We start from the raw sequence: 71,613 nt of genomic DNA, 5'->3' as shown, positions 1-71,613 counted from the left end.
GGGCTCTTCCCAACTAGTGCCGTGGTCAGACGGGAAACAATCATTTCATTTCAGGGTGCGGGCGGCTCGCTGCCCGCTTCCCTTGGGATTGTGGGTGGTCTCCCAAACCTGGCCCCCCTTTGCACCTCCTGGGGGAGAAACACCCACTCCTGGACTCCACAGTTCTGTCCGATCGGCCTCCATCCTGGCGGCGGCCCCGGGGAGCGGAGGGGTCCCTCCACGCGGTGATCTCACCCCAGTGCCGAGGCCGACGCAAGACGGGAAGTTTTCCCATCACGACCCCGCTTCCCTCACAGGAAGCCCAGACTCCGCAGCCCCCGCCCAGCGCCGCAGCCGCGGGCCGAGCCTGTGCGGGGACCGGAGCTCTCGCCGCTCAGGAAAGCTCCATTGGGGAGCGGCTGCGCCCCGGGCCCCGCAGCTAGGCCGCGGCGGAGCCGCCAAGGTCCCGCTGCAGGAGCAACGGCGGCCAAATCAGGCGCAGGAGGGAGGCGGCGGGGGCCGCCAGGGCCCAGGAATGATCGCGGCGGCCGTCATTCCGCCCGCCCGCCCGCCCGGCTCCCCGCCGCGGGGCCCCCGCACCTTCTTGATGTTGTAGAGCCGGGTGAGCATGCCGATGCCCCGGTCGTTGAGGATGGTCAGCTTCTCCGCCAGCTTCTGCTGACTGGGCTGCAGCACCGAGCGCGACATCCTGCTGCTACCGCCGCCGCCCCGCGCTCCCGGCCCAGGCTCCGCCGCCACCTCCCTGCCAAGCTTCGCTCACAGCGCCTCCATCGCCCGCCGGCCCCCGCGCTACCCCTCCGCCCGGCCTCGCTCGCAGGCTCCGCTAGGCGTGGTGGCGGCGGCAGTTCTGCCCGCTGCCCACCGCCAGGCCGGGCTCTGCCTCCGCATCACATGACGCGCCTCTCTCTGCCGCCCCCAGTGGCCATCACGGGGAGACGCGGCCGCCTGGACAGGGCGAGATTGGCTGGTCTTGCTTGGCCGGAGTCCTGCTCCGTGGTCCGCGTGCAGCCCAGCGCTTGACAGGCCCGATTAACTTTTTGTGGGCCAGGCTTCAAACATATCTGTGGGCCCCCATGGGGAATGATTATAAAATACAGGAGAGCTACACAGTAGGAGTTATCTTTGACACAGCACACCCTGCACAGGTTTTATTTACAGGTTTAAATTGCAGATGAAGGTGGCTGCCATTAGGGTACCAGCAATGGTAGCCATAGGGCAAAAAAAATACTCACTTGTGCACATAAAATCAGGGGCGGCTCCAGGTCCCAGCACGCCAAGCCTTTGGCGGCATGCCTGCAGACAGTCCGCTGGTCCCGCGGTTCCAGTGGACCTCCCACAGGTGTGCCTGCGGAAGGTCCGCTGGTCCTGCGGCTTTGGTGGCACGCCTGCGGGAGGTCCACCGGAGCCGTGGGACCGGTGACCGGCAGAGCACCCCCACTGGCATGCCACCGTGCTTGGGGCGGCGAAATGTCTAGAGCCGCCCCTCCATAAAATAAATTGCTAATCCTTCCCTTCAGGCCAGTGTTGCCCACAGGGATTGAAATTAGGAAAGGGAGGTGTTCAAAAATACTGGGAGGAGGAGGGAAGACCAAAGAGAGGTGAGACTATTAGGGTGAAGGGGACTGTATGGTACCCTAATAAAAACTGAAAAATGTTTCATGACCATTTTATTACATTTAATTTATGTTTTTAAATCATCACACAAATTAAAGCTGGCTACACAAGCCTACTATGAAGCACTCTATCTACATCCTTCTTGGTTTCTTGTTATAATTTTGCACAATGCTGTTAATGAACTTCTCAAATCCAGTGCATTCATTTTTGGTGGCTCCTCATCTGTCTGGTACTTCCAGGCCTTCATGATAGGCTCATGATTGTGCAGAAGGTAACTTCTTTCAGAACCCAAAATTCTATTCAATGAGGAAGAAGAATGCTCAACTGTAGCTGTTGTGAGTGGGACTAGAAAGAGGTGAATTCCTACTTCTTTCATCCCAGGAAACAGCACAAAAATTGGGTCTAACCACTAGTGAGGATAAAGAAGTTGAAGTCAAATCTTAATTTGTTCATCGTATGGTATTCCAGTTTGTGTTCAAATTCTCTATTTTGTCCTGATCACATAGCAGCCCCATTGCTGATAATTAAGGTGATCAGACAGCAAATGTGAAAAATCAAGATGGTGGTGGAGGGTAATAGGAGCCTATATAAGAAAAATCAAAAATTGGGACTGTCCATATAAAATTGGGACATTTGGTCACCCTACTAGTAATGCCTCACTCCGCTCAACTTGGCATTTTATAAAACAGCCATCTGTAAAAGCGATGTAGAGATTGATAGAATCCAGAAGTTGCTGTTGTAAAGAATCAAGTCTGTGTACTTTACTTTTTCAGCTGGCTTAACAAACACTTCTTGTTCTCTTCATTTAAGGAGTCAATATAAGTGCCCTAAATAGTCAACTTCTGAAGTCTTTGCTTCTTCCAGTACATTTTCAATTAATATCTCTCTGATTGATCCAAGTGTAGCTTCCATTGCTGGACAGAGATCTACTACTGTTGTAGCAGATGCCCGAATGGCATTGTTTAATGACCCAAGTGGTTTCAACAGTAGACTTACAAGAGATAATGGTGATTGTCTTCTCTGAACTTAGTGGCAAAAGTAGTCCAACAGCCTCACTACTTAGATCCATGCCATCTCGGTAGATACCTTCCAAAGCCAATAATAATGGTTGTTGTAATTTTAAGACTACAGCCAAGGATCGCTCATGAGAAAGCCGTCGGGTTTTCCCAAGTTGGACTAATTTGAACTTCAGTCCCAGTTAGGGTGACCACACAGCAAGTTTGAAAAATCGGGACGGGGATTGGGGGGTAATAGGAGCCTATATAAGAAAAAGACCCAAAAATCAGGACTGTCCCTATAAAATCAGAACATCTCGTCACCCTAGTCCCAGTGTACCTTCTATATTTTACAAGATGTTCAGTCCTTTTGGACTCTTGCTGAAAAAAGAGTATAATGAAGACATTAAATGTAGAGCTTTTTAAATCTCTTTTGAAGATTCTGTAGCTCATACTCGTGCTAGTTGGAGTGGATGGCCTCTGCAGTGTGTATAAGAGAGTTTACAGTTACACTTTTCTCTGATAAAATCCTGTACTCCACTATGTCTTCCAGAGAAGTTTCCAGCTCCATCACATGCACAAACAGCCATCTCTTTGGAATCCAATTGACAAACATTTAACTCTTCTAAGACATCGGTTGTCAGAGATGCAGCTGATCTGTCTTCTATAAACTGAACATCTAGAAATTCATCTACTGGCCTACCACTGACCTCAAGATAATGTACGCAGTGACTTAATACTAGACACTTATTTACATTGGTTCATTCATCAGCCATATATGCACATTTTCTGAATGTGGTGAGAGAGTTCTTCACTTTTTCAACTGCTGAGTCTTTCACTGTTGCACTGCCTGCTTCTAAGCCGTCAGTTGAGTGTCTTGCAGAAAAATAGTGAGTATTTGCTGATCTTGGTCTGAACCAGGGGCCAACTTCAGGATTAACAAATGATAATGCACTTCACATTGGCCTCCAATTTGTAGTGTGTGGTATCTCTTGCTTAAAGAGAAAGTATGATGTGACAGCCATGTTTGTTTGAATAAACTGTCTTGTATCTCCAGCATTTTTAACAGCCTCATTAAGTACTTCTAAAATTGGCTTTGACAATGACTGGCTTATAAGGCTTTCTGCATGTCAGTGCAGTCCAGAGGATTGGTGTTTTGCAGCCTTTTCACATAGTTCGTCAGCATTGGCTTTGCTGATCAGTCTGGCAAACCACGTTCCTCCACTTTTACTATATAAATCCATGATATGCTCTAGGGTGACCAGATGAGAGACATGAAATATTGGGACATGGGGAGGGCAGGGGGTAGGGGGTTGCTGCTGCCAGAGCATAGGAAAAATTGGTGGGGACTGAGCACCCACCAGCAGCTCCCCGCCCCGCCCTCCACCATACCAGCTCACCTCCACCTCCCCTGAGCAGGCTGCCGTGTCCTGCTTCTCCCCCCTCCCTCCCAGCGCTTGCATCGTCATACAGCTGATTCACGCAAGCCTTGGAGGGAGCGTGGGGGAGGAATGTGGCATGCTTGGGGAACAGGCAGGACCAGAGCTGGGATTTGGGGAGGGATCCAGTGAGGCAGGGAGGGGGCAAAGTCGGGGTAGGGCCAAGGCTGAGTTGTGGGCACGAGCCCCCTCCACCTGTGTGCGGAGTGCAAAGTATTGGGACAATTCGCGTCCCGACTGAACATCGGTCAGGACGCGGGACAAACAAGTAAATATCGGGTCAGTCCCGATAAAATCAGGACATCTGGTCACCCTAGACATGCTCACATCTTGAATACTGCAAGCAGTTCTAGTCACCCCATCTCAAAAAAGACATATTGGAGCTGGAAAAGGTACAGAGAAAGGCAACTAAAATGATTAGGGATATGGAACAGCTTCCATATGAGGAGAGATTAAAAAGACTGGGACTTTACAGCTTGGAAAAGAGAGGACTAAGATGGGATATGATAGAGGTCTATACAATCTTAATTGATATGGAAAAAGTGAGTAAGCTCCTTCAAATAACACAAGAACTAGGGTTCACCCAATGAAATTAATAGGCAGCAACAAAACAAACAAAAGGAAGTACTTCTTCACACAACACACACTCAACCTGTAGAACTGTTTGCCAGGGGATGTTGTGAAGGCCAAAACAATAACAGGGTTCAAAAAAGAACTCGATAAGTTCATGGAGGATATGTCCATCAATGGCTATTAGCCAGGGTGGGCAGGTATTCAACGCCATACTCTGAGAGCCTTTGCTTGCCAGAAAGTGGGAGTGGACGACAGGGGATGGATCACTTGATAATTGCCCTTTTCTGTTAATTCTCTTTGAATCACCTGGCATTGGCCCAGGGCTGCCCAGAGGAACAAAAGGAAATGTGTTTAAGAAAGAATAAAGATTCAAACAAAAAAAAACAGTGTGAGAAATGGGAACAAATGGTTACATATAAAACAAAATCATAACATGCATTCTCGAGTTTGAACTTAATTAGCAAGTTCTCCTCCTATCCAGAGAATTCTATCGCACACAAAGTTCTTTCAGCCAAGTCTGGCTGAGATCCCATTTTCATGAAGGAAGCCCACTGTCAGTTTACTTCCTAGGTAAAGGATGCCAGGAAGTCTGCAGAATTTTAAAGTATTGTGTGCAGAATTTTTAATTTTTTTGGTTCAAAATTCCCCCCAGGAGCAAATGCAATATGATCCACCATAGAGGTAGGTGCATGGAGGAGTTTGTCTCAAGACATGCTATCTTCGAGTGACCTTTTTTTGACTACATACCTATAAAATATATTTTTGTGTGTGTGCATGTGTGTGTATACACTGTGATAGACCCAGGCGAGTTGGGAACAGCAGAGCAGTAGAAGGGAGATATACTAGCCACTGCTTAAGCAGTTTTTTGTTCCCTGAGTGACCAGAGCAGGGGCTGCTCCAGGCTAATGAGAACACCTGACTCCAATTAACTTGCTAAGAGTCATTTGAGGCTGTTAAGTACCTGACTCTAATTAAGGCCCCTCTGATGCTGTAAAAGGGCTCACTCCAGTCAGGCCAAAGAGAGCCAGGGAGCCAGAGGAGAGGAAGTGTGTGTGAGGAACTGGGAGCAACAGGCATGCAAGAAGCTGAGAGTGAGTAGGCACACTGCTGGAGGACTGAGAAGTACAAGCATTATCAGACATCAGGAGGAAGGCCTGGTGGTGAAGACAAAGATGGTGTTGGGAGGAGGCCATGGGGAAGTAGCCCAGGGAGTTGTAGCTGTCACACAACTGTACCAGGAGGCACTCTAGACAGCTGCAGTTCACAGGACCCTAGGCTGGAACCCGGAGTAGAGGGCAGGCCCAGGTTCCCCCCAAACTTCCCAACTCCTGATTAAACACAGGAGGAATTAACCTGGACTGTGGCTTCTACCAGAGGGGAAGGTCTCTGGGCTGTTTCCCAAGCCACAGGGTGAATCTGTGAGGTCAGCAAATCCGCCAATAAGCTCAGGACCCACCAAGGTAGAGGAGGAACTTTGTCACAACACAGACACACACACACAGACACACACACACACACACACACACACGAGATGTAAATAGTGCTTAAAAAAGCGACCATTAAAACTATTAAAATTTAGGGCTGTCAATTAATTGCAGTTAACTCACACAATTAACTCCAAAAAATTAAGTGTGATTAAAAAAATTCATTCCAATTAACCCACACTCTTAAACAATAGAATACCACTTGAAATTTATTAAATATTTTTGGATGTTTTTCTACATTTTCAAATATATTTTATACAACACAGAATACGAAGTGTTCACTCAAAAACAAAACAATGTAAAACTTTAGAGCCTACAAGTTCACTCAGTCCTACTTCTTGTTCAGCCAATCACTAAGACAAACAAATTTGTTTATATTTACGGGAGATACTGCTGCCTGCTTCTTATTTACAATGTCACCTGAAAGTGAGAACAGCCATTCTCATGGCACTTTTGTAGCCGGCGTTGCAAGGTATTTACATGCCTGATACGCTAAACATTCATATGCCCCTTCATGCTTCATGCCACCATTCTGGACAATAATGCTTCCATGCAGATGATGTTTGTTAAAAAAGAACAACAACAGTGTGTTAATTAAATTCTACAGGCCACTTCCCTCAGATCCCACTGAGGAATACACTAAGAAACTGCACCATCTACTCAGGACACTCCCTACACTAACACCAGAACAAATCAACATACCCTTTAAGCCTCGACCAGGCTTATTCTATCTACTACCCAAGATCCACAAACCCGGAAATCCTGGACGCCCCATCACTCTCGGGCATTGGCACTCTCACTGAAGGACTGTCTGGATATGTGGACTCTCTAACTCAGACCCTATGCCACCAGCACTCCAGCTATCTCCGTGACACCACTGATTTCCTGAGGAAACTACAATTGCATTGGTCACCTCCCAGAAAACACCGATGGATATAGAGGCTCTCTACACAAACATCCCACACACAGATGGAATACAAGCTGTCAGGAACAGTATCCTGATGATGCCACAGCACAACTGGCTGCTGAGCTCTGTGCCTTTATCTCACACACAACTATTCAAATTTGATGACAATATATATCTCCAATCAGTGGCACTGCTATGGGCACCCGCATGGCCCCCAATATGCAATATTTTATGGCTGACCTGGAACAACATTTCCTCAGCTCTCGTCCACTCACACCTCCTTCTCACGTACGCTACATTGATGACATCTTCATCATCTGGACCCATGGAAGGAGACTCTGGAAAAATCACCACGATTTCAACAGCTTTCACCCCACCATCAACCTCAGCCTGGACCATCTACATGGGAGGTCCACTTTCTAGACACCACGGTGCAAATAAGTGATGGTCACATTAACACCACCCTATATCGAAAACCTAGCCGACCGCTATGCCTACCTTCATGCCTCCAGCTTCCATCCCGGGCACATCACACATCCATTGTCTACAGCCAAGCACTGAGGTACAACCACATCTGCTCTAAACCTCTCAGACAGAGACCAACACCTACAAAATCTCCACCAAGCATTCTCAAAACTACAATACCCGCAACGAGGAAATTAGGATACAGATCAACAGAGCCAGACATGTACCCAGAAGCCTCCTACTGCAAGACAAACCCAAGAAGAAACCAACAGGAACTCCACTGGCCATCACATACAGTCCCCAGCTAAAAACCCCTCCAACGCATCATCAGGGATCTACAACCCATCCTGGACAAGAGCCCAAACTTTCAACAGGCCTTGGTGGCAGGCCAGTCCTGCCCAGAGACAACCTGCCAACCTGAAACATATTCTCACCAGCAACTGCACACCACACCAATAGTAGCTCTAGCTCAGGAACCAATCCATGCAACTCTGCCCACATATCTACACTGGCGACAGCATCACAGGACCAACCAGATCAGCCACACCATCACCGGTTCATTCACCTGCACGTCCACCAATGTAATATACACCATCATATGCAGCAATGCCCCTCTGCATGTACATCGCCAAAACATAGAACAGTCTCTAGGAAAAGGATAAATGGACACAAATCAAGATATTAGGAATGGCAATATACAAAAACCTTAGTCGAGAGCATTTTCAACCTTCCCTGGCCACACCTATAGCAGACCTATCGGTGCCTGCATCTGCAAGCAAAATCAAACTTCAGGACAGGACTTCAAAGAGAACTGCTGGCTTGATTCGTCTGCAAATTTCGACCACCATGCAGCTCAGGGTTGAACAAAGACTGTGAAATGGCTTGCCAAACATACAGAACGGATTTCTCCTCCTTGGTTTCACACCTCCAACTACTTAGAACAGGGCCTCATCCTCCCGATTGAACTAACCTGCGTTATTTCTGCTTAGCCTTGCTTGCTAGCATATATATACCTGCCCCTTTGAAATTCCACTACATTCATCTGACGAAGGGGTATTCACCCACGAAAGGCTCATGACCAAAAATGTCTGTTAGTCTATAAGGCTGCCACAGGATTCTCTTGCGCTTAATTAAATTTGTAATGAAACTCCTTTGGAAGAGAATTGTCTCGCATACTCTGTTATTTACAACATTTTAGCCATAATTTCATCTTCAGTTAGGCCTCGGATAATGACCCAGCACATGTGTTTGATTTACAAACACTGTCACTGCCCAGATTCTGAACAAAGATGCAAAGATGGTATCAAGTGTGAGAGTTTCTAAAAAATTTGCTACCAATAGCTATCAATAGCACTCGAACCAACAAGGTTACAGAATCTGATTAGTGCCATCCAAATCTCGAGGGACGAGCGTGCGGAGGCATGCTTTCAGAAGTCTGAAAAGAGCACCATTCAGATGACGGACACTACCAGAATCTGGAACGCCAAAAAAAAATGATATCAACCTGTCTTGCTAAGTTGCATCTAACTCAATGACTGAAAATGAAACATGCATCGGTCCCTCTACTTCTGGATCGTTAATCGAGCAAGACCTGTCAATTAGCATGGTATGCATATCCTCGGCTATCGGTCGGCTTGAAGCATGAAGGGACATATCGAATCTTTAGCGGCAATCTGCATTGTAATATTTTGCGACCACGGTAACAACAGTTGCCATCGTGAAATGCCTGTTGTCACTTTCAGGTGAAACTTGTAAACGAGAAGGTGGGCATTCCATATCTCCTGCAAAGGTACCAGACTTGTTTGTCTGAGCGATTGGCTGAAATAGGGACTGATAGGACTGTCAGTCTCTAAAGTTTTACATTGTTTATTTTAAATGCAAGTTTTGCCTACACTAATTCAACATTTGTAGGTTCACACTTTCACGATAAAGAGATTGCACTACAGTACTTGTATGAGGTGAATTGAAAAATATTATTTCTTTTATCATTTTTACAGTGCAAATATTTGTAATCCAAAATAAATATAAAGCGAGCACTGTACACTTTGTATTCTGTGTTGTAATTGAAATCAATGTATTTGAAAATGTAGAAAAACATCCAAAATATTTAAATAAATGGTATTCTATTATTGTTTAGCAGTGTGATTAATCACAATTCATTTTTTTAATCACACGATTAATCACCATTACTTTTTTAATTGCTTGATAGCCTTATTAAAATTATATCAGTTAAATGTTTAACAGTTAACAAGTTCACAATGAATCTACCGCACATATATATTTTCTTTGTCAAGTGCCCTTATTAACAACAAAAACAGCCTGTCTTATGTGTAAGACCCACTTTTTTTATTTAACTTTTTACATAATATCCCTGAGCCATCCAAAACCACAAAAAGTCCGATTAAAATTTCAATTCTACTGCTGATTTTTGTTAAGAAAAATTAACATGTTTACATGCTCTGGTGTCAGTCTTATGCGCAGCTGATTAACAGTAAGGCCAATGTTGAAAAACACACATTCTGAAGGCACAGACGTTCCTGGAATGCACTGGAAACTCTTTACCAGTTTTCCAAGCCCTGAAAAATGCCTTCCACCTTTCCAATGGACTGTATTCCATTGAAGAACAAGGATACTTAAAGTCATTTTCCAATTCATTTTTTACTGGATTCTCCTATTTGGTATAATCTTCACCTAAAAGCATCACTACAGCACTCTTCTCATTTTCACACATTTTTTCCGGCTCTGTCAGCTCATCCAGTTCAGCACTTCTCGGTTCAGCCCTAGCACTCAGAGGTTCTTCTATTTCTAACATTGATGCAAGTTGCAGAAGATTTGATTTAGCAGCGATCTGGACAACAGGTGAAAGAAACTGCATGTGTTTATGGTGTGGTTCTAACAAGGAGGCAATAAGCGCAGGTTTGGCAGGATCATTGGGTTTCATGCGATAATCTAGAGAGTGATGAACAGCAGCCTTGAAATCAGTAACTTTTCCATTTTTGACAGGAGCTTTGCTTCTGAGGTGAGTTTCGAGAAGACTGTTGCAAATTGCATAAATACTTGAAATTGACACTGACTGTTCAGCAGACTTGGCAGTTGTAGCATATTTTAAAGTGGAAAATAGCGGCAAGATGTCCTCTATTAATTACCAGTGCTCAACTTGCAATTGAAGTGCTTGGGCATCAGATTGTTTTGTTACTGAGCTATCTGAAAGCACAGCTGTTACAGCCCACTTTTGCTCACTGAATCTACTGAAAATGTCATATACCGAATTCCAGCATGTTTTACATGACTGGATCAGACAGTGTCGGTGAAGCTGTGTTTGTTTGTTTTCTTTCGAGCACTTTTGCAGCCACAGTGCTGTGGTGAAAGTGTGCAAGTAGTCTACTTGCAGCTGCAACAGCATAATCCACACTACTTGAAGAAAACCCATCATTTATGGCTAGCTGAAAAGTATGGGCAAAACCATTGACAGATTCCCATGTAACATACCTTGAGGTGTTGGTGAGCACAATGTTGTTTGCATTACATGTATGCACAGCAAGACACGGCCTGCCAGACCCCATCTTTCCACTGTAGAGTTTAATTTTTCAGGAAGGTTTTCCACTGTATGTTGTTCTACCATACTTTCAGTTTGTAGAACTGCGGATAGAAGCTCCCAATTTTCAATATAATGGCAAGTGACAGTCATGGACCGTTCTGTAGTTAATGATGTCCAGCAATCAGTGGTGAAAGCTACTTTAATGGCATTTTCCAATTTTTCCCAGACTGCTTTCACACAGTCTTCATAGCACTTCTCTAGTGGCGAGGTTATAGTCTGTCTCATAGGCACATGGTATTCAGGTTCTACAAAACTCACCAATGCATGAAAACTTGTACCCTCAACAATACTTACAGACAGCATATCTGTAGTGATCAAGGTGCTCAACAACTCCATTAGTTTTTCATCATGTTGTGTGTTGTATTTTCTTGAATTGCCAGAAACAAATGCTGTCCGCATTGTTTGATTTTTGCCTTTCCTTTCGCAGAGGGATGTTTCAGCTTCAGATGGTTCAGCATTGCTCCGGTGCTGTTTGTTAATTAACCCAGAGTATGTATTAATACCGGGGGGGGGGGGGGGGCAAACAACTGTGCATATCTCTCTATCAGCGTTACAGAGAGTGAACAATTTATGAGTTTACCCTTAATAATACCTCAGCTCTGTATTACTGTTTACATTTAACAGTGTCTTCTGTTATTTTTGTGAAATGATTACAGGCATTACTTTTTTTTGATTGCTCCATCTTCACTATGGAACAGTAGTTACCAAAATCGTGATAACCTACATTATGTTGTTTGAAGGTTTATCACTACCAAAATGTGATGTCAGTTGCTGACTCCTAACAATGCAGAACCTAGTTCCACATACATTATGAAATGGTATTGCTGCGGTGTTTTTAATGTGCACATTAGGCATTTACATGCTTTACCGGTAACACTAACATTTATTGGTTAACCAGTTAACATTTTACATATCTAATACATGGAAAATATGTGAAGCGTTATATATATATATTTTACATTGATCATCAAGACAGATAGCCATCTAATCTAATCTATCACAACAATTATGATGACCAATGTAACATAGGCTTTCAGAAGGAATCTTATATGACCTCTTTTGGTGAACCTATGAGGTCCCTGTACTTCTATATACCACTGTGCCTTCTGCTAGATGTCATCAAGGCATGCTTGGGTCACTGTGAGGGGTTGGATCACAGAAACCCACTTGGGAACTGACAACTGAGGTGCCAAGACTACTTCTGCTTCTGCTTTCCCTGCCAGCTTGAGACTTCAGCACCCCTTCTTACTGAGCCAGACACTCCAGTCTGTTCCACTACAGCCTCAGGGTCTGAAACATGTGCCCCCAAAGCTGCAGACTTAACTGAAAGCAACTTACAGAAGTATTCCTGTCTTTAACACTCAGATGCTCTACTCCTAATGGGGTCTAAACCCCAAATAAATCCATTTTACGCTGTATAAAGCTTATTCCCATAATCTATTAATGCAATTATTGTTGCCAGGGTTACCATCCTGAATCACTGTTAGAGGACAAAGGTGTTCAAAGTCCTGAGATCCAGAATTGGTCTCCACCTTCTTCTTTTCTTGGGAACCAGGAAGTATTTGGAATAGAACACTTTTCCGATGAAGTCAAGTGGAACAAGTTTGATGGCCCCTAAAAGCAGGAGAGATTGTATCTCCTGACGTAAGACACCCCATTGAGAAGGGTCTGTAAAAAGAATGGCGTGGTGGGGTGGGAGGGAAGGCTGGAGGTGAACTGGATTGAATAGCCTGTTGAAACTACCTCTAGGATTCATCTGTCCAAGGCGAGGAGCTCTCAGTAACGCAGGAAATTGGAGAGTCTCCCTAGGATGGATGAAAGATGCAGCAAATGATCCAGAGCAGAGAGTGATTTGTGACCTGCAACCAAAATGGTTGCTTAAAAGAAGTGGACAACTGAGAGATCACTGTAGATTACGATTCCTTCTTAGGAAATGTGGATCTCTTGCTCAGTGTTTCGGTCAGTTTCAGGGAGATCTGGCAGTGAAAAGGGTGAGAGCCAGTCATGGATTAATGCCTGGCCCATGGGAAGCCCCCACAGAAGTGCCAGAACCTGTGTAGAAGCGGGGGGCCCACTGGTGCCAGAATTATGGCCCTGCCCCCTGTTTCTTCTCTTCTGTCCGAGGCCCTGCCCCCTGGCCAGGTTAGAAGCCAGAGCTGAGCTGTGGTAAGGGCTGCTCATGGAGCCCAGGCCACTGTGGGCAGCCATGGATCCTCCAATTGTCCTGAGTGGGGTGCATGAGAGCAGCCTCCAGCCCATGTCCCCACCCTGGTCCTCCATAGAGTTTTGTGAGGCCAGAGGATTGCAAAGGCCAGAGGATTGCAGATATGATGCTTGATGCATGACTACAGCAGTTACCAGAGAGTGCAAAGCTGTGTTCACCTCATCAGGAGCAGCCTGAAGAGAATCCTTTGCAATCATCTGGCCTTCTGCAATGAGAGCTTAAATCTGCTTCCTCTGGACTTGAAGCATATGTTCAAAAAAAAAGAAAATTTTGTGTAATTTGTAAATTCATATTTTGCCATCAAGGCTGATAGTTGGCTACTCTGAATGGTAGAGCAGTTGAAGACAAGCTTTTGTAGCAACCAAGTCCAGAAACTTAAGGTCTTTGTTGGAGAGGGTTGATCTAGAACAGGGGTAGGCAACCTATGGCACGCGTGCCAAAGGCGGCACGCAAGCTGATTTTCAGCAGCACTCACAGTGCCTGGGTCCTGGCCATCCGTCCAGGCAGCTCTGCATTTTAATTTAATTTTAGATGAAGCTTCTTAAATATTTTAAAAACCTTATTTACGTTACATACAACAATAGTTTAGTTATATATTATAGACTTATAAAAAGAGACCTTCTAAAAACATTAAAATGTATAACTGGCACATGAAACCTTAAATTAGAGTGAATAAATGAAGACTTGGCACACCACTTCTGAAAGGTTGCCGACCTCTGATCTAGAATGATATTGTCTATTTCTCTTGTTGACAGCATCAACAACCAAGGAGTTAGGGACAGGAGAAAAGTTACTCTGAACCCTTGGCCAATCACAGTACTTCTTATCAGCCTATTTACATGTGGTAGTATGGTTACTAGCGCTTGCTGTACAATACAGGCTGGTGGCAATAGAACATCATTAGTGTGTGTCAGAAATATAAAGGGAAGGGTAACAACCTTCCTGTATACAGTACTATAAAATCCCTCCTGGCCAGAGGCACAAAATCCTATTACCTTTAAAGGGTTAAGAAGCTCAGGTAACCTAACTGGCACCTGACCAAAAGGATCAATAAGGGGACAAGATCATTTCAAATCTGGGGAGGCTTTATTTTATCTTTGTCTGTCTGTTCTGTGTGCTTCCCGTAGACCAAGAAAGCAAGCAATCCAACTCCATTAGGATTAGTAAGTACTAGAAAAGGAATGCATTAGCTTACTTTTATTTTGGCTTGTGGTTTTCTCTGTGCTGAGAGGGAGGTGTATTACTGGTTTTCTTTTTGTAACTTTAAAGTTTTGCCCAGTGGAAAATCCTGTGTTTTGAATCTGACTGCCCTGTGAGATTACCTTCCATTCTAATTTCACAGAGGTGCTTCTTTTAACTTTTCTCTTTCTAATCAAGTTGTGTTTTTTAAATCTGATTGGTTTTTTTAGTGATCTAAAAAAACTCAAGGTTGGTTTGTGCGCATCTTGTTTATTCTCAAGCCTCTCCAGGAAAGGGGGTGTAGGGCTTGGGGGAATATTAGGGGAAAGTAGGAACTCCAAGTGGTCCTTTCCCTGAGTTTTGTCTAAGCACTTGGTGGTGGCAGTGTTACCTAATCCAAGGTACAAGGGAGAATTTGTGCCTTGGGGAGTTTTTAACCTAAGCTGGTAGAAATAAGCTTAGGGGATCTTTCATAAGGGTCCCCACGTCTGAACCCTAGAGTTCAGAGTGGGTAGGGAACCCTGACAGTGTGCAAGACTCGTCCTGTGGGGAGATATGTAAGATATCCAGCAGGGAGTGCTGAGGATCTTGTATTTCCTTTGATGGAATCTGCAAGGCCTCTGCTATCCTTTTCATGAGGTCTTGAAAGGCCTTGAACTGAAAGATGGCAGACGAGACATGTAGTGCAGTGGCAGTTCTCCTTTCCCTCTGGGTCAGAGGGACGCCATACTACCTCACTATGTCACCAGGGTCACTGCCTAATATAGGGACAATTAGCAAGTCAGAGGCTTGTGGTCTGTCCTCTCTGTGGGGTGGAGCACCAAACAGTCTATGATCCCTAAGGCGGGGGCAGAGCAAGCAAGCAGCCTGTCGTCTTAGTGTTGGCAGATGGCGGACAATGCAGGTCTTTGGGCCCATGGTGGGGAGACTGCCACCCTAGGGGAGCGGTTCACAGCATGGGGTAGGAAGACCTGGGCCCACTCTACTCCACCAAGTCCCAGCCTAGGGCCCTAACAGTGGCAGAGTGTTCCACCACTGAGTCAGCACGGATCTGCCCGAAACACGCTGACCCGACTTCAGGCAACAACGAAACCACCCACTGTTTGGTACCTCGGCTCCATGGGTATCTGCTGGCTCACTGAGGTGGATTGTTAGCAGCAGTCTCAACAGCTCTTCTGCGGTCTTGACTTGGCAGCAGAGTCAGAGGCCTGCAGCAAGCGGGTACATCTGCCTCCTTCCCTGGCTGGGCTCCAACTGAGCTGGAGGCTCCACCTTTTATACTTCCTGTCTTGCCTCTCTATTTCTGGTGGGAGGAGTGAGCTGGCCTGATTCTGCCCATCCGGGCATAGAGTGTGGTATCTCCAGCTCCAGCTCAGAGGGAGGCCACACTGCCTCACTATCGGACATAACTGCCTCATCTGGTCTTCAGGTTTCGTATGTGTTACATATCAATACCTAGTATCAGAGGGGTAGCTGTGTTAGTCTGGATCTGTAAAAGCAGCAAAGAGTTCTGTGGCACATTATAGACTAACAGACGTATTGGAGCATGAGCTTTCGTGGATGCATTCAATGAAGTGGGTATTCACCCACAAAAGCTCATGCTCCAATATGTCTGTTAGTCTATAAGGTGCCACAGAACTCTTTGCTGCTTATATCAATAGCTAGATTGTTCAGCCATCTGACTGCGGCATCATACTCGTCTGGTAAAAAGAAAATTCTGTTAGATGGTCTCCTTTATTCCAAGCTCCTGTTCTTCTGGAAGCTGTTCTTGAGGAAGAGGGTCTCTAGGTATCATTGGCTGCTGGTCCTGATGGGTGGTCTTATATGAGGGCACCCTATAGAATGGCTCACCATAAGGGGCCCAGTGTTTCCCAAAAGCCCATTGTGGTGGTACATAAGGGAAAGGGGCAAGAATCCATGAGTGCTCCTTCCAAGACCGATGGTCAGTTATCTACTGAAGGGGAAATACGTTGTCTACTTGTCCCCTGGAAATATGTTGAGGGAGGAAGGCAGAAAGATGGTGACATCCTGGACAGCAGCTTTGGACTCTGAGGAAGTGTCCCTTCTTGTGTTGCGCAATGGAGCTACTGGTGTCAGTAGCTGGGATCATCAGCCCAGAGGGGCTGGCAACCATGTCAGGACCAGCATCTGAGTCTTGATTTGAGGGTAAGTTGGTTCCAGAGGGTATATTGGTACCAGCAAAAAAATCCCTCTTGAAACCCCTTAGCAGAGGGAATTTGGGCTCTTCCATGAAACAAAGATTCTAATAGGAGAACATTCTGGTCAGAATTGATGAATGTGGGTACTGTTCCTAAGGGGTAAGTATGTCTAGTGGTACTAGGGATCGTACTTATGGGTGATCGGTATGCTTTTTTCTGGAACCCTAAATAAAATGGTACCAAAGATGACTTATTTGAGGAGTTCTTGATCTTTGGAGCATCCGTGCACTTAGGAAGCTCCGATTCCAGTAATGATGAAAGTGTCACACAGGGCTGCTTGCAAAGAGACTTTTCAGTACACGGTGCACTGGAAGTCTTTCTAGTTTGTTCTCCTCCAACTCCAGGGAGACCAAAGTTAATAAGCAAACCCTGAAGATATACAATATTGCAATTTACCAGGATGGTATCCTCTTGCAGCCTTTGTGAGAGTGGAAAGGAATCACTAGCTAAATAAGTGGCCCCAAGAAAGCTGCATTGCCAGGCAATGTGTGTGCCAAAATAGAGCACTGCTTTTGCCTTCAATTCTCTTTTATAACACCTCTAGATTAGCACAAAGTGCACTAAAAAATAAACAAATGTTCCCAGTAATTGGTTTGAAGACAAAGAATTAACAATGCTCAGGAGATAACTAAAAATGATTTGCAATCTCTATGAATTTTGGGTATCAGAGGGGTAGCCGTGTTAGTCTGAATCTGTAAAAGCAGCAAAAAATCCTGTGGCACCTTATAGACTAACAGATGTTTTGGAGCATGAGCTTTCGTAGGTGAATACCCACTTCGTCAGATGCATTTTGGAATGCCTCTGTCTCCTGATTTTGGCAATTTACCGTATTATTTTAGATGTACCTAAAATCTCAGTGCACTGCTATAGCTATAACCTAAAATACATTTTTCTACTGCTTCTTCTGTTTCTGACACTGCTGCTATAATAAACATGCCTGCTATAGAATGTGACTGATTTTTAACCCACATAGTGCCAACATGTTGAGTGGGAAGTGGGTGAGGGTGAGCCACAGTGGACTGGGGCTGCACATGTGGCTGGCTGATGGTGGTGGGATTTGATACTTTAGAAAATAATACCATGCTAAGGCTCCAGCATAGACACCGTTTTTAGTACACTGGGTGGGAAGTGTTAAAAACTGAGCAGGTGTCAGAAGAGAGCTGGTACCCAGAAAAAAAATTGTTTAAAAAGGGAGATTTACAGCTGTATTATAACACAGTGCATAAGACTTAATGGTAGAGTTCCCTTCTGTGGCATTTTCTGACTGGTTGTTGGTAGACCTTTCCTTCACATTATTTTCAATATGGCTGTATGTAGGGGGCTTTCGGGTAATTTCAAATCTACAGTTCATGGCTGCCCAGAAAAATCTCCTCCTGGTCAGATCCAATACATGGATTCTAATGTACTTGTTGTCATGGTGTCTGGGATGCTTTGTAGAAAACTACAAGGAGTCCTTGTGGCACCTTAGAGACTAACAAATTTATTTGGGCATAAGCTTTTTTGGGCTAAAACCCACTTCATCAGATGCAAAAATTCAGTCCAGATGCTCATAGTATGGACAGGTAGTGAAAGCATTACTGGATGTCTGGTTCTTGTTCCTTGCCTTCAGGTACTTCAGCTGGAGACAATTCAGGTTTGAAGCAATGCAGTATGGAATAGCAGTGGGAGGACTACTAGAATCAGAATAGTTAGGAATGCATCCATACAAACTCACTGCAAAGTAGAATTACTTCTCTTCCAAAGAAGATTAATTACCGTGACATAATGCCAAATAATTCTATTTTTAAATAATTGTGTGTGCACGCAAGAAACTTGAATGTGGAAAAACTAAAGTTAATTGAATGTAACACTACAGTACAGATAAGTCCTTAGATGCTGTGGTCATCTCCTGGTTTTTTCTGCAATGATATTGTGGGAGTTATCTAGCTGCCCACTTCCACTCTTCTCATTCATTGTATTATCAGCTAATCTGGGCTTCTCCTCATTGACTTTTATTTGAGTCTCCAGTCTCCTCTTTGGTTATTCTGTGTGTGCCTCAGTTCTCCTCCACAGTCTCTCCAGTTTCCCACTTTGTCTAGGAACCTTCATAAAGTAATTCTTCAGTCAGTACCAGCTGCTCACAGTCAGTTATATCCATGATAAACTGCAAGTCAGTGTTTTGTGTATATTAATAATTATATCAAGTCTTTGGAAAGTTCCTTCTTACCATCCAGATATTTTTTCTGCCAATAGATTCTATTCTGCTTGTAACTTAAGGCCTAATTTAAATGTGAGATAACTTCTTATTTTCAGGAATCTTGGAAAGGGCCATTGGCTGCGTCCCATGTTTTTGTAATAAACTTTTAAAAAATGCTAACAATGGCTAAACCTTAACATCTTTAATGCTACAGAAGCTGTGCATGATCAATGGTAAGGGTAAGCTTCCTTTTAAATATATATAAATAAAGCATATAAGACATATGCTTTATCATTTTTATCTGTTTTCCTGTTTGTAGGAAAGTCATAACATCAGGGGAGGGGCAGGATATCAGCAGCAAGAACAAAAACCATTGTATCTTAATCAGTTTTGCAGAAATAACAGGTTTTCAAACCGATTCTCCTAGTGTTTTGACAGAGCACTTTCATAGAATATAATGACATTTTAATGTAGCAAGAGGAAAAACACCAGTTTCACTCTTCCATATAGGAAATGGTAATTATGATCTAATTGTATTATGTAGTCAAGAACTGATCTGAGATACAACAACAAAAACTTCCTGGCATTTAGACTGCTGTCCTTGTTATAGCTGGGTGGTCAGTTACCAGTGTGTGTCTATGTCACAGGTGCACAGGCTCGGTGCTCTGGAACAGCTCTAAATGAAGTTCAGACAGGCTCCTCCTGTAGTGTATCTCCCCTCAGGGCACACTCTCATTACAGCAAACCTCTTTGGCTTCAGTACCTTGAGGGTCTGACCTCAGAGCAGTCAGCACCCTTTTTTCATGCCATGAGCTTCTCACTGTGAGTCTATTTGAATAGGACACCTGGAGAAGACTTATGTGTCCCAGGCCATAGGAACCATAAACCTCCAATTTCATAGTCAGCAGAGAACCAGTGTTATAAACCAGAAGGATATATTAGTCATCTGGAACATAGCTAGACCAGTTCTTGTTAGCACAGAAAGTAGGAACATTCAGCAAAGCCCATCTTGAAGGGGGATCCAGAGCCCTAGGCTCTCTCCCTTGAGTCCCAAACGAAAAGACTGACTAGCCTTCAGCAGCCCACCCTCAGTCATGCCCTGTTACCCTTCCTCCATCCTTTGTCTCTTTCCCAGACAAACAGGTCACCTGGTCTTTAACCTTTTTCTTTTCTCCAACTCTCAGCTGGCTGGCTTTTGCAGAGGAGCCCTGGCCATCAGTTGCCAGGATACAGAGTGTCCAGTTATTATCTGTGCGCAGGCAGCTAGAGGCAGTCAGATCTGCCCTCTAGGGTCACTGCAATGATCATACACCCTTGTCCCACTGTGACACTGTACCCCATATTCTTCACAGTGATACTATTATGATATGATATGAGTATGGCACAATTATGATGTATTTTGATGCAAGATGAGTCATGTGAGGTGTCATTGAAAAAGATATGATTTGCTGAAAATGATTTTCCGTTTTGTATGCATGTATCATTTTTGTGTCTGAAGTTATGAATGTTGACTATGTAACTGTATTTTAAATGTAGTTACAGCTGGGTAACACCCACTAGACAAGATGCTTTCATTCTAGGTAGTGGATGGGGAAGGGCCTATGCAGGGCCTATGGGCAATGGGCCATTAGGAAAAAACAATAGGCCTTAGGAGGAGCTTATCTCCCACCTGATGAGCCTTCCTGAGAATGCTACAGACAGCCTCTAAGGAATGGCCAAGGCCACCCAGAGGATTCAGGGGGCCTGGGGCAAAGCAATTTCGGGGGTCCTTTCCATAAAAAAAAAAGTTGCAATACTATAGAATACTACATTCTCATGGGGGCGCCTGTGGGGCCCAAGGCCTGGGGCAAATTGCCCCACTTGTCCCGTCCCCCCTTCAGGCAGCCCTGGTAATGGCTGCTAATGTGATAAGAACCACATGTCTCTAGATTCCATCTTGGGATGTCAGTATTTTTCTACAGACTGGTCTGGGAACCAAGCTTTGGGAACAAAGGGTCCCCGCCATATGCAAAAGCTGTATAAGGCAAGGAGTGACTTTATCTGGGATTCTTCACTATCCACACACGGAGACTTCTGGAAACACCCAAGGAACAAAGACTGAACTGGAGGAAATGCTGGACCCAGCCTAAAGAGATTTTTAGCCTGTGAATGAAATACCTGGGGATTCCAAGTTGTAAAGCAAGTGCAGCTTTCGAAACCCTTAAGAATCTGCAGCCTGCTTGTATCTCTGAGGGTGAGAATCTACTATTCATATCCAATCTATTTAGTATATTAGCTTACTTTGCATTTTTTATTTATTTGCCAGGTAATCTGCTTTGATCTGTTTGTCACCTGGTCGCTGTGAGGGTGGCAGTCAGGCAGCCTTCAGCGGCATTTCTACGGAGGTCCGCCGGTCCCATGGTTTCAGCGGCAATTTGGCGGCAGGTATGATGAAGGCGCGGGACTGGCAGATCATGTGCAGAAATGCCGCCGAATCTGCGTGATCAGTGGACCTCCCACAGAAACACCGCCGAAGGCTGCCTGACTGCCATGCTTGGGGTGGCAAAAAACATAGATTTTAAGTGATTATAAGTGACAGCCAGAGGCGGCTCTATCTTTTGTAGACAATAAACTTGGTTTTGCTTTATCTAAACCAGCGAGTTGGAGTGAAGTGTGTGGGAATCATAACTCAGGAGCAAAGGCTGTTGCATATGCCTCTCCACATTGAGCCGGCGAATTGAGGGGGCGAATTTTATGACCTTATGCTGTACTGTTCCCTGTGCACCGCAAGATGGTATAATTTTGGGTTTACACTCAAGAGGGGTGCATGCCTGAGGAGCTGGGAGTTGCCTTAGCTGTAGCCTTCCTATGCCGGTCAGAGAGCCTGCATGTAACTGCAGCTGGATGTGTCCCTATCTGTATGTATGCTGGTGAAAGTGCAGGCTGGAGGGCTTTGCAGCTTGTCACAACGGTAGAGTGTGAGAGGGAGCCCAGGCTGGTGGATGAAGGGGCTCAGTGGTACCCCAGTTCCAGGTGGCACCCTGGAGGAACACCCGTCACACCCACCACCTAAATACCTGTGCGATACACAGGGGAAACTGAGGTACACACAGTATTCATGCAAAGCATTAAGAAAATTCCCACTTTGGCACAGTCTACAAATGTTACATCAATGACATGATTCAGCTAAAAGTACTTTTCAAAACTAAATGTGTGTTACAAATACTGTAAAGGGGATGCTCACCTGCTGAATGCCTCCTTGCTGCTGGGTGTGCTGTTGCAGTCCTTTTCCTGCTCTTGGAACTTCTGTAAGTTGTTGATCTTGCTTCCTTCATCTTTAATGGCTCAGCCATCATACGGTCAAAATCAACCTCTTCTGGAGTAGCAAAGAGTCTAACAAATGAATAGTCTACCTGCCCTCACTAAGATCTTCATCCCTGACTCTGTGTTATTTAAATTCAGTCCTTCACTTAGACTTCCAGACAAGCCCTGTGTCCTTCTTTGGGTTTACATCACTTTACCTGTGGCCTGAGAAGAGCCCGAGCCCACCTCTTACTCCGGGGTCCAGGCCATGGGCACTATAAACAGCAGCTCAATTCAGTTTCTTGTTGCTACTTTCCTGGGCTCCTTTATCTTCATCCTTATTCCTGGGCCAACAGTCTCAGGTACTTCTCTTCCTGCTAATTTAGCTATGCAAGTGCGGCCAGAGATAAACTATGGCTAAGTCTCACACTCCTTTGGGCAAAGAGGGAGCACCCATCCAGACTCTTCTGGTCCCAGCCGGGGACTGTACTGCTAAGGCCCTGCAACTCCCTTTATCTGGGCCTTCTGGGCTCTGATTGGGTGTTGCTAGCCCTTCTAGCCCTTGGAGTACCAGGTCTGTTTAGTTTCCAAGATGGCTGCTTCAGAAAGGCTTCTCTAGGCAGGCTTGGAGGATTCATTTTTCCTGTTCCTTTTGTCCCACATTGCTGATTACTAGGGTCAGACGTAGTAGGATCGTTGGCCTTTCTCTAGGAAATAGCAGAGGCCAGGTACATGCAGTCACAAATACAAAACTGCAAGCATAAAGAAACACTCCCAAAATGGCAGAATGCCATATTATTTTTATCCTTTTCCAAAAAGGCAGATCATAGTATACAAATACACACTCTCTATTTTGTTAAGCCCCTGCTATTGTAAGGGTAGGACCCTTTAAAGTCACGATTATACTAGGGATTTTACAAAAACATTCAAGCCACTTTTGCCCATGTTGGTAGCCTTAGCGTATCTAGTCCCAGTTGGTGGTGACTGATAGTTATTATCAGCTGAAAGCTGCTTGGTGGCCTCGTGTTAGTTTCTGTTAAGTTTTTAGAGGACAAGTGACCACTGCACAAAAGCATCACCAACAATGTCCACTATGTTGGTAGGATTGGCAGAGAAGCCAAGGATGAGCATGGAGGGTGACCTATCCTCTCAGCGACAGAGCTGGTCCTTCCAGGGCAAGTCAGCATAGGCAAGCATTTACTATCATATTATTATTATTATTATTTTAGTATTATTAACATAGCTCCATAAATGTAGATATGTGTACAAAGACAGGATCCTTGCCTTGAAGAGCTTATAATCTAACTGCAGCTAACCATGTTGTACCTGTTTTGTGGTTCTATGGAGGATTTCAAGTTTCATAATGATCAAGCTAGCACCTTTCACAATCACAAAATCCACATTGTTGTGGCTGTGTGTGTTGTTTTGCTTGTTTTTTTCAAATTGGGACCTGCATGTACAAAATTACTATCCATTTATCCTTAGACATCCAGGGCTGGATCCTCACTGCACCAAGCCAATGCTTGGCAAAGCCTGGGTGGGGGGAGCAGAAATCATCTTTCCACCTCTCCTAGTCTCACAGTTGACTGGCATTAGTTAGAGATGCCACAGAGCCATTCTAACCTACAGTAGCTGGATCGAACTTCCTAGAGACGATTATGCTAGCACAGGATCACCAGAGAACATTATACTCCAGCTCAATCCCTTCAACCTCTGTAATAGTTCTCGTCCCACACTGGAACATCTCGTACATGGATGTAGTGAGAGTGGGGAGAAATGGGTCATTTAGAACTAACTACACATGCTTTGGACAACCAAGGAATTTCCCTATTTCTGAGGACTTGTCAGCTTTTTCTCTAAGGTAGCTTTAAGTCCCGTTGCACCCAGGAATGGTCCAAAAGAGTCTTGGCCAAAGCCAGTGAACAGGCCTCTATTGTCTAACTTACTCTAAATTTAAGAGGAACTGCGGCCAATGGGAGCTGCTGGGGCAGAGCCTGCCTTAGCCCCACCAACTGGGAGCTGCCCAAGGTAAGCAGGGCCAGGGGGCTACGCGCACTGCCCCCTCCACGTGCCACTCCTGGAAGCGGCCAGCATGTCCCGGGGGAGGGTGAGGGGCTAGGGGGCTCTGTGCACTGCCCTTGCCTGCAGGCACTGTCCCCACAGCTCCCATTGGCTGTATTTCCTGGCCAATGAGAGCTGCAGAGTCAGCGCTCGGGGTGCAGGCAGTGCATGGAGACCTCTGCCCCTCCAGAGCAGGAATGTGCTGGCTGCTTCTGGTAGTGGCATGGGGATAGGGCAGGCAGGGAGCCTGCCTTAGCCCCACTGCACCACTGGATTTTTAGCAGCCTGGAATCTCCCAGATTGGCTTCAATAGCCTCTGGGAAATAGAGCCCGATTCCAGGAGACTCCCGGCAAAACCTGGAGGGTTGGCAACTCTACCCACAAGTAATGACTATAAGTGTTCAGAACCTCTGGTTTAGGTCACTTCATATCTCATTGGTAAGATAGAACCTACAGCAGCAGTTAGAACCTACAGTTTCCCACCTTCTTCCTCAGCAATGTGTTGGAGAGGACATCTACTAAATCTCCAACGCTGCTTCCTGCAGCATCCCATTCAAGTGTTGCCAGATTCAAACCTACTACAGCAAGGATGTTTTGTGTCCTAGGCGAAACTTCCACCTTGTGCCCTCCCCCGTCCCCCCTCCACCCTGAGGCACCTCCCCTGCCCCAGCTCACCCCTGCTCCACCTCCACCCCGAGCATGCCGTTGCCGCTTCACTTCTCTCACCTCCCAGGCTTGCTGCGCCAATCAGCTTAGGTGCCGCAAGCCTGGGAGGTGGGAGAAGTGAAGCAGCCACAGCATGCTCAGGGAGGAGGTGGGGCAGGGGTGGGCTCTTGGGGAAGGTGTGAGGTGGAGTGGAGCTGGGGTTGAGCACCCCTGTGGAAATGAGAAAGTCAGTGCCTCTGGTAAATATCATATAGTTGGGGCAGGGAGTTCCCTTGCGTGCCGCCCCCCCACCCCTACTTGCTGCAGGCGGCCCTCCCTGCGCACCCCTGCCCCAGCTCCCTCCACCTAAATGCTGGCGGCAACCGGGGTGGCCGAAGATCCGGCCACTGCGGTCGCTGCCGAAGAAAATGCCGCCCCCAAATCCTAGTGCCCTAGGCGATCGCCTAGGTCACCTAAATGGTTGTACCAGCCCTGAAGTTGATGTGCTCCACACAGCATAGAGGTAATAGAGCTGAAAACAGGCTCGGATCCTTAATACGTATAGTTCTATTACTAGCTCATCATCATTATAAGTAATAACTCAACCTGGAGCTGATCAGTACTATGAACGAAGACAAACATGAACTTGATTACGAGGAAACTTTAAACCAGGGGTAGGCAACCTATGCCACGTGTGCTGAAGGTGGCACGTGAGCTGATTTTCAGTGGCATTCACACTGCCCATGTCCTGGCCACTGATCTGGGGGGCTCTGCATTTTAATTTAATTTTAAATGAAGCTTCTTAAACATTTTAAAAACCTTATTTACTTTACATACAACAATAGTTTAGTTACATAGTATAGACTTACAGAAAGAGACCTTCTAAAAATGTTAACATGTATTACTGGCATGCCAAACCTTAAATCAGAGTGAATAAATGAAGACTCGGCACACCACTTCTGAAAGGTTGCCGACCCCTGCTTTAAACAATTATATCCTACTCTAAGTTTCTATTTTACTAAGGTTTACTTCTTAATAATTCTAACATAATTTTTGCTTATTTTACATGCATTATTATTTACTTTTAAACACAGTATTTTGTGTAAAAAGAAAAAAGCTAGTTCACTATGCAGTTTGTTTTTTTTTCTGATACATCATCTTTGTTAGTCAAGCATCTTAGATAACCTTTCTCTCCAATAAGCTGCAGAAACTATTGCTATTGATAATCTAACTTCTGTAATTATACTGCAGAGAGACTGAGTTTCTAATTTTAAAAAGTGCTGATATTCTAGTGGTTTATTCCCTGGAGGAATGTTATATGATTGCATACATGGGTATATTAAGTAGAGCAGTAGATATTGAAGAACTAAATTTAATGCTGCTTTCATAAATTTAATTGAATGGCTGATTTTTGTGCATCAAAATTCACAGTTAGATAAAAAGCTAATACATATTTTTTTTTTAAAGAAACTAAAATAATTAATTATAAGATTTATACCATTTTGTTTTTAACTGTTACCAGTGGATGATCTTCTGAAACTGATTCTTTCTGCTGGATCTAGAGTTTTCAGAAACCTTTCATCTTTGGCCTTACAATTTGTAAAGTTCACTTTTTATTTGGAAAGACAATTGAATAGTCGTATAATTTACAAAATTGATGGCCTGCAGGTGTAACACTGTGAAAAATCGTGTGTGTTATTTATAATATATTGGGTGTGAAGGAGTTGCTGGGGGTTCTATCCCTTTAGACTAATGGAACCTGAGACCTCAGGATCAGCATCTGTACACCTGCTCCTTCCCCCAGTGGAAAAATGGTAAAGAAATTCTGTGAGTTGAATCACATGGTGTCTCCACTCTCTGATATGGGTCATTCCTGTACAGGGAGGATGGGATCATACGTGACCTAACAGACCCAACCTGCAAGATCTTAGATTTTCCATTCATGAGATATAGATTGTCTGATATAGAAGTTTAGTACCCAGTCATCAGCTGGTTCTGTGTATAGTGTTCAGAAAAATACTAGTGTAAAGCTAAAATATTTTAATTCATCTTTGACCCATGTCATGAACTGAACCCAGGACGGTACCTGTTGAAAGGCTGTGCCTTCTCACTTCACAGAACTTTATAAGTGTTTATTATGATGCATAAACTTTTACTGTATTAGCAAAAATAAAAGACCAAATTTTAAAATCCTTTCTTAGGCCCTAGGCAAAACTCTCATTGAAATCACTGACTTTTGTGAAAGCCAGGACTTCACAATTTGACTCACTAGATATGTCATTGTACACAGATCACTGTTCTTATGGTGGATGTAGGTGTTCTGATCATCATCTGCCACATCACCTGATTTTCTTCAAATGTCTCATGTGCTTTGACAACTTTATTAACTTTATGGAAATCTTGCTTTCATAGATTCATTCATAGAGTTAAGGTCAGAACGGACCATTATGATCATCTACTCTGACCTCCTGCACAATGCAGGCCACAGAATCTCACCCACTCACTCCTGTAACAAACCCCTAACCAATGTCTGAGTTACTGAAGTCCTCAAATCGTGGTTTAAAAACCTCAAGGTGCAGAGAATCCTCCAGCAAGTGTCCCGTGCCCCATGCTGCAGAGAAAGGCGAAAAACCTCCGGGCCTCTGCCAATCTTCCCTGGAGGAAAATTTCTTCCCGACCCCACATATGGCAATCAATTAAACCCTGAGCATGTGGGCACGATTCACCAACCAGCACCCAGGAAAGAATTCTCTGTAGTAACTCAGATCCCACCCCATCTAACGTCCCATCACAGACCATTGGGCATATTTACCTGCTAATAATCAAAGATTAATTGCTAAAATTAGGCTATCCCATTATACCATCCCCTCCATAAACTTATCAAGCTTAGTCTTGAAGCCAGATATGTCTTTTGCCCCCACTAGTCCCCTTGGAAGGCTGTTCCAGAACTTCACTCCTCTAATGGTTTGAAAACTTTTCAAACACTTTCAATCGCACTTGAAATGTTTCTGCATACAATGGTGGCCACAACAATGCACATATTACACATGGTGCATGTCTAACGTATGCACATTGACAGGGGGGAGAGTCACTCATGGGGTGGGAAGCAGTTTGCCTTGGGCCCTTCAAACCAAGTGGTTCTGCGACCCTGTGCTCTAGGTCACAGTGCCACTCAATGAAATTTGACCCAGTGGCCCCTCCATCACACCAAAGGGCCAAACCTGAATGACATCATGCTAAGTTAAAGTGACAGCGGAGAGACAGATACAGGAACTGCTCCCCAGCCCCAAGAGGATGTACTGGTGCTCACTTACCTGTGGTGAGATGAAAGTATCTAGCAGAACACAGAGACCGTGTCACTGGAGCATTTAGAAGTAAACTAGTGTACTGCGGGAAATGGTGAAAGAAGACCAAAATAATTAGATTGTATTTTTTTCTGGGAAGGGCTCTGTCTAATGGATGGCCTGTACAGCACTGAACATGTTGTCAGCACTCAGTAAGGGCCTGATCCAAAACACATTGAAGTTGATGGCAGCCTTTTAATTGATTTTTGATGGGCAAAACGTAGGGCTGGAAGGCACCTCAATAGGTCATCAAGTCCAGCCCTTTGTGCTGAGGCAGGATCAAGCAACCCTAGATCATCCCTGAATGGTGTTGGTGTAACCTGTTCTTAAAAACCTCCAACAACAGCGATTCAACAAGCTCCCTTTGAAGTGTATTCTGGTGCTTATCTATCCTTATAGTTAGCAAGTTTCCAACATCTAACTTAAATCTCCCTTGCTGCAGAGTAAGCTGATTACTTCTTGTCCTACCTTCTGTGGACTTGGAAAACACCTGATCACCATCTCTCATAACAGCACTTAACGTATTTGAAGATGATTATCAGGTCCCCCATCACAGTCTTCTTTTCTCAAGACTAAACATACCATACATGTGGTTGTAGGACCTATTTAGTCTTAATCCACTCCTTCCACTTCCCTAAAGACACATAAAAGGATTTTCCATGGGGAATGGTCCATCCTCAGGACCTATAACAAGAGATAAGATTTCAAACAGGCAAACTATCAGTTAGGCTTTGATTCTCCTCTTGTCTTCAATGGAGTTACACTGTCATAAGTGAGAGGAGAATCAGCTCTTTAATTCTGTGTTGTACAGAAAACTTTAATCATCTACCATATTGATTCTTCAGACTGCATAGTTGGTTTTTCCAAGTCAGCTACTTGGAAAGTCTAATGATGATCTCCCTTATTCTAGTTTTACATCAGTATAGCTCTATTAACTTCAGGGGAGTTACTTCTGATTTACACCAGTGTGAGATAAGAATCATGTGCAGAGTCTCTGTCTAGAAGAATTTACAATCCAAGGCTCAGATTCTGCCCCCTTTATTCACACTGATGAGATACTATTCATAATGAGTAAAAGCAGGAGAATCTAGCCCTAAATGAAGATGTGGATCACAGGAGGAGATGAAAACCACAGGGAAGAGCTGAGGGAGGGAAGTATCAGCGTGATAATAATAAGATCATATGGTCATCTAGAGAAGTTTTATTTGCTTTTTTTTTTTTTTTTAAATAGAGACTAATATCTAACATATGCCCCTCTGCCTGTACAGGTCTTTTTTCACTCTGTGAACTTACTAACAATGAAGGAGACTGTTCTGTCCTTGTGATTTTCCACTTAGATAGCAAGGCCCAAATATTCCAAAAATCCACATTACTGATGTTAATGAACTGTTTCTGCTCTCAGGAAAAGAGAGCCGAATGCCAACTGGTGCATTCAGGACTGAGACATGATGGCTCACCAGAGGGTAGACCCTTGGATTTCAGAGCTCCATTTTACTAAATTTGAGTACTCCTTTTAAATTTGACCTCTGAAACTAGGTTTTCTACAGTGTATACCTTAATCTGCCACTAGGAGCAGGGCTGGCTACTGGGCCTTAAAAATTGTTTTCTTTCCAGAGAGAGATCTCTTGAAGTAGACAATTTATTTTAAAGTTTTGGACCATCACGGGCTTTAAAAAACAACCTGCTCCAATACCCTTCATATTCTGGCCAGTAAATGATGGGCTAGAAACACTGCTATTTAAATAGCAAATGATGGCAATGTTAAGGGTTTTATTATATAAATTTAGTACAATTTATAAAACTTCACAAACTTTTCAGCTGTTACAAAATCTTACACATTCATCAGCTTTATAAAATACTACGTCCTATCATGCAAAGGGAAGTATAGCCTGTACCTATGATGAACATAAAAACCTACCATTAGGTGAAAATATTCAAACACAGTCATTAATCTTTAGCCTGCATGAGTCAGAAACATTCATGGAGTTGAAAGCTCAAATAGTATTTCTGCAGTGAAAGGAGTAGTTACATGATCTGTTTATTTTTAGACAAAGTACACGGCCACCTAATATTGCAAAAATATACATTGAATTTGAGGTAAATTAAGATGTTTTAATATATTTTGATTGTTTTTAATCTGTTTTAACATTTCGGTCTTAACAGTTTGTCTTGGGTCAAACAGCACATTAGGAAAGGTACAGTTCAAAAAATTAGAAGGGGATGAAATTCCTTCTAATTCTTTATGATCTGAATTTTCCTCACTATTGCCCTAGCATTAGATGTGCAATTACTCTATACGATTCTGTAAACTGTCTTTTCTGCTTCACTGACCTACTGAACCAGGTAGATAGAATCAAGTTAATACTGTAAATGCAGACAGAAAATCCACCATTAGAAAATGTAACAGTGAAACTGAGCCACTCATATGAAAATGAAACAAATATGAATTACACAATTGCCAACAATATTCATTGTTGATATGTTTTTCTCTTTGCAGGTTTACACAAGTCCATTATCAATTTTGTGGATCTGCCAAGAGATCAAGATGGCTTTTTTGAAATCTGTTTTTCTCTCTGCCACAATAACTGATTAATCTTGCAAGATGCTTGCAACACCCACTGACTTCAATGGGAGTTGAAGACATTTATCAGCTTGCAGAAAGTGCTCTGCACCTCAAAGGATTAGATCATCTGTTTGCAAAAACTGGGTATGGATTACTGGATTATTTATGGATTTCTGTTCACAGATGCATTCAATGCTGAAATAGTTACCATAGGGACAACCACATCTTGTATGACTCCAGTACTCATGATGCAGATTCCAGAGCATGACAAATATATTGTTCACATACATACACTTTGCAGCACATTCATCCCTTTCAGTAAACTAAAAACAGCAAACAATTTCATGTGTAGTGCTGACATCTGGTGGCTAAAGCAGCTGCAGCAATTATACACATTCCTCAGTACATAGATATACCTTCAATTAGTCAGCTAGGGATTAGCTGATTTTATGTTAACCCTGCCCCAAACACCTTCACTGAAAATAGAGACTCTGAATCAGATGTTAAGCCTGGATGGTAAACACTTGCAGGGTTTTTGTTTAGTTCTGTCAGAAAGATGGAGGCTTAAAAGATTTAGGGCCCAATGTTGCAGACTCTTACTCACATAAATAGGCCTTACACACACACGGCAGATGTCATAGGTCACATGGGCTGATTTTTTTTAGGGGCACTTCTGGCCCAACCCCTTTCACCAAAGGTTTTTTCTCTACCCGTTTAAAGACACCTCACATCATAAACTATGCCTACGGGCCAAAACACCAATGCAGCTCCAGCCCAGCCATGCCCCCCAGCAGAGCTTTTGGAGATAGGGGTTCCTAGGACAGACAATGTCCAGCTCCAGCCCTACTCCTGGATTTCCATTAATTTCAAAGGGCCTGCTTGAGTATGCATTGCTGAATTAGGTCCCTATTTCCTGAATCAGTTTGGAATTTGAAATGCTACCCTCGCCCAACTAAAATATATGCGTACAACAACGGTGTGGAACCTTGTCTGGGAGAAGAACAGCCCCACAAACATACTCTCCAATCAGAATGCCTGAAAGTGTATGTGTATGAGAGTGAGTGAGGGGGAGATCAGAGATGAGAACATTCTTACCGCTCCCATTTCTATCTCTCACTATGATTACACCAGTGTTGTAAGCAAGAGAGTCCCATCCCGCTCAAGTTTTTGGTGTTTGCTCCATAAGATTCTGGAGAGAAATACTGAGATATAAAATCACTGTTCATAACTATTCCATTTTAGTGCTTAAGAGTTTCTTTCCTGCAGGCATGGGATTTTTCCAATTACTATAGTTGGAGCTGCAGTGAAGACTATTTAAATTATTATGGTTGACACCAAGTTACACTGCAAATTAACACTAGTAGTTTCTGCAAGCTTTTTTTTTTTTCGCACCATCTTTGGCCACACACTGTCATAAAGAACTTCTCTCCTAAATTATCCAAATTACCTGAACACACATCTTAGCAGTCAGGGCATACAAGCAAAAATATATCTCCAGCCAACCATTTACAACAACAAGTTAAACAAAATGGTATTCTAGAGACAGGCAGATTACAGACTGGTGAGGAAGTATGGGGAAGCTCACATACATATCGGGTCAAAATTTTTCATTGGACAAAAGATTGAGCTTTTGTCAAAAAGGAAATTTCCACATGAAATGGCTATTTTTGAAGAAATTGGTTGAGTTTCTCTTGGAAAACAAAGAACCACAAATGCCAGCAACCAAAACCTGAAACATTTCAGTTAGTCAGACTGAAGTTTCCACTCAAATAAAAAATGTTGCATGACTGCCCAAAAGTTTTTCGCTTTATGTTGCTGAAAACTGATTTAACCACAGATTTCTGCTGCCAAAACCTGGGGGGGGGGAGTGGGGGGGGAAGTGACCTGGTACAAACCTGAACAAATTTGTAGGAAAATGTCAACACAATGATCTCCTCCCCTATGCTTGTCAACATTTTTTCACGGAAAAAAATCACTTCCCAACTAGCTGTTGCCCCCCTTTCTGTAACACAGGTAAATAACGGAGTTCAGTCTCCAGGCATGTTGACTTGCAATGTTGACAAGCGCTGACTGCATCTGAAAATATTTTAAATTAAAACATTATAAATCACAATCCAGTTTTATAGCTTCCCCAATTATTTTACACAATCTGTAAACAATTGTGTAGCAGTCGACCCAAACAACTAAACAAACACATCTAGAATACAGACAAATAACACGCGTGATCAGATCAAAACGTGACTGCCCAGAGCTATTTTTCATTGGTGCCTGAAGTGCTACAGATTGAAAGCCAGCTAACAGGAAGAAGAGATTGTAAACCAATCGGGGAACGCTTTTCTATGGCCAATCAAAAGCTGTCTTGCACAGCCGTTTTAGAAGAATGAGGCTTAGGGTGGTAAGCTATTCTTCTGCCTGCTGCTGCTGCCTGCCCGCTCCAAGCAGCAAGGAGCTTGCTCGCTCGGTGCAGACTGTGCCATAGGCTAATGAGAAGGAGATTGGCTTCACTGAGAAGAATTACAGGCTGCTAGGTTTGCCTGCGTTACTTGCTAGCTGGAACTAAGTTGCCTGCTCATGTAATGCACTCACTCACTCAGGAAATCAGAAGCTTCTCTAGGAAAAATCTTAAGAAGCAATGCACAAGGGTAACAACTTTAACGGGGAAGAGAATTATAGAGACATGGAAAGATGCCCGAATGCAGGTGGTGGAAGAAGCAGAGCCAAGTGATGGGTTCGGTTGTGGTTATGTACAAGACCTTAGCTTGGACCTGCAGGTTGGCGTTATTAAGCCCTGGTTGCTGCTAGGTGAGTACGTATTTTAATTTAAATTTGCATCCCTGTTAAATGCCTGCTCCTGGAAGGGTCTGAGCACCAACCACGGGGGTGCTTAGCTCCCACGAAAGTCAACTGGAGGTGGCGCCGATACACATCTTTCATAAAGTGCTCAGCACGGCACTATTAAGGGTCAAGTTCCTTCCAAGAGGTTGCTATCTTGGCATTCATAATATGACTTTCTTCATGCTTGCCCTCTTGCGTTCCTGCTCACGTTGTTTTTATCCAGTTAAGCAGATGGAAAGTTGGATTTATTAAACTCAGATGAGAAGTTACTATACACAATGTAAACATATTTAGATTGCATTATTAAAAATAACTCATTGTCCCCAGGGAAAAAACAAATAGCTAACTTTTTTTACAATTAAGTAGAGTATTTGCTTTGTTTATATTTTCACAGCTCTATGCAAATAATGCAATAATGAGCCCCTTCTCTTTACAGGATCACAAGATGCTGCTCAGGATCTGGAGACAATGAAAAAATACGGGGTAAGAAACTGCCTAACAATGACTATAGACTGTCTTATATTTAGCATTTGCTAGTGAGAATGCTTTTTTAATCATTAGAGAATATTAGTTTTCTGACTTTTCCCTTTAAAAATGAGCTATATTTTATATTTAATTTAATAAGGTTGCTACTCAAAAGCTTGCATCTGATCCATGCACACAATGTGATGGGTGTTTGTGGCTTTCAAAAGAAATATGAAATTTCAAGATTAGCTGTGGTTTAAAGTTTTGCTTTATTATAGAACAGATTATATGCATTTCAAACCGTGTATTCATCAGTCCTCAGATACTAAGCAGGGTCAATGAGCCTGCTCAGTGTTTGAATGAGAGATATTCAAGGTGGGGGACGACATGGTCCTGAGTCTTTCCCCAACTTTGGTCCCTTTCTAGATCACTGGTGATCTAATGAGAGTGGAATGTACTCCAGGGGGATTCCCCTGCTGCAGGCCAATACTCTGGCAGTATAGGGACTTTATGGATAGCCTTATGAAACCTTGCTATAACTTACAGTAGTCTCCAGCCAGGCCAGAATTCAGACAGCGCAAAAATGGCAGAAGGCCATCTTTTCTCTGTCCTGCCTAGTCTGTACCTGCTGCACCATGAGGCCCCATGCTCCAGTAAGCAATGCTGGTGACTCAGTAAGTGCACTGTTAACCAGTTCTCCAATGCCTCAGCATAATGCTAGGGGACATTTTGCTGATGGAGGTGTTGCCTCCTCAGCTGTAGGGCTGGCTAATATATTGTAGCTAATTTTCTTTTCTGTTCTTCTCCTGTGCTCTGCTGTCTCCTTCTTCTGTTTAAATTCCTTATGCTAGCTGGTGTAGTTAGAGTGTGGGCAACAGATATTCTCTCTTCATTCCCTGCCCAACAGATATTCTCTCTTCATCCCTGTGAGGGGAAGCAGTAGCTCTTCCATCATATGATTCAGCAAGAGGGTTAAGGCCCATTGGCCAGATCTTTCCCCAGAGTGCCTAATACTGCTAGCAGGCAAAGGTCAAGTAGAGGACCAGTCAGCGCACCCAGAGAGCAGAAGACCCTCACAGTCTTAATTTAATTTGGGCCCCCTCCACATTCAGCTGGGATGTTTTTGCTTACTCATAGTCATTCAAGATCCCATGGCTCCTTTCTACAAGGTGTCAGTCTTGCCAAATTCAATTTGGTTAATTAGATTCGACCGGCCTAAAAATTCCCTTAGTAATTTATTGGATATGGAATTCTTCATATTCTTTCATTATCTGTTACATACTGTGGCTATGCACTATTAAATAGTAGGTCCATTCCACCCCCGAGGTGGCTATGTTTCAGTGATAAGTGAGGGGATTCCTATAAGTGGTTTGCAAAGGATTTTGGGTGCCTTCTTTATGAAAGGAACTAGATAACCTAAGATGCAAACTTTAACCTGTAGCAGCAACTTCTCAAAGATTCATTTTCAGAAGTTAACTTCTTGAAAAATCATCATTACCCTAATGCTTAATTCTTCTTTTGTTAAGATGGACTGAAGAAAACTGAAATGCCGCTTTATACATTTTAATACTATATATAAAATCTTAAGTGGATTCAAAAAGATAGTTAAATCAGAAACACAGACAGAATGTCTGAATAAAATTGAGTACTACTATTTGATGTTCCAACTGATGTCTGCTTAATGGATACTGCTATTTTTGTTCTTGTCCATTTTGCTTGTTGTCGTCATAAACTACTCTTTTTTTTGGCTTAGGTTACTCATGTCCTAAATGTGGCATATGGAGTTGAAAATGCCTTCCCCAATGACTTTATATACAAGAATATTTCTATACTGGATCTCCCTGAGACTGACATCACATCATATTTCCCGGAATGTTTTGAATTTATTGAGCAAGCTAAGATGCTGGTAAATCAATATTTCATACTATTAGTTATCCTGGGTATGTGGCAATAACTTAAAACAGTTTCCTTTAGTTAAAAAAACAAAAACACATCAATCATGCTTTTCTTAGAGTGATCAAATATTGTTTACTATTATCTACTAGATTTATTTTTTTAGTGCAGTATTTCTTAATTCGATCTAGAGCAATGAGTGACTTTTTGATAAGCAAGTCTTAACATGGGTCCAGATCCCTCTTCCAGGAGTAAAACCTGCAGGGGAAAAGGAAAGCTCTATAAGCTTCCAGAATTCATCTATTAGGGAGGCAGTGTTTTGACATACCAGAGAAGAAACAGGGAGTTTGGCAGTGCCCCTGGAAATCAGTGGGATTTTTGCTGGCTTCCTCCAGCTGTCAGGGATACCTCAGCCTGCTACTGTCCCTTGAACCTCCCTTAAAATTGAAACACAGTAAACTATGAATTCAGCATAAAAATAGAGCACACGTTAGTAACTGTAATTGTAACCAAAGGTCCTGATTCAGCAAACCATCCCCGTTCAGCAAATATTTACTGAACAGGGATAGACATAAGTTTGTGTTTGACTGCTTTGCTGAATCAGTGCCTAACTGCATGCCAAAATTCCTGTAAAAGAACAAAAGTAGGAAATAGAAGAAAACTTGCATGGCAGCTTTCATTTCTGATATTCTGTTCTGTGTACATGCACTGGACTGGTCTCATTTCTACAGAAGTGTGAGACCAGGAAATCAGAATTGAGATCTACATAGCAAGTCTAGGAACAGAATTTTGCTCTGTTTTAGGTTGATTCCTTTTTCTATAAGAATTAAGGCAACGTCAGGGTACAGAGGGGGAAAAAAAAGATGTCACATCTCATGCCGGAATTACTAAAAAGCTTGGCAGGCTCTACAGATAATCAAAGTCCTCTGTAATTGTTATATGTTGAATGGCCTGTACAAAGTATAGTAATTGACTTTAACAGTGCAAGAAGAGAAAATGCCTTGAGAGTCAAACCTGGTTCTGGCTTATTCCACCAGATCTATCATGTTCATTATTTACATAGCTTAGGATAAAGGAAGGTAACATTGCCCCATCCGCTTTTGTGTCATGTAGTATTCTTTCTTTCTAACATATCATTTACAAGTTACCTGAAACGGGGTGTCACTTAATGACCTTCTTCAAGTTTCCAGTTACGATTTCCACTTCATTCCTAAATGATACTTGCCAGCTTAGTGTCACTGCTCCACTTCAGAAGTTAATTTTCCAGTTACTTCTCTATAATCAGAAGTATTCTTATAAAACCTTTCATGGTAATACTAATATTTCTGTACTGCAAGATGTTTAGGGCACTTTATCCTTGTTTGTAGGTATTGATATTTATACAATTGCTTAGAGCTAGATAAGGTGCTTTTAATAAACCTAAATAAACAGTAGGAAATGATATATGAAATGTCACTGCCTGTATAATAGCCAGTAGTAAAACAGTATCTCAAATGACTAATGTGTTTCATTTTTCTCTTGAAGGATGGAGTGGTGCTGGTGCACTGTAATGCAGGAGTTTCTCGTGCTGCCGCAATCATCATTGGTTTTTTAATTAATTCAGAAGGACTCAATTTTGCTAGGGCATTTTCTTGGGTGAAAAATGCAAGACCTGCTATCTGTCCAAATCCTGGCTTCATGGAGCAGCTTCACAAGTATCAAGAGTGCAGTAAAAAGGCAAATGGAAGCACAGATGATCACAAATGATAAAATAAGAGAGATGCATGCAACTATCTGTGTGGTTATTCTGTAACAAATGTGCTGGCATAGCATACCTTAAACGGTCATTTCTGAATTTAAATATCTGTGTATGAGGGGAGGTTAAATTCCTTTCCCCCACAGTTCATTCTTCAGCTTTTTAGTCTAAATAGACTGTTACACTAGTTGGTCCAGACCTTCAGTTGCTAAGAGACCGGCTTTTTCCCTGATAGTCTTCCATTGACTTCAGAGATGATTTGGCCCGAGGACACATTTTTCCCAGAGTGGTGAGAAAATGATCAAACAAGTGCTGGTTTGTTTGAAACATCAGGTGGAACAGAATGGTAGGTTTTCATTGAACTGTCTGTGGAGGTAGCAATAGAAAAAGAAAAGAAAATGCAGGCTCAGATAATAAAGTGACCCCATCTACTTTAATACTAAGTCCAATCTTTATCCAGTCTAGTGGATTTTAAAATCTAGATAATAAAGTGTTCGTATAACAAACTGCCTCTGTTTTTTTTCTTCAGTTGACTTTGCAAGGTAAACAGTTTTTATTGAATTCTGTGGGGTGGCCAGACAGTAAGGAGCCTTCTCTTCCCTTGCATCCTGTTCAGGAGTCGGCCACGAGCATCCTTAAGAATAAAGGAAGTGCTTCCTGCTGGAGCTTTCAATGATACTAGTCTCCAAAGCAGGAGGGGGAAACTTACCTCTTCCTCTTTATCTCTTGCAACACATGGTATAGGTAGGCTTGTTCAAAAAAGTTTACTTTTTCAAAGGATGCTGTTTTAATGTGCACTCCCCAGAAGCTGTCCACTCTGTAAGCCCCAGAATATGGCTAAAGACTTAAAACCTACCATGTTGTGTACACTTCCTTACAGAACAAGGACAAAATTCTGCCCTCATTTACACCCCTTCTAACCAGTAATATAAACTGTTTTAAAACTGAAGATGGAGATGACATAAAGAAGCAGTGCCAAAAACAGACGTTTAAAGCTGAGATACCTAAAAGAGAGAGGATGGTGGAACAATGAGTAATTTTTTCTTGAAAGTTCTTCATCTCGTCATTATCCTGCCAGCTCTCATAATTGACAAACAACTCAAAGTGAGAAATTCAAGAATAAATAGGTGTGAAAGGCTTTAAAAGATTAATTTATTTACCATAGGCAGTATTCTTGGTTTCGTGATTCAACATTTCTGATCTCTTAATTTGCAGTAGAAATGAAATAACACAGGCTTTGGGTGGGTCAAGTATAAATGTGTATGTAAAATGAGGGACAGCTGAGAGATTTGTTATAAATATATAACATGCCTGCCTTTGGGCACCAGCAACTTGACTTGTAGTATTTCCTACAATGGGTTTAGGAAATGCCACGGTAAATTTAATTATATTAAGCAGTGGGTATTGGTATTTTTAAAAGGTGGCCATTGTATTAGTATGTATATTTTGGCAAACTAATCTAAGTAGGAGCTTTTATCAAAAGCTAAACCAGACAGTGTATCTCAAGCATATTATCAGTAATGTCAGCAATGTTCTCACAGCTCAGTAGGGTTTATTTTGTCCTAAACGTCCATGGTCCTGATTCTGCAAGCAGATCTACATGAGTGTGAAGTTTTACTGATGGTAGTGATGCTTCACATGGGTTCAAGAGTGGACTCACTTGCAAGATCTGAGTCTATATCTGTTAATTCCTGGAGACTCCAGGACAATCCTGGAGGGTTGGTCACTCACAGTGTATGTCGTGTGTGTGTTAACAGTTTTAGGGCAGAGGTGACAGTTTGCTGTGCATGTTAGTCTTAGGTATGGGAGAGGCTGTTGTGGATATTCATCTCCTGGGGGAGGGGGTGTAGGTAGGGTTACTTTTCCACCCCCACCCAAGGTAAGCCAGATGTAATCCCAACCACAAGGCAACTTTGCAACTCCCCCTTCAACAGTCACTTACAGTATCTAGTCACATATATAAAATTGATAACATCACTGAATGTGGTGTACGTTGCTGTGTGTGTGTTACAGTCTCATGGGATGGGTGTGTGTGTGTTACAGTCTCAGAGTATACATGAGAGAGGTTGCTGTATGTGTGTTACAGTCTCACTGAGTAGAGTTTGCTGTATGTGTTACAGCCTCACAACACACCCACACACCCAACAACCACCACTTGGCCACCATGAGACTGTAACACACCCAACAACCACCACATGGCCACCGTGACACTGTAACACACCAACCCTTATCACTCCTATGACACTGTAACATTCCCAACAACCACATGGCCACCGTGAGATTGTAACAAACCCAGCAACCTACCCTCACCTCCTGTGAGATTGTAACACACCCAGCAACCTCCCCATTGCCTGCGTGAGACTGAAACACACCAGGCAACCTACCCTCACCTCCTGTGACACTGCGTTGGTGTCACTAGGCATAAATTTAGGCCTCAGTGAACATGTTGAACTCTACTTGATCTAGAAAGCTAGCAGCTGTGAAATTAAATGTGTCACAGTAAGTTATCAGTTGCAGCACAGCTAAAACCGGTCTAAAGCAGTAGTGATAAGGCCTGTGCACCTTTAGCAATGTCTGTTACAGCTATCCCCCTATTCTATTTTGTTTCTTACAGCTGTCCCCTTACTCCATTTTGTTTTTTGTTCTCCTCCTGTAGCCGCCCCTCCCTGGCTGTTAAGTTGTTTACCAGGGCTACTGCCCTTCTCAAAGGGAGGGCCCCTTAAAGTTGTTTACCAAGAGCCATTGCCCTTCTCAAAGGGATGGCCACTTGTGTGCGTGCTAAGTGGGCGACCACTGCCTGTTCAATAGGGTGTCCCTGTTCACCTACTTGTTAACTGGGCTGTGTAAGGAGGCAATGCAGAGCGCAAGACCTATTGTGTTTTAAGATCCTGGGCATGGTCATAGATCCTGTGATTTTGAGTCACTACTGCACAGGACTCTGCCAAGCATTCTCGTCTCACCTGCAGGTTTTCCCTATCCTCTCCTACCCTGTATCAAGGAGGAGCCAATCAAAGTACTGGTGGGAATACTGCTAATTTGCCTTTAAAACCAGGACATTTTCTGGATCAGACCCCAGGAAGGTCCTTGCTTTGCCACCTGGGTTTCTGATCAGCTAGGGTCTTTGGGGGGCCCCTCCGCTCTCGTTTGTTTTTGAGTGTACCCCCCGTTTAAACTCCCCCTCCCACAAAGAACGACTTGCCTGCTGAGAGATCCTGATTATCGAGACCGTATCTAGCCTTCCTGATGTTCTGCTGCTTCTGCTTCGCTGCTTACCTGGGGGCGCGTAGAAATCCTCTGGGAAAACGTTCCTATACTTTTAATTATTATTAGCTGCTGGCTCGTCTCCCCAGCACACAGACTCAAAGCTAAACCTTGATCTGTGTCTCAAACCGTCTCCTAAACTCCGCGGCCACTTGCCTAAAATAGTTTGGCGCGCTAAGCTCTGCTCTGGGCTTTGCCTCGGGCCTCGGCTTTTCAGCGTATCCACTGCTGCAGCCACAAATCCCTTGGCTTCCTTCGAGCTGGATCCTGGGCTGCCAGCTTGCACCCCCCCCCCCATGCCTGCTAAGGTGCACCTATTATGAATCAATTCTAGCTAGATAAGTTGTATATCATTTTGCATAGCTGTGGTTAAGTAGGTTTAGAGAATGTTTATTGTGCTCTGTAAGTAGGATAACAAATTGTTGCAATTGTGTCTGTTACTTACGTGCTAATTTGTGTAGCTTGGTTAGTTAGTATCATAGATAAATTTATTGGCTGTTCTGTATAATTGTGGTTACAGTCTGTCTCCCGCTGCCCCACCCTAGCCCCCTTCCCCCCCCAGTCACATGTTTAATAACTTGCAGCCCTGCCTGCTCTCTGTGTCTCCCTGAAGTTTAAACTCCTCTGCCCAATCTGCTCCTCTTCCCCTATCCCCGCAACCTCATTCCCTAACCACTGCTTTCTCTCTCTCCTCTCTTTTTTAACCTCCTCCCCGCGTTCACCCCGCCCTGACAGCCCCCAAACTCAATTGTATACTAAGTCTAGCATAAAACCCCATTGTTCGCTCGAACACACAGCTGCAATTTAAATTTATACCCTGTGACTCATTTTCCTAAGTTTTTGATATTAACACATTTTTCCCATAAGTAGTTGGTTATATCTGCTGTAACACACCCTTTTACCATAAGAAATTTTAGCTACCTGTACATTTATACTTTCGTGTTAATCGGTTACCAACTTATTGTACCCCACTGATGACCCACTATGGAAACTCCCTATACTATTTACTAAAGAACCCCTCACCCAATTGTCTACTAACAAACCCCATGACCCTTCAACAACTGATTTCCCTGTTTTGCATTTCTTAATAAAGTTTATTACACCCACCAGTGCCGTAGTTGTCCCCCAAGAATCCCCTACCTGCTGGCAGGTCAAGCAAAAGAAAGATAAACTCGGCAGAAGGAAACTTAACTAACGAGGCTGCCATGGCCAAGATTTCTATGCAGCTGCGCTTACGTAACTGCTACAGGGGGCGGAAGGAGGAGGAGGAAGAGGGAGGGGGGAAGAAAGAGAAAAAACAAACTTACAAAGGGAAAGCCGCTTGTGTGGGGGTGCATGATTTGAGGCGTTCGTCCCTTGCACTGCTTTGAGATCTCCAATTAAACTTTGCTTGCATCTCACCTGGGGTGTGTTCATGGCGCTTTGCACTCTGGGCAACGATCACGTTCCTTGCCTCAGGCACTCTGTGTCGCAACAACTGTAACTCACTCAGCAGCCCCGCATCACCTAGTGAGATTGTAACGCACACAGCACCCTGTGAGACAACACACCCAGCAACACTCCCCCATCATCACCCATCCCCCATGAGACTAACACATCCAGCTGCCCATAACTCTGTGACACTGTAACACAACTAACAACCCCCCTTCCCCTGTGATGAACTGTAACACACTGACTACCCAACCATTCCAACTGCAACACCCAGCAAACTCAGTAACTCTATGACACTGTAATGCAGCAGCAGCTGGCGCCCTCCTCTCGAGTGGAAACCTCCAGCACACCTGGAAGACTACGACCCACACAGCAACCACAAGCCCAGGTTCCATGAGATTGTAACAGACACACACACAAGCAATCTGCCTGAATCCTGTGAGACTGTAACAGGCACAGAAACCTGCATGACCTCATACACCTCTCGAGACTCACACAACACACAACAATCCCACTCCCTTACAGTGGTCACAGTGCCATGTGGCCGCTGCTGGAGTGTTACAGTGTCACGGCGGCTCATCGTGGCGGTGTGGATGTGTCACAGTGGCCATGTGGTGGTTGTTGGGTGTGTTACAGTGTCACGGTGGCCATGTGGCGGTGTTGGATGTGTTACAGTCTCACGGTGGCCATGTGGCGGTTATTGGGTGTGTTACAGCCTCACAGGGTGATGGGGCCGAGCTGAGTCTCACCATCTCGGACCAGGAGGCATCGTGCCGCTGTAATGCGCCCGACGGGCCAGGGTCCGCGCAGGGCACGACGCTAGGGCGCGGATAAGAGCGTGGCTAAGCGCGAAGCGAATCTCTGAGCGCGCCACCGTCACCACGCCTCTTCCTGCTCTTACGTCACGCTCCCCAAGATGGCTGCTGGGCAAGGCAGGAAGTGACGCACCCTAGCGCGCCCCGCGGCGGACCGAATTTCCGCTCTATTTGAAAGTGTTCGGCGCCGCGGCTGCTGCTGCTATTGTTTCCCGCGGTTCCGGGCCCTCAGCGTGATGGCCGCCTTCGCCATGGAGCTGCCGCCGGCCGGTAAACAGGGTGTTGCGGGGCTGGGGGCGGCTCCGGCTGTTACCGCGGCGGGTGGTGCGGGGCAAGTCGCGGCCGGGGAGAGAGGGAGAGACCGGCGTGTCAGCGGCCTGGCTCCCCGCCGTGTGCGGCGCTGCACGGCCCCGGCCGCGCTCTCCACCTGGCCAGTGACGGTATCGTAAGGCTGCGCTGGCTCTCCCGTGTCCCGGCGTTTAGCGCTGCCGTGATGGGCGGCGATCCGAGCCGTGCAGCTGCCTACAGGCCTGGCAGCGCCTGTAGCTCCCTGGTGCGAGAGCGGCTGCGGGGCTGACCTGGGGCAGGGGCCATCATGGCTGCGGGATCGCAGCACCAGGAGCGCTTCCCTCCTGTCCTGCCGGTGCCAGTCACCACGCTCAGCACGTCGTGGCTGGAAGCTACACACACAAGCTACAGCAGCGCAGCGCCACATCGTTAATGGTCCGTGGGAGCTGGGTGCTTCCTTACTTTGAAACATGCGGCCCCCAGCGACTGTCACTTGTGCAGTGACGTGACTGGGCCGGGCGACGCACCGAGGCAGGGAGGGGGGCTGGATTAGGCCCTAGAAGTTCCTTGGTCCGTCCCTACAGTGTGAGCGCTCTGTGCTGCAAAATGAAACTAGGAGCAGGAGGAAAGTAATATGTGAAGTTGGTTATTATTTCTTTAAAGTGATAAGAAATAACAGCTGCTATGGTCACTGAACATGCAGGTTTAGCTGGTATTGTTTCTGAGTATAAAAGTAAGTCCGTAATGAGGAACGTTCTTTCATATCAATTTCACAGCACTAATTTTAACTTTCTTGTAATTTTCCATCAGAGAAATTCTTTATCCTTAGGAACTGTGGTATGTTGAATCACAAATATGCTTAGATTCTTAAATTTTGTTTTACTAATACAGGAGCTGAACCAATGACTCTTGGTTCCCCCACCTCTCCAAAGCCAGGAGCTGGTGCTCAGTTCTTACCTGGATTTTTAATGGGCGATTTACCAGCTCCAATGACTCCACAACCTCGCTCTTTAAGTGGCCTTTCTGTTGGTGTGATGGAAATGAGGTCTCCTTTACTTACAGGTGAATACATTTTTCTATGAAGCCTTTTGTAGAAGTAGCTGTGTATTTTTTTAATTTAAAAAAGGCTAGCTTTGATTTACCAATCCAGTGATTTTTTTTGTTCAAATCTGAGCCTCCCTCATTTTCCAAACTGTAGTTGCTAAAGATGACCCCAGACATATTGAAATTAGTTTGAATAGCCAATTATTGCAAATACTTTTTGAACAAGTTTCATGGTGATTTAACTGTGATTTTTTTCAATCTAACAAAATTTCCTCAAGAAGTATAATGTGAGTTTCTGCTGGAATAGGTTCATTCTGAGGTCAGACATTTGACTTGTCAAAAATAATTGATCAGTTAAGTGGTCATAAACGGTCAAATATTTTAAAGCGCTAATTAATGTAACTGGTAAAGTGAAAGCAACTTGAGAAATAAAAATTATAGCACATAGGGATTTTTGTTGATATGAAATAGTATAGTGCTGGCATAAATAGCTCTAGCAAAGTATGATCAAATTCGCTTTCCTGGTCAGAGGGTACACTATCCAAAAAACCCCAATAACTGATTTGACGAACGTCTGAAGCCTTTCTAGGATTAGGAGTTTTCAATGCTCAGCCAGCTAGAGTAGCAAAAATCTTATTAGAAGATGAAGAAATGGAATTAGCTTGACTTTCAGAAAAGGAAAAAGTGGGGGTTTATTTACACAAGTATTTAATGAGAGTTGGTTGTTTGCTTTATTGAAGGTGGGGGAAGTGTTGTGGAAAGTGTTAATAGATATGATACTTTTGTTTAAGGGAGAGGCTTACATGGCTGAGCATCTTTCCGCTGAGGAAGTAGGTTTAATGAGTGGATGCTCCCTTCCACATTACCTTTTTAATTTCTCTAAATTTGTTTAGAGTGTAAAATCTTCAGGAAAGTAACTATATGTTTATCTTGTTTTAATGTACATTGTAAACAGCCATGTGGATTGATGGTGTGGTACACAAGTAAAGATATACATGGAGTGTTTGTTCTAGAAGATTCCAGAAAATCAAGATGCTCAGCTGTCAGTTCGCTTTTTCCCATATTCCTTTAAGTATGTCTACACTGTGGGGACAACAGTGATATAGCTATGGCTATGCTGGCATGCTGTGGTAGTGTAGACACTGCTTACAGTGACAGGGATTTTCTGTAGTTTTAGGAATACCATCTCTCCAAGTGACAGTAGCTAGGTTGATGGAAGCATCTCCATCACTAGAGGTTAGGTAACTATGCTGGTCAGCATTGGAGGTGGATTTATCACAACACTAAGCACCATAGCTATGTTAACCTAAATTTTAATTGCAGACCAAGTATGAGTGATCAAGACCTTAAGCAGGCTTCTTACAGATGGCACCATCATGCAGTCAAAAAGATAGTTCTACTGCCTACATCAGGTTGGCCAGAGCTAGGCCAGCTGGAGTGGCCTCGGTTAACTGGTTAACCAGTTAAACAATTAAAATTATATTGTTTATATCCCTAATTCAATCTATACTAAAGGGAGTTTGGTTTCCTACAGGTAGATTGCTGGTAAAAGTAGCTCCTCTGCTAGTTGGGAAGTTGTTTGATCAAAGCAGTGATCTGTTGTGCTAGCACAAATAAAATGAAGCTTTTGGAAACATTTGATTTTAAAATACTGTATTTTTAAGGAAGACATTACTAGTAAATCTGCTTGAGAAATTGTACATAGATAAAACTGTCATTGAGGAAGAACTAAAAATCTTTTTCAGAATATGTCGTGGTCTCTGACTCTTTGTTCTTGTGGGGTGCCTATTAGCTCCATTAGATGAAAGCTGTCAAGTTAAATTGGGCATATATGGGAAAATTATTGATTACATAGGCATTACTGATTACATAGGCACGTAGTAAGTAATGTATATCTACTGTTTTCCCTCCTGGCTACTGGGAAAATTGTGTGATTCTGTTCTCCATCCTGACATCTGGGTGTGTGGAAGAGGCTTTATCCCTCTCTCTGCTCTTACCCAGAGGAATGCAATACAGTGTCAACTTTTCTCCCTTCCTTAGACACACTTACCAGCTTCTACATCTCTAAATCAATGTATTCAATGTCCCAGAGGAAGTAGGAAGTATTTGTTTCACTGAATCAACTGCATGGGTATAGTGTGATTACTTACTGGGTTTAGCATGCTAGTGCCACTGGGCAAAGGTTCCATTATGGAGGAGGGGGTTAAAGGTGCAGAATGCAGTACTGATATGTTCTGTCCCCTTTGAGCTATTGTGTCAATATTTCAGTATAACTGGTCTAAATATCACTTTGGACTGAAATGTGCTGTTACTTTCAGCTAATGAACTAATTGATTAGCTTTTTTAAAGTGTTCATAAATAGAAATTTCAGCAGTTTATGTTGCATTGTCTGTTAAGGACTTGGGGCTCCTGATTTTCTTAAAATACAAACTCTTCAGAAAATTACCAACACAAATTTAGAATAACAATGTAGATTTAACTTAATCCTCCAAATTAGGAGTTACTGCAATAGAGAATAAATTGCCACAAATTTGACACCCCACAAGACAGTGAAAGTAGGGCTTCTATCTAAGTCTTGAGGGATGATTGGAGGCAAGCCATCAGATAGTCTAACTACAAGACCCAAAATGGGGCAAGATTGAACATGTCACCTTAAATTTGGGTTAATTTAAGAGATGAGTAACCTGGAGGTATTAATTGTGGATGCTCCATATAGTTCTTTATAGCAACTTCTGGACATTTTGAGCTATTAAAAGTATAAATGATTGGAGGACTTTTGGAGTATGTCTAACCAGCAGCTGGGAAGTGTCATTCCCAGCTCAGGTAGATGTACATGTGCTAGTTCTGCTTGAACAAGCACCTTAAAAAAATAATTAAAAAAAAAAAAAAGGCGGCTGCAACAGTACAAGCAGAGTCTTGAACTAGCTGCCCAAGTACAATCCTGCCTGATGTCCTCAGAGCATGCGTGGCTGGCTATCTGTTGAGGGAACACACCTGTTTTAAGGCAATAGCTTTAGCAGAGCTATCAAGTGTATACCCATCAACCCCCTCAATTGATGTATAGATATACCCACTGCTTTCTGCAGCTCACAAATAATTCATTCATAGGGAGTCTTGTAGTGCAGGATTGAGAAATACATTTGAATTGGATAGCAATAGAAGTTTAGTTTAGATATTATTGACTTACTGAGTTCCACATGCACAACTATTCTCTTGAGCATGCCCATGTAAATGTTCTCTTGGGTGCATCAAGTTTCTTTAAATCAGTTTAATTTCTTGAGCTACTCTTACTATAGCCTTGTGTTGTGTGGCACCCAGAAGCTCCGGTCAGATTTGTGGTCCTGTTTTGGTTGATGCTGTATAAATTTATAGGCAGTTAGTCTTTGCCCCAAAGAGCTTACAGTCTAGTTTATGACCTAACACAAATGTTACCAATTGGAGGGAAAAGATAATTTGAGCAATGATAATGAGATTGTTAAGGTGTGCATGCAGTTAAATGTTTCAAAATCCTTGATTACTCATATAGACGTCTTAATCTCCCATGGCCCTTTGTTGTTGATTAAGGTCTCATGATGTGTTCTGTTTCATGCTGTAGTGCAGTTGGTTAATATAAAATGACTGTTGTGAATACTACATTGTTACTCTGCCATAAAACAGCAAGAGGTAACTGGAAATATAGTTGTTAAATAACATTAAAAATTAGAAGAAAATGAAAAGGAACATCTAAATGGATTTGGGTTAGATGGGTTTAGAACAGGGGTTGGCAGCCTTTCAGAAGTGGTGTGCCGAGTCTTCATTTATTCACTCTAATTTAAGGTTTCGCATGCCGGTAATACATTTTAACATTTTTAGAAGGTCTCTTTCTGTAAGTCTATAATATATAACTAAACTATTGTTGTATCTAAAGTAAAAAAGGGTTTTCAAAATGTTTAAGAAGCTTTATTTAAAATTAAATTAAAATGCAGAGTCCCCCAGACCGGTGGCCAGGACCTGGGCGGTGTGAGTGCCACTGAAAATCAGCTCGAGTGCCGCAGGTTGTCCACCCCTGGTTTAGAAGTTCCTCTAACTTTGACATTGCAAAAATCAGTGCAGTTGTTGTAAACTGATCCTGGAGAGTAGTCTTGCGTCTTTAAGTAGTGTAGTTCATGACTATTTTTAAAAAAAAATATCTGTGATTATCCTCTTGTACATTCATACAATCGTAATCTTAGTGTAAACAGTCCTCAAATCCTGCTATTGTACTATATCCAGATACATTAGGCATCTAGCATTTCATATGTTGTCCAAACATCAACAATGAAACCAAGTGACAAATTAGGGTTGTTATGTTTGTATTACAAGCGTAATATTAACTCTTGTACATTAATACTATTTTTCTAACAAAGTACATAGACCACACTCTGACAGTGTCCACAGAAATGCAAAACAGAACTCACAATTTAAAGTCACTTCACTTTCAGTGAGTGGATAGTAGTAATCAAAACTCATGTCATATAATCTTTGAAGTTACCGGATATATTCCCCTATTGCTTTAGTGTTGTGCCATACAGTATTTTTTTTCATGCTGTGTTCTGTAACTTTAAATGTTATAAGCAGCAAATGCATTGCCACTGGAAGACCATTGGGTAATTATTAGGGACTGGGTTTTGATAGCCTTCCTCATGTTGAGTAGTACTCTGTAAAATGTCCTGTTTACTTCAATGGGACAACTGAAGGAGTTAAAGTGCTACTCAGAGTGAGTGATAGTGTCAAAATCTGGCCCTTTGATCTGTCCGATTCTGAAACAAGTGTACTGAAAACTGTCCAACCAAGTAGTTGAACAGTCTGTTCTTAGTTTATAGAAATTAGGTGTCGAGGGAGGGGTGGGGCGGACAGTTAAAAAACTAACTGGACAGTCTGTGATCAGATGATTGCTAAATGTTTGAATGTCAAAAGGCTAAAGTTTCAAAATTTATCTGGTGGAGTAAATGGAAATGATAGGCTTTCTACTTGCTCCTTTCCGTTGCAGGTGGATCTCCTCCACAACCAGTAGTTCCTACTCATAAGGATAAAAGTGGTGCTCCCCCTGTTAGAAGTATATATGATGAATTATCTAGTCCAGGACTTGGATCTACACCTCTAACCTCAAGAAAACCAGTAAGTGGTAATCTTAAAGGTTAGTTGCAAAGCTCAACTGAAACTTGAGTTAACTTAGATAGTGAATGTCTTTACTTCCCAGGTCGAGGGCAGGCATTTGATTCATAGAATTTTTATTTCAGTGTTTAATGCCTCTCAAGCTCTGGTTAGTGAGGGTCATCAGCTCCTGAATCTTAACTTAACTCAATTTTCACTTTAGTCTGGTTACCAGCTGCTTAATCTGACAGACAAGCACTGCAATATTAGCATGTACCTCCTTTAGTTTTTTTCCTCTTCCTCCATATGACTTTGGAGGGTGAAATATGAAATCAAGGAATTTCTCTTGAAACAAAACCAGTCAAGTGTCTTACATCAGACCAGAAGTTACATATCTTTACATGTTTGTCACAGCTTAATTAAGACTTAAAATACAGGAAGACAAAATATTTTTAATTTTTTTTTGGGTATCAATAATGCAACAAAAAATTAGCGTAAATGAGATGGCAGCATTCTGTCGCAGCAATGGGGCACTGCCAGCAATAGCAAGTCATCTTCATGCTTTTCAGTTAAATTCTACTGAGTGAAATGCCTGGTTAAACTTTCAGTTTCTGAAGCAGGCCATCATCAACAGGCCAGAAGTAAGATTTCTGGAAGGTCAATTCAGTAACCTGTCATTCAGTCTCTTGATTCGTAATAAGAGAGCAAATACTTTCACTAGAAAACTCTTCTATTACTAAAGAGAACTGACTTAACTCTATTGATTTGTACTTTATTCTGCCTAGAACATAGGCATGTTTTCTGGCATAAGGATCTTAAATTGAAAATAAGTTTTTATGAAGGGGAGAAGCCACTAATGTAGACTGAAGGGCTGGAGACTTCCCAGAATGCATACCAGTTCTTTCACTATAGTTAATAGTGCCTGTTAAATTTAAAAGTACTTCTGTTTTCTTAATCATATTTTGTTTTTAAGAAAAAACATGCTGCCTTTAATGTTGAAAGGGCATTGTTGAAGCCCTTACTTAAAACACTAGGTGTCTCAAAAGGAAATGTCAAACTTCTGAATCTTATGTTTCAGTTTGGAAGGGGGTAAAGAAGAGAATAGCTAGCATAGGGTAAAAGTCATTCAAGGGTCGGTAATCCAACTGAGTGTTCTAGTCATACTGCAGATGTTGCTGAAGCTTACAACTGAGTGAAGGGAAGGGGACCTACCAACTTAAAGAACTGATAAACACAAGTGAGGCCTCTCGTTTGATATGTTTTGTGAATATTTATTAAGCTGTTGCAGTGAGTTATGTTTTCTTAACTCTTCAAAATAATAAAAGGTCTTTGGTATAGATGCAAAATACTTATTCATTCTTGGCAAAACATTGCTGTTTATAGGAAAGCTGACTTTTACTTGAGTAGTTCGGAGGCCCCTCAATCTGTGGTGTGCATAAATGTCCCTATTTTATTATGATTGGTTGCTGTCTAGATGGCAACTGCCTTATGAACAAATTTATAAGCAGTGTGCTGTTCACAATGTTTCCCCAGTGTTAAATAGTTACTAGGGGAGTTCACTGTGTAAAAGAATAGGAGTTAGATACTTAGTCAGAAGACCTGTAGTCAATTGCACTTTGTTCCACAAGGATAAACATTCATTCATTATCTACCAATTGAGAGTTATTTGGATATACAAGGAATTTACTAGGTTTATATAAATTATTGCATGTTAGGATCCGCTTACTGGGTTTGCACAATTGTTTCACTAGCTGCAAGCAGAAGAATATTTGGTTTAAATTGATATTGGGGCAAAAATTTAACTTTTTTTCTCCTGATTTTCAACAATTGGGCTGAAAACCGGTCTCTTCTTTTCATAGTATGTACCTGCAACTATGATTTGTACTCTTCTGTATTTTAATGCAGCCCAGCTATTCTGTAACGCAGAGTCCATTGGTTGGAACTATGCCAGCAACCCCTGGAACAGGTAGACATCCTGTCAAACTGCTTGCTATACTCCTGTTAGCATGGTAGAGGGCCAACTCTGTCTGAACTCTTTCACTTTTTTGTAAATTTGCCTTGCAAATAAGTAGCATTCTTTCCGCTTGCAGGCCATAAATGTGAGCAGGAAAGTACTGCCTTGTTTGTTGTTACAGTACTGCAGCCAGAACAAGAACTATGCTGTAGAACTCCTTCTGTTGTATTGAACACAGAGGCAGAAGTGGCAGCTCTTAAGGAATGCTATGGAGGATGAGACATGGTGCCACCATTCTAAAGCCTCCTCATTTCTTTGTATGAACCCAGCGGTGTCTTGTAAAGCTTCTGCTGGGTTCTTTGCTCCCACAGTAGCCTCTGCACGGTAGATGCAGGATCAGGATTTGGCCCCATTTCTAGCAGCAGCCAATGAAGGTGTGGTAAGTAGCTCAGTCACAGAACTTAGCAACGTGTTTTCAAATTTCACTAGACTGAAGCGTGAGTTAATGTTGTTCTGCTGTGTTTATGAAAATAAATCACCTAATTTTTCCTACTAAAATAATCTTGATATCAAATTTATACTCTTAGGTGCCTAGCTTTCTGCACTACTCTGACTAGCTTAGTTACAGTAGCAATTTATTGAAACCAATCCTATTTCAATTTAACAGCTACAGGTGTATTTAGTCCTGCAAGTATTGGACAGCCCAGAAAGACTACACTGTCTCCTGCTCAGCTGGATCCTTTCTACACTCAAGGGGATTCTTTAACCTCAGAAGATCATCTCGATGACACCTGGGTAACTGTATTTGGGTGAGTGATCTGCAGCATTTTTCTAAGAAATCTAATCGCAAAGTCCTTATATCTGGCTATTTTGTTTGAGTGCTGGTACATATAGATGTAAAAACTATACATTTTTCAGTGATGTATGAGTTTTAATTACTTCAGTTTTCTACACTACAGTACACTGAAATTTAACTTGCTTCTTAGGAAGTGGGTGAGAGTGGGGAGTGCAAGGCCAGAAAGAAGCAGCAGTAGGACATTGTGTTGGAGTACTAGCAATCACAGGACTCGATCCTCAAAGCCAGGAGACAGCAAGTGGAATACATCTGCTAAACAGTAAAGTGGCTTTCTTAGGAAATCTGCACATCATTCTCTTCATGCAAAAATGTAGATGATGATGAGCCAAAAAGATCTAGAACATTCTGTTATCTTAAATACTGTTTCAGAATCAGTGATTAATGAACAGTTCAGCTGATGATGTACTTTTGGGAATTCTGCCAAGGATATATATTTTAGCAAAACATTATAGAATATTTAGTGTGTTCTATAATAGTTTCTCACTGAACAGCATTTTGAGTGTCTTGTCTGTTGCTTTCAGGTTTCCTCAAGCGTCTGCTTCCTATATTCTACTACAGTTTGCGCAGTATGGAAACATATTAAAGCATGTGGTAAGTCTTACGTTGACTGTCTCCTAAAAACATATGCTAATTTGTTCATTCTTCAAATACTAAATTTCACTGCTTCCAACCAAAACCGAGACAGATGTCCAATACAGGAAACTGGATGCATATTCGGTATCAGTCCAAACTGCAAGCCCGGAAAGCCTTAAGCAAAGATGGAAGGATTTTTGGTGAATCTATCATGATCGGAGTCAAGCCTTGTATAGACAAAGTAAGTTAGCTATCCATTCTGTATGGAATGACAAATTAAATTATAAGGCATTTTTGTTTTGGTCTCTTCCTTTGCTTTTTCTTTTCCAGAAGCATGTAGATGAGTGGGAGGGAAGGGGGGAAGGGTTCATATGTTAAATCGGGTGGCATACATCAGTAATTTGCAGTAGTAGAGTCCTTTGTTATCTGAGGACTTAACATGGAAACTAGAACAGTGTACAGCAGTGTTCCACCACACTTAAGGCTGTGAAGTGGGTATATTAATTCATCTAAAACTGCAGGGGAAATGTAGCTGGGTAGAATGCATTTACCCGAGTTGGAATTTGATTCACTACGATTAATACTTTGCTGGTTACTAACTACTACAGTTCTGCAATTTCACATTTGAGTTCCTTCAGAACTCTTGGGTGAATACCATTTGGTCTTGGTGACTGAAACTAAAAAGTTGTAAGTTTGTTCCAAAACCTTCTCTAAATGACACTTCAATCTGGGACAGTTCCTCTGATTTTTCACCTAAAAAGAACGGCTCAGGTTTGGGAATCTGCCTCATATCCTCAGCCATGAAGACCGATGCAAAGAATTCATTTAGTTTCTCCACAATGGCCTTATTGTCCTTGAACGCTGCTTTAGCATCTGGATCATCCAGTGGCCCCACTGGTTGTCTAGCAGGCTTCCCGCTTCTGATGTACTTAACGTTGTTTTTTTTTTGGCTATTCTTTTTGAGTCTTTGGCTAGCTTATATATGTTGGCAACTATATATATCCCCATCCAAAACAGTACAGAGACACTTTGTAATTGTCTCCTCTACACTAAGAGGAAAGCACGCCTTCCTGTTTAAACGTCAATTCCTGCAGCACTCTGGCTATCTTGGCAGTCTTATCTATATACTTGCTTGAGCTGACTGTGCTGTCAGATGTAATGGGGTTCAAGTGTGGCTGCAAACCACCTAAAGGGAAGAGTTAATCTACATACCAGACTAAAGGGGGTGAGGGATGAGCAAGAATAATGTAGGACTGGGGAAATACAACTGAATGGGAATAGGCGAACGAATGATTCTGCTCAGAAAATCCTCTAAACAGCACTGAGACCTATTCTTGCCCCAGCTCTAATGGGCTGGCTGTCAAGAAGCTTGTCTTGTGTTGCAGAATCAAAAAATAAAAAGAGGAAAAAAAAATCTTTGGAAAGACAAAATATAAACCTCTGTTCTGGAAAAAGCCATCGGATCACTAACTCTACAGATAACCCAGGATTGTTTGGCAGTAGACTCATGGAAGGATGAAGGGTTGAGCTGACACTACCCAGGTTTGAATCCATAACATTTAGATATTTAACACCCAAGATTGGACCCACGACAAGCTTGTTGAGACTTGCTTTTAGTTTATTTATAAATCACTAAAATCATGTTTGTACTGTTTTCAGATTTGGTCGTGATGTTATCTCGAAGGCTAGTAAATCATTAATTCACCACTAGCTTATACTAGCATCATTCAGTTCTTTTAAATAAGCATTTTTCTTACTACTGCTCTGTGCATTAATGTTCATCATAGAACATGTACTGGTAGTTCAGTGTCTGGTACACTGTATGTAAATATCTTACATACTCTTCATTGAATACATAATGGCAACTTTATTAGAGTCCTGGTCCAACTTGAGCTGCTGGGTTATTACTTTTTGTCAGATCAAATCCAGTTACTGCATTAACTGGAATTAAACTGATATGCACCTAGTATTTGCTTCCAGTTTATTGACATTTAAATAGCCTATTCCCCCTCTCTTTTAAGAGTGTGATGGAAAGTTTTGACAGAGGCTCCGCATCCTCCATGTCTTCAGTCTTCACACCACCGACAAAAACCTTAGGCACACCGATGCAGCCTGCAAGTACTCCAAGGATTTCTACAATGAGACCTCTTGCAACAGCATATAGAGCTTCCACTAGTGACTATCAGGTATTTTGAGAGGGTAGAGAGCGACAAAGGTTACAAAATACATAAGCAGATTTCCAAAAAAGGAATTTGTATTGTTATTGACTTTCTCAAGGTAAACTGCAACAGAAATAACTAAGCAAAAAGACACGCTGAATGCATGTTTGTAGTTTCTGTACTACGTAGTGGGGACATCAGCACATCGTTCTAGACATAACTCATTTTTCATCTCCACCTGTACTTTGCTCCTTTCCCACTTGTCAAGGCAGTTTTTTTTTTTTCAAACTTGCCTACATAGCCTATCCATCTGTCAAAAAGCTTTCAGAATGACTTTTTTTTAAGAAGGCCAGCTTCTTACCTCATCTGTCCATTCCAAGAAGTTGAATTTGTGTTGAGACCCATAGATGCCCAATTTTACAGTCACAGTAATTCTAAGGGCTGGGGTGTGTAAATAGAATGAATGCATGCTGGCTGACCAAGTGTTTTTTGTTTCTTTTAGGTGGTTTCTGACAGACAAACCCCAAGGAAAGATGAAAGTATTGTATCTAAAGCTATGGAATACATGTTTGGCTGGTAATAAGCAATGCAAAGTATTACACTAAAACACAGGGCTACAAATAAACTGCCAGCTTCCTGGTTAGTTGTATAACCATTCATGGCAGTATTTCAGCTTCCCTTCATACCAGTTATGCCTTTGAGAGGAGAATTCAGCGTTCATTGTTTGCACTTTAAATGATGGCAATGTACACAGCGTTTTAAGATGTTAATCTTAAACTAATCAGTGTAAATACAAGTGGTCTCTTGCTGTTTGTGCTCTAGTGATTGCATGACTTCAGGAAAAAAGTCAGTACTGATTTGCTGTAAGTTATGGAATTGTTAATTATACTTTCCAGTAAAGTGAGAATGTATAAATAACACAGTTCACTGTTTCCCAGTAATATAACAATATTTCTTAATCTTTTCTGGAAAGATGGTAAGTGTTTTGCAGGATGAACACTATGTATTCTAGTAAAAAATGGGATTTTTCTTGGGCTACCAATTTTAAAATGAATGTTAAATTTTAATTTGGATGCTATTTAATGTTTCTCTGTTTATATTATATAATCATCTTGGAGTTCCATTCTAAATGTTCATAACAGCCTTTTAAACTTTTTAATTTACATTTTCCTAATAAAATTTAATTAAGAGTTTGCAAAGTTGAGTTCTTTTAAAAGCTTGAGTGACCCATGTGTTCATGAACTTCCCATTTGTCTCACAGGTTTGAGCCAGGCATATTGCATGTACCACCTGAACTTACATGGCACTGTGTCAGGGCTGAGGTAGCCAGTACACCAAATGGGTGAATTTAATTTGCCGGAATTAGTAACACTATTAAGATTTAAATTTGGAGCTACTAAGAAGCTAATATAGTGGTGCACTGTACCACTTATTAATACCTTATGCTTTATTTAGAAAAGATCAAAAATATGCTGCACAAACTGTTATGTTTCACCAGGACTAAAATACATCCTCCCCTTGAATGCACAAGACATGCCTGCTTTTCACCATATTCAGCACATTACCATTTGAAACAAGCAGTTAAAAATATCCAACAGCAATAGCAAGTAGAAAAAATTCCTAAACTCTAACTTGGCCAGAACAAGGACTAAACTAAGTACTGCAGGGGGCCAAAGCCTTTTTCATCCTAAGACTTTCTAAAGAAGAAGCTATTTCTGGTATGTTGGCAGAATAGTGAATAAAGGATAGAATGCTGTCTTTTTTGAATTACCAACATACTTTCCTTCAGTACCCAGGACTTTCCTGAGAGGTGGCCTATCTGGGACCGAGGAGGCTTCACCCTACATTATGTGAGATCCATAATCATAGATTGAGATGTGGTTAAATATAGCTTATTTTTTCTACATTTACTCAAAGGGAAAAATCTTGTCTCCGTACGCTACTACCCCTACACAAAGTTACAAACTTCATCCTCACTGTAAATTTCTCTTTCTCGAGGTGCTGGAGAGGAAACTTTTCTCTCCCCTCAATAACCTTCATATTTTTCAATTCATATTGGGCTCTAGTAATTCCTCAGAATTCAGTTCTACAGCTGATGGCAACCCCTTTAGCTTGGGGCAGCATGTGGCTCAGTGCACCACTGATATTGTATCCCAGCAGTTTGTACTTGGTTCCAGAATATATCAAAGAAGGTGCATGTGTCTTTGCTCCCAAATAGAAACCAACTATACATGGTACTTCTTAGAGCTTACACAAAGCTGGGAACATAAAACCATGTGGAACATATGCAGTCTTAAGCCTTGTCTAAATATGTATTGCACCAGTTTAAGATAAATTGGCTTTTAAACTGACTTAAACCAGTGCAAAACACAGCAGAGACTCTATTAGTTTAGGAGTAGCTTATGGTGGTTTAGTTTAAACTTGTTCTTAATTGACTCAAGCTAATTTGATATGAAAGGTTTATTGATTGAAGGGCCCACATAGCTTTATGCACTAGTTTAACTATATCTGTTTTAAATAACCTTTATACAAGCAGTTTCATCTGCTTAACTAGACCAGCCCTGTGCTCCTTTTGAGAGCTGTTATAAAGAGCTGTCCTTTTGTTGGAATCTAAACAGGGACAAGCAATCACCTGTTGTCTATTAATCAGTATGTTGGGTTCCAATTGCTCCTTAATTGCAGTCCCCAGTACACCTGTTCAAAATGCAATACCTTCTTCCTGGCCCCAGCTTCCAAACAGCCTGTTAAACAGATGAGCCCATGCAGAAAACAGGTAAGGAAACTTTTTTTCTGACAACTGGACAAGTACAATCTTTCCTCCTATAAACTCTCATGACTTCCACAGAATTCTTGGTGTACTGTATTTAGCTGCTCACTTTTGATCTCCTGAGTTCCACTCAGATCTATCTCCTTTCTTGCTCACTCTCCCTCCCTTCACTGAACTTAGAGCTCAAGATCATTTGTTCACTAACTAAACTGCTGAACAATTTGATGGCTCACACTGTTCCAAGCACCAGATTTTAGTTTCTTGACTGCTGCTATTTGTTTGTCTTGTTTCTCATGGAGTTTAGGATGACTTTTCTGTCCAGACTGGCACTTTCTCACACACTTTTCTCTTCCTCCCTCCCCGCCCCCATTGATGCTTTCTGTACATTAAAACTGCCTAGGAATGTTAGATATTGGTTCACTTCTCTCTGTAGGCACGGAGAAAACATGCTCAGGATCAAAGAATCAATACACTTTGCTTCTACTGTCTAACTTCTGCTGTTCTGTTGCTGATCTAGGTTCTTCCTGGACTGACTTGAAGTTGTATCACACACTTAATATAATATGTTTCTCCAAATAGTGTCTAATGGTGTGCTGAGTAGCTGTATTCATTTTATTTGTAGACTAGCTCACTTAAAATGGAATGCTCACCATGAATGTAGTAAGAATTATCTAATGTCTTACACACAACATTGCACGAAATGCTCATTTTTTAGAATATGTTGCTGGCAAAAGAAAGCATCTCTATTTTACAAATGAAGAAACTGAATGCTAAGGGGAGGCTTTTCAAAAATGCCTAGAGCATTTAGAGTGTTGTAGCCCTGTTGGTTCCAGGATGTTAAAGAGATGGTGGTGAGATAATCTTTTTCTGGACCAGCTTCTGTTGCTGAAAGATACAAGCTTTTGATATCAATGGGTCCTGTACATGCCTATCACTACATGTGTGCACTAAATGCCCCAACAATTACGTGGGTGAAAGCGGACAATCATCACATTCTTGAATGAACTCTCACAGAAAAATAAAAAATAAAACCCACCGTGTTACCTGTGGGTGAACACTTTTTTCACAAAACAATCACTCCATATCTGACCTCTGTCCTAGTCCTCAAAGGAAACCTGAACAACAACTTCAAAAGATGAGCCTGGGAGCGTAAATTGGTAACTTTGCTAGATTCTAAAAATAATGGTCTTTAATAAAACACAGAATTTATGGCTTATTAAAAGAATCTTTAACCCACTAGCTCTTCTTTTTTGGGTTCTGTTTTTGTCCTGCAGGGATGTTAATGGACCACTTTATCTTGAATGGTATGTGTATTAACTACGTATACTAAACATTTTGTTCCACCTTGTATTTAGGTGACATTCTGAAGAATGACCTGAAGAAATGTGTGTAAGCTCAAAAGGTTATGTCTTTCACCAACAGAAGTTGGTCCAATAGGAGAGTACCTCACCCACCTTCTCTCAAGTATTTAGAGATTTCCAGGGACTTGTGCTCCTAAATCCCATAGGTGCTTTTGAAAATCTCTAGCCTTCTTTTGTCAAGGCCAGAGGGTGAGTTACAGGAGAATTGGCATTAGAAATTTAGGAGTTGTTCCTGTCCTGTGCACTTAGTACTACTGCTTTATAATGGAAAAGTATAGGTACAGATAGCTGACTTGCATTGTACCCTGGAATTAAGGGGCCATTTTGTAAAACTGCTACAAGCTACTCTTAGTATGACCTCTTATGAGTGATGTACTTGAATATTTGGATGCTAATACTTTAACTGAACCACTGAATTTATTAACCTTAATCTTGGATATTGTGGATTATGTACTATACATATTTTATGATTTTTAAACCACACTTTGTACTTTAGGTTAACTTAAGCATTATACCCACATGTCCAGACACTCTCTCCTTAACATGTGTATTATAAAATGTTAACATTAGCTTTAATAAATTTTTTAAATCTGTTCTTATTCAATGTCAGGTTCCCCTAGGCCCCAGTCCTGCAAACTGAAATGTATTCGTCTCAATTGACTTTAATAGGACTTTGTGCAGACTGGGAGATCTACCCACATGGGACCAAGGCCATAATTTTAAACATTTTTTTCATAAACATTCAACATAGTTGTAGCAGGAAAGATTAAACGATTGTCATATCTACTATTATGTCCTAATTCTATACAATTTTAAACTCTTCATTAGTAGGGTCCTGTAGCCTCTGCTACTTCATACCCATTTCATGAACAATTTAGTTGGCAGTGTCCTTTTTGCAGGCAAGTTCATTCCTCGGTAATGGATGAGATCGTAACCACTTCTCATCCCAAAATTTACAACCTGCTTTTAGGTAACTTTCAATCTGGTAACTTTTTGCCCAGATGGACAACTATAGAACACAAATGTGAATGATCAAAAGTTATTTTAACTGTAGTATGTATGTGTTTATTTCTCTAACTGAAAATACAATTTCTACTTCATGTTGTAGACTATCTCCACCTTGTGGCAGCTTTTTAGAACTGTCTGGTTTGCAAGCTTTATAATTGAATTGGAGGTTAAACTTCACCCAACAGCAGTTAATTTTGATGTATCAGTGCATATGCCCTATTAAACCTATGTGAGTAAACAATACCAGAAGAAAAAAGCACATCTTTTAAAAAAGAAATGTAATAAGTTTTCCTCTAGACCAGCAGCGCGGTGGGCAAAAGAGAAGGAAAGTACAGAGCCAGTGTATATATAACAGAAATGTTCTTACCCTGTGTAGCAAACAAATTACAAGGGATGGCTTATGTGTCTAAATATTAGGCTTGAACTATATTGTGACCAGAACCTTACTTAAGTTCCATCAGTATTTACTCATTTATTAATTTTCCAGAGAGATTCTTATGCTCAGATGCTGTTTTTGTCTAGTGAACATTATTTATTTGTATTGTAGGAGTGCCTACAGCTACCACCCAGGGCCCCATTGTGCTAAGCACTGTTCCAACACATCAGCGTTCCCATGATTCCTTTTTGTAAGGGTATAAGGGGTTGTCCACTTCTAGTTCTTTCTTTTCTCTCCTCAGTACCTCTAGCTCAATAAAATAAACTGCCTTTGTGGTAGTGTATAGGGGTAGCTTGTAAAGTGCCTTGGGCGAAGAGTTTTTAGATAATGTAAAGTAGTATTGTCATAGTATAATTCCTCAATCTGGACCTTAGAGTTCAGATATGAGGTACTAGCATAAAGTCCTCTAAGCTTAATCTCCAGCTTAGATCTGATAGGCTGCCACCAGGTCAGGAATTGATAGGGCCTGACCCCCCTTTCCTCTCTCTGGTGTCCCCAACCCTTCCCTGGGGGGACCCCCAGATTCCAAATCCCTTGGAGTCTAAAAGCAGGAGAGATAACCCCTTCCCCCCTCCTTCCCAGGCTTGCCTCTTGGTCTAGCCTGCGAGTACCAAGAAACCTGTTTCTCTGCTTCCCAAGAGATAAGCGTTCTATTCCCTCAGGACAATTGAGATGCAAAATACCAACAGCTTGGCTTTGCCTTCCCTCTTCCTGTCTTCCCGTGAGGGAGACAGATACCTGGTACAGAGATTTCAATTTCTTTGCCTTACTAGAAAAAGAATCTTCCACAAGTTTTGAAAAAGAAAGCTTTATATAGAAAGAGAGAAAATACAGAAATAATAACTTGTATAAACATTAATACAGGCTCCTACTTAAGAAAATATGAATAACCCAGTCTGATTTAAAAAATAGCCAATTTAAATAGACCAGCAATCACACACAGTAAATACAACACAAAGCTCCTCATAGCCGAATTACTTTGCTTTCCTTTGTACTCACAGACTTTTAGTAGAATATCTTAGATAAGATGGAGTTAGAAGAAAAGCTTGTTTACCCATAGCCGAGGAAACAACAAAGACCCTGAGTATACAAATTCCCGCCCCTGACTTTTAAACAATCCAGTTCTCTGATTGGTCCTCCGGTCAGGTGTTTGGTTCCTCTTTACAGGCAAAAGAAAATTAACCCTTACCTTACCTATCTACTTATGACAAGTATAAGCACAGTTCTTGGTAAAAAGCCTTTTAGTTCTATAAAATTGTGTTTTAGGTACTAGAAAGGCCATTAATACAGATTTTGCCAGCATGTGCCGAGAGAGAAATAACGTTCATCAGGTGTACAAATGCACCTTGAGTGCTTTTACCTGCCCTCATAGTAGCTGCAACCAATTAAGAAAGACACTAACAGTGTCCCCCAAATTAGAACTGATGGCCTCGCACAAGAAGTGTGCGTGCAGTGATTTGAATGATGAGAGGGAAGCTGTTTGGTGCACGAGGGAGGGAGATGCGTGGGAGGAGGCACAAAAATGAGGGGAATGAATACAAAAGGGTACTCAGAAGAGGGAATGAGACAAGCATAGGCAACAACAGGAGGAAGAGGAATTCCACCTAAGCAGAAATATAGTCACGGCAGATCTAGTAGAGCCTTGAAGGTGAGGGTGGGAAACATAAATACCTATAGTGAGTGAACCTCAGTGAAAGGATTCAGAGGGGCAATTGTTAGAACATAGATATTCAGGCCTGCCTGTAAAGGCCTATGCTTTAAGAATTTAGATGTATTTTTATCACTTAGCTCAGGGGTGGGCAAACCTTTTGGCCCGAGGGCCACATCTGGGTGGGGAAATTGCATGCAGGGCCAAGAATGTAGGGCTGGGGCAGGAGCTTGGGGTGCAGGAAGGAGTGCAGTGTGTGGGAGGGGGTACAGTGTGCAGAAAGAGGCTCCTGGCAAGGTTGGGGCAGAGGAGAAGTGGGGGGTGTATGAGGGGCTCAGGGAAGGGAGTTGGAGTGCAGAAGGAGTATGGGATACATCAGGGTGGTTGGGTGCAGGGGGGTGCGAGATGCAGCAGGCGGCTGGGGTTCAAGAAGGGTCCGGCAGGGGGTTGGGGGGCAGGGTGCAGGAGGGGGCTCAGGGCAGAAGGTTGGGTACAGGAGGAGTGTGGGGTGCGGCAGGGGGCTAAGGGCAGGGGGTTGGGGTGCAGGCTCTGGGCTGGCGCCGCTTACGTGTAGTGGTTCTGGGGTGGCAGCAGCATGCACTGGGACCAGGGCAGGCTCTCTGCCTGCCTACCCTGGCCCCACGTCGCTCCCACAAGCAGCCTGCACCATGTCCCTGCGGTCCCTGCGGGAGAGGGGTCAGAGGGCTCCATGCGCTGCCTTCGCCTGTAGGTACCTCCCTGAAGCGCCCATTGGCCACGGTTCCCTGTTCCTGGCCAATGAGAGGTTTGAGAGAAGTACCCACGGGTGAGGGCAACACGCGGAGCCCTCTGTCCCCTCCACCAGGGGCCACAGGGATGTGGTGCTGTCTGCTTCCGGGAGTGGTGCAGGGGCCACGGGGGTGGCAATCCCGCAGGCCGGATTCAAAGCTCTGACAGGCCAGATCTGGCCCATGGGCCGTAGTTTGCCCACCCCTGACTTAGCTAGTTACAGGGGTATAAAAACAAATATTCAAAATCACAGTCTGCCTGTGTATGGGCCTTGTCTCACTAGGATAGTCTGAGGCCTTGTTCTTAGGCTAAGGCCTTTGGCTAAACAGCAGGGGAAGCCATAAGCTGGGAAGCATACCGTCACATCCTCACATCCCAAACCAGTCACATTGAAATAAGGTGATATTGGGCTGTTAGGAAGACGATCCTGTCCTGATAGTGCCCATTACCACCACTAGATAAAGAAAGAGATCTTCAGATGGTTAAAGAAAACTTAGTTTGATAGCATCCTGTCTGCTAACAAATCACTTATCAGTGATTATGGTTGTGAAACCCTCATTTCTGTATTGTTTTATCTTTATGGCCCCCACTTTTCTATTGTTAATCTGTCTGGTTCTCTAATTGTTTCTGTCTGCTGTATAATTAATTTTGCGAGGTGTAAGTTAATTAGGGTAGTGGTGTATAAATGGTTAGATAATTATGTTACAATACGTTAGGGTTGGTTAGTTAAATTTCAGTAAAATGATTGGGTAAGGTATAGCTGAGATTACTGTATAAATTGAGGACAAATAGGAAGTGGGTGAAAAAAAATTGGAATCATACTTGCTGGTAATTAACCCCAATAAACATCGCAGTGTCTGCACTTTGGACTTCTGGTCTCTTGCTGTCTGCATGACAAGAACCAGGGAAGTGGGAGGGAAAGCCCTCCAACAGCAGTGACAAAGTCAGAACAGCAGGAGAGGAAGATAATTTAACAGCAGCATTTTGTATGATGTGGATTAGGGCAAGATGATATGTGAAGACAAAGTTTCAGTAGATTAGAGGTGGCAAAGGCAAGGGCATGTATTTTAATGATAAAGTTGGAAAGTAAAGAAGAACTTCTAGAGATGACACATAGGATGAAGTGACCAGGTCAGGTAAGAGCCCAGAAATGTGGGAAGAAGAGGGACTGCCTGAATATGACACTGAAATTGCTAGTTTGTGTGATGGGGAAGCTGTTGAATATCATTATTGATATGGTTATAGGTCTGGATAGCTTAGCCTGAACTGTTTTGTTTGTTACTTACGAAAATACAATTTAAAAACCACTGTTAAAGAACTGACAATGAAGAATGAGGAAATTCCAAAGAAAGGTTTAAGTTTGGAATTTTTTGGGTTTAAATAAAATCTTAATATGCTTCTTACATGTAATTTATTTTTAAAAATATTGTTAATAGCACTAAACAAGTGTAACAACAACCAACCCTCCCGGCCCCCCCATACCTTTTGAAATATCTGTAGAATTTTTTGACTTGATAAGTGAGTAGGCCCATTCTGATGATTCTTTTGTCCCCCATTCAATGTAGCAGTTTTGCACAGCTGTTAAGCATTGACAACATACATAACCTGCAATGAGTGTTGTGGATCCATTATAATTTTATGACTGCCTCGCAGTATAGAGTGTATTGAAAAGTACTGCTGTGCATTAGCAGTTAGTGCTGCCCTAATGTGGATAAGTGCTGTTCAAATGTATACCTTTGTGCACACATTATTGATTAGTAGCATGCAAATGTTCGCTATTAAAATAGAGTAAAACTTTTTAGTAGGAGGGGATTTTATATGCTATCTACCTAGGAGTAGATAAAAATAGGCCAGTCTTATTTGAAGAAAAAAATTAAACTACTACTTCTAGTCTGCGAATTTATATTCCAAGTTTCAAAGTAAGGTCTGATCTACACAGTTTTTGTAATCCGTAACTATTCTAGTTAGCGGTGTGATTTATATTTTTACTGATATAGTTATGCCAGTACAACCCCTAATGTGGACACAGTGATGCTGTTATAGCAGAAATGCCAGTATAGGAACAGCTGTACCAGTATAAGCACATTTATGGCAATAAAATTGCATGCATACTGGTGTGTGTGTGGGGGGGGTGCGAGTTGGACCTCCTGTAACAATTCAAGCAGTACAACTTTATGTGTAGAAAAACTACATTAAAGCATAGATGGCACCTGTGCTATACTACGAGATTAGTCATGGAAGAAGAAACAAGAAATGCCATCAGGATGTTTATTTTTTCATACAGGCTGCCATTAGGCCATAGATTATGTGCTCTCCAAAAAATGTGCCTGTGATGCAAGGGACAGATAGCTCTGGCTGGATAAAGTAAACAGCGTTAGCTGGGCAAGGTAGGCCTCTCCGATTAGTGCTATGAAAGCACCTTAGACATGACCTGTAATGCCCTTGCTATTCCACTGTTGTTGTGTTTTGGGTTTCTTTTTTAATAAGCAGCAGTTATTCTATCTTGGAATGTGATCTCATATGCTAAGCAGGGGAAACTTGGTTAATAAGTGGATGGGAGACCTCCGAAAATCACCTAGTTTCTGCAGGAAGTAGTGTTGGTGATTAAGCAGGTGGCAGTTTTCTCTCCTAGGCAGTATCAAATTAATGTCCTAGGGAGCCCTATGCGACTGGTGCTGGTTTTTGGGTGAGCACTAAAACCAAGCTCCTGAGCACCTGTGGTAATTGAAGATCCCATAGAGTTGTTTGTTTGTTTTGTTTTTAATTTTTCAAAGCCTTAGGGATGTGTTAACCTCAGTATCCTGGAAAGTTCCGGTGTGGGTAGTCCATATCCTCCAAATGTTCTCTTTGTAGTTTCTGTTATATAAGATATTCTTCATATCCTCTCCTAAATAGTCGTGAAGTGTTTCTGTGCACTCTTAATTTGCAATCATTCCTACAGGTGGTAGCTGTGTTTCAGCGGTAGATGAAGTAATATATACACACATGCACACGTCACCATATTCTTCCATTGTTTTTCATGTAGAATTTCCATTGCAAACAGTGTAAGTTTAGCATAAAGACCAATGTTAGATTTGGCCTATGCAGTGCTTTGTAAATCAATTTGTAAAATGCGTTGTGATCCTTCTGGATGAATAATGCTCTATAAACTTAAGTCATAATTATGTGTGTAAAGTAGCCACAAAGGATTGGACTTCAGACCAACTGCATCATAAAAAAGTCTGGTTTGATACCAGATGTCCAGAGGAGAAAGACAAGTTTGCAGACATGGTGAGTTACTTAGCATCCAAATATATTTACAGTTAGACCTTACTTTAGTCCAGCCTATGCTTTGCTGCACATTGAGCTACCCACATTTGCCATCCTTGCCTGTCAACTGCCCTTCTCTCCAAATCTTCCCATCTCATGTTGAGGTGCTTGATGTTGTTCAGAACTGTTAGTTTCCATGTTATTCGTGGTCTTCCTCTCTTTCTTCTTGGGTTTTCAGGCTTCCATTCAAGGGTGATATTAAGTAAGCGTTCTTTTTCCATTCTCAGCACGTCTCAGCCACTGGTGTATTCTTTTGTAGATTGTTTGTTTGTTAGAGGGTGCCTTGTCCAATAATTTTTCTGACTTCTTTATTCGTCTTCCTATCTTGATATGTTATTCCCAGTATTCTTATCAGACATTTGTGATGAAATGCATCCAGCTTTTGTGAATCTGTCTTGGTAAATTGCCATGTATAAGTTTGAGATATAATTCAAAGAAGTGTAAAGTCATGTTAATGGGGACTACAGGGACAGAAATTAAAATTGGAGACTCTTGGAAGTACATATCTTGGAAGTACCATCAGCCAAGATGATACTAGTTCTGAGGAAATAAGAAGAGGAAGAATCGGAAAGGTAAACACTGCATTTGAAAGACTCCGAAACATCTGGCAACTCAAAAACATCTCCCTCAAGACCAAACTGAATGTGTGCAAAGCAATTGTTAACATATATCTGTAAGACGTATTTACAGTTAACAGGGAAAAATCCCAGGATTCCTCACCATGCTGTTCAGATTTAAGTAAAATGAATTGAACTACTTACAAACTTTACTACAAGATTAATGAACTAGGTTATAAACCTTGAACTGAATGGGAACAGTCAATGGAGTAAGCATTCTTTATCCATAAAGTAGAAATGTTAGCCCTCAGGCAAATTTGTGCATCTTTGGTAAAGCTGTATTTTTAGATGATCGGACAAGAGAAAAAGGCCTGCCTTCTATTGTAGTACATAATTATTAATAAGTGTAGCGAGGCGGTGTGGCTCCCCTCCTCCCCAGGGAGGGTTGAGCCCCGTCAATCATCCCCCAGGGCAGAACCGCTGGGCGGAAGTCCCGCCCCTCAGAGGGTCAGGCGGCAGCCCGGAAGGATAAAAGCCAGGCCACAGCCTTCAGTGAGAGCCCAGCCGCCGGCAGGAGCAGACGTGTCTGCTGATCCTTGTCTCTGGGAAGCTGCTGAGGCCAGAGGCCGGTACCAGGAGCTGCCAGAACTGCCTCGCAGTTGCTACGACGAGGAGCGGCCAGAGCTACCTCGGCCCTACTACGGCCCCGGGAAGCCCCCAGACCAAACCAGGCCTGCCGTCCTGGAGGTATTCCCGGACCTACCACCCAGCCCTGACTGGGAGGAACCCATGGTGCTGGATGCCCCAGTGGACCAGGTAGGAACAGAGGGGGATATTGGAAGCAGCCTGGGGGCAGCTGACTACAGTCAGGCTGCAGAGGGCCCCGTGCCTATGTCAGTGTGTTTCGGTGAGGATCCCCACTGATCGTCACTGGTGGCGACAGCCGCTACTAGGGCCCCGAGCTGGAACGCAGAGGAGTGGGTGGGCCTGCGTTCCCCCTGCCACCCATAACCGGGTGGCAGAATCCCCCTTCACCCTGACCTAAGGAGGCCATAGTAGTTGCCACTGCTCTGCCCTGCCCCAAAGGGCCAGAGCAGATAGACTACTGCTGTGTTTGTTGGTGCCCCGCCTGACCCAAGGGCTGGGCCCCCTATTGACTTTGCCACTGCTCTGCCCTGCCCAAAGGGCCAGAGCGGAACAAACCATTGTAACGGTTTGCCGGGTGCCCGCCTGAACCAGAGGCTGGGCCCTGTTTAACTGTGCCGCTGTTCGGTCCCACCCACAGGGCCCGAACCGCCGGAGCTGACTGCGGTCCCGAGGGCAAAGGCCCTCGGACAACGAGACGAGGCCGGTGTGGCTCCCCTTCTCCCCAGGGAGGGTTGAGCCCCGGCACCCACTTGTCCACAATAAGCATTGAAGTACTAACAGCACTGGCTGTCAGGCTTGTATGTATTAATGTTTATGAATGAGGTTTTTGCCTCCCAAGAGGAAAACAAGTTGTTACAAGTTCAGCAATGATGAGCCAAGTACTGGCAACAACAGTTTTGATAGAAAGTCTTTAGTTTAGTGAAGTGACCTTTAAAAATGAATGCATAAATAATATCAACATAATCAGTTGGTAAAACATTTTCAGTCTCCTGAACGCAGCTAAAATATATCATCGCCTGATGCATATGTACTGTGCTTCCTCAGATAAAGCTAAATCTGCCACCATGCTAGAGGCATACTGAAGCCAGCGGCAGTTTTGCCTGAGAAAGGACATCAGAATCCAACCTTATAAAATTGCCCTCAGCAGACTATATCTTGATATTATTTGAAAGCCACCAGAGAGGGGTTTTGTCATCGTTTCATAAATATATAAATGGATTTGTACCTTAAATAATCCAAATTCACTCCTGGCATAGTGATACAAAGACAATGAAGTAAGTGGAATTGCAAATTTGGCTTTTTGCAGGTGAAGTATATATTTTTTATAGCAAGGAAAGTCCCTTTTCTTTAAATCTTCAGATATCTTTTTTTTTTTTTTGGTTAGGAAAAAAAAAACCTGTTGCAATTATGCTGTCTCAGGAATAGTTTTGACTCTACTCCATGGGGACTGCCACTTTGAGCAGTTTTTAGTTTCATCCTGCTGTCTTTTCTTACATTCAGGTTTAGGGTTGTTTTCACTTCCCAACAACTCCAGCGTAGTTCTCCACAGAAACCCATTTACTCAGGCTTTGTTCATAGTAGGGGTGAATTTTATCCTTAGTAGGAAAAATTCTCCTTTGCAAGGACATTATCTTTTTCCTGTGTGTCTGCCATTTAAATAACATCTTGCTAGCAACCACCACAGCCTTCTATATTCTGTCAAAATCCATTCTTTGCTGCAGAATTGTGCTCCAGAATCTCAGCTTCCTTTGTAAATTAAAAAAAAAAGAAGTCTTTCCAGCCCATATGGTTGCAAAGGTAACCTTGCAAACACGAACCAAGGAAAAACTGATGCACTGATATTTGTCTAAGCCTGTAGAACGCCTAAAATAATAGCTCGGATGTGTGAACCACCTCATTAATCAAAATTGGTTATTCACCCTGAAACCTAACGATGACACTATATCGTCAATATTAACTATTTCACTGCTGATCATTTTAGTGGAAACATTCCACTAATGCACTTCTCACAAACCCAAGCTTCCTCATCAGATGACAGCCTCCTGCACAAATGCCAGTGCCACCAGTTTTCCTTACAACTACTAGAGTGCAACTATGCACTATCTCTACAAAACCTGTAGCACATTGAATGCCAATAATGTTGGACAAGGTAAAATAAATTGAATTTAATATGCAAACAACACAGCTACTCTTCAGGGTCCTACCTCTCATTTTCATTTTTAGTTTATTATGAAGCTGCATTTTTTAAATTAAATAATACCGCAGAATTTCTAGTCTGCTCCATGCATTCCAAAGACTGTTGCAGAGTTTAAGTGGCACCTCACTATGATTACAGCTGGTTGACATTATGGTTGCAAAATGGCCTGTTTGGAAAATTCATTTGCACAAAAGCAATTAGATATTTTCATTTTTTTCCCAATTTTTCAGAAACTTTTGACAAACTATTAGTAATAAAATGTAGTCTTTTGTTTTTTTGGTGCACAATATGCTAGTTGGAGAGGAAACATGTTGGCCTACTGGTTTCTTCCTTTCTTACTTTTATGAAAAGTGTCATGTGATCTTTAACGTCATTGCAGGGAAGAAAGGAACTTAGATTTTAGTTACATCTTGAACTACATCTTGAACATCACAGCAAACTGCCATAAACTGTATTTTCCACAGAAAGATGAAGGGCTAAGTTAAACTTGGTAGAATTGAAAATCCTGGCCTCAAAGAATCTAGGTAGAATAAACCTGGAGCCTCCTCCTGCTCCCACTAAAATCAGTGGAAGTTTTGCCACTGATTTCAGTGACAGCAGGCTTGCTCTGATCACTAGGCAACCTCCTCTTTTCAGTGCTCCCTTGTTGCACTTCTCTTTCAGTTTCAGTAAGATGTTCAGTTTTCCCCAAGCCTGATATACCTATTTTTAAAAAAGCTCTGCTGCCTTCTGTCTTGCCATAAAGAAGAATTAAATGAGGCATCTTTTTGCCATAAGTCTTAAATATTACTTACTGTATCTGATCAAAATTGATTTTCGTAAGACCATCCTATAATTTCCCACTGGAACTCTAAAAGTCTTCAAGAAACCCAGATGCAAAAAATCTTCTTGGCACTAAATCTGCTAAATAGGTATGTAAAACATCAAAATTGATCAGCAAACTGAGTTATGAAAAAATATATGATTGGAAATGTATATCTGTTTTGAGTTAAATGATGAGATTACATGAATGTACATATTCTTCTCTGTCATTTTGAATAAAATAGAAATAATGTTTGAAATCTAACTGGACATTTTCCTCCAATAGTGTTTTCATTATGATTATAGCTCATCCTACAATCACATTTAAAAATATCTTCAATATTTTTAACTCTATTATTTTTATATTGTGTCTCTCACTTCTTTTGAGTTTTACATGATTTTATCTCCATCCTCTGCATTCTAACCATCTGTCTCTATATTCTAAGCCCCTGAATGCTAAATGCGTGTCCTCCATACTTAGGATCCAACTAAACATCCTAAACTAAATGTAAGGGCAAGGAGAATTCAGGATGATCAGTGTCTCACTGGATTTGTCCCCTGGGGTTTTATCTTGCTCCTTTTGCAGTGAACAAGAGTATTGTCATAGATTTCAGTAGGAGCAGGCTGAAGCCCATATGAATTTCCAAGCACATAGTACAACAGCACATAGTCTCATATTTCAGTACATTAAAGGGAGCTGAAATTACCCATCATGGCGGTACTGTAATAGGCTATTGATTTTAGGGACCATTTTCTATTTCTTTGTAATTGAATTGTGCTCATGAACATAAGAACATGTTCATTTGCAGCCTGAAGATAGTGAAGTGAAAATTGCACATAGGGTCAGCTTCATTACGCACAGACTAGAGAACAGTCAAATAAACATTAATTACCCTATTGTTTTCAAATGACTACATTATTAAA

At 42.4% G+C, this 71,613-nt stretch overlaps 3 protein-coding genes, 1 long non-coding RNA gene and 1 pseudogene across 8 annotated transcripts in view; 3 read left to right on the top strand and 2 right to left on the bottom strand.

The window, feature by feature from the left end:
- The window catches only part of NCKAP1 (NCK associated protein 1), a 114,275-nt gene extending 113,490 nt beyond the window's left edge, over positions 1-785 (bottom strand). For 2 of the 4 annotated variants that reach the window (XM_032783789.2, XM_032783791.2), the window contains exon 1: positions 580-761. In XM_032783789.2, coding sequence (XP_032639680.1) covers positions 580-687 — 108 coding nt within the window. In that variant the 5' untranslated portion in view covers positions 688-761. Of the gene's footprint in view, positions 1-579 lie in introns of all 4 variants that reach the window. The other 2 variants (XM_032783792.2, XM_032783790.2) reach the window with 2 other exon arrangements.
- Positions 786-9,892: 9,107 nt separating this feature from the next.
- On the bottom strand, positions 9,893-11,757 carry LOC142047357 (E3 SUMO-protein ligase ZBED1-like; annotated as a pseudogene).
- Positions 11,758-33,139: 21,382 nt separating this feature from the next.
- DUSP19 (dual specificity phosphatase 19) lies at positions 33,140-38,716 on the top strand. Its single transcript, XM_032783788.2, has 4 exons — positions 33,140-33,570; positions 34,040-34,086; positions 35,822-35,974; positions 37,486-38,716. The coding sequence occupies exons 1-4, from the start codon at positions 33,345-33,347 to the stop codon at positions 37,705-37,707; spliced, it is 648 nt and encodes a 215-aa protein (XP_032639679.1). The 5' UTR covers positions 33,140-33,344; the 3' UTR covers positions 37,708-38,716.
- A 4,608-nt stretch (positions 38,717-43,324) lies between these two features.
- Positions 43,325-56,382, top strand: NUP35 (nucleoporin 35). Of its 2 annotated transcripts, XM_032783783.2 has the most exons (9): positions 43,330-43,473; positions 44,383-44,553; positions 49,544-49,671; positions 51,553-51,613; positions 52,269-52,410; positions 52,979-53,048; positions 53,143-53,271; positions 55,052-55,216; positions 55,692-56,382. In XM_032783783.2, exons 1-9 carry the CDS (start codon positions 43,440-43,442, stop codon positions 55,767-55,769), a joined length of 978 nt encoding a protein of 325 aa, XP_032639674.1. In that variant the 5' UTR covers positions 43,330-43,439; the 3' UTR covers positions 55,770-56,382. The 2 variants fall into 2 exon arrangements, with proteins under 2 accessions (XP_074926171.1, XP_032639674.1); XM_075070070.1 differs by lacking the exon at positions 53,143-53,271 and having other exon boundaries at positions 43,325-43,473.
- A 2,999-nt stretch (positions 56,383-59,381) lies between these two features.
- Positions 59,382-60,602, top strand: LOC142047398 (uncharacterized). Its single transcript, XR_012656636.1, has 2 exons — positions 59,382-59,506; positions 60,426-60,602. It is a non-coding gene; the product is annotated as an uncharacterized LOC142047398 (long non-coding RNA).
- Positions 60,603-71,613: the final 11,011 nt, after the last annotated feature.

This window comes from Chelonoidis abingdonii, chromosome 10, assembly GCF_003597395.2.
Source record: "Chelonoidis abingdonii isolate Lonesome George chromosome 10, CheloAbing_2.0, whole genome shotgun sequence".
NCBI lineage: Eukaryota > Metazoa > Chordata > Testudines > Testudinidae > Chelonoidis > Chelonoidis abingdonii.
The sequence above is the reverse complement of the archived record's forward strand: the minus strand, read 5'-3'. Positions and strand labels throughout refer to the sequence as shown.

Bases quoted from the DNA above. Each gene is read 5' to 3' on its own strand.
- DUSP19 (XM_032783788.2), top strand. From the start codon at position 33,345: ATGCACTCACTCACTCAGGAAATCAGAAGCTTCTCTAGGAAAAATCTT. The intron at 34,087-35,821 runs GTAAGAAACTGC...TTTTTGGCTTAG, and splicing joins AGACAATGAAAAAATACGGG to GTTACTCATGTCCTAAATGT. The intron at 35,975-37,485 runs GTAAATCAATAT...TTTCTCTTGAAG, and splicing joins TTGAGCAAGCTAAGATGCTG to GATGGAGTGGTGCTGGTGCA.
- NUP35 (XM_032783783.2), top strand. From the start codon at position 43,440: ATGGCCGCCTTCGCCATGGAGCTGCCGCCGGCCG. The intron at 43,474-44,382 runs GTAAACAGGGTG...TTACTAATACAG, and splicing joins CATGGAGCTGCCGCCGGCCG to GAGCTGAACCAATGACTCTT. The intron at 51,614-52,268 runs GTAGACATCCTG...TCAATTTAACAG, and splicing joins GCCAGCAACCCCTGGAACAG to CTACAGGTGTATTTAGTCCT.